The 72,089-nt window shown below is 42.8% G+C and overlaps 4 protein-coding genes and 2 pseudogenes across 4 annotated transcripts; all 6 read right to left on the reverse strand.

The window, feature by feature from the left end:
• Positions 1-17,092: 17,092 nt before the first annotated feature.
• Positions 17,093-18,858, reverse strand: LOC120093076 (elongin-A3 member D-like). Its single transcript, XM_039095026.1, is given in 4 exon segments — positions 17,093-17,317; positions 17,319-18,095; positions 18,328-18,405; positions 18,517-18,858. Coding segments are annotated over 4 exon segments (1,422 nt in total).
• Positions 18,859-22,223: 3,365 nt separating this feature from the next.
• Positions 22,224-23,989, reverse strand: LOC120097457 (elongin-A3 member D-like). Its single transcript, XM_039095025.1, is given in 4 exon segments — positions 22,224-22,448; positions 22,450-23,226; positions 23,459-23,536; positions 23,648-23,989. Coding segments are annotated over 4 exon segments (1,422 nt in total).
• A 3,370-nt stretch (positions 23,990-27,359) lies between these two features.
• LOC120097456 (elongin-A3 member D-like) lies at positions 27,360-29,125 on the reverse strand. The gene is given in 4 exon segments (XM_039095024.1): positions 27,360-27,584; positions 27,586-28,362; positions 28,595-28,672; positions 28,784-29,125. Coding segments are annotated over 4 exon segments (1,422 nt in total).
• A 3,365-nt stretch (positions 29,126-32,490) lies between these two features.
• Positions 32,491-34,256, reverse strand: LOC120097453 (elongin-A3 member D-like; annotated as a pseudogene).
• Positions 34,257-37,629: 3,373 nt separating this feature from the next.
• LOC120097423 (elongin-A3 member D-like) lies at positions 37,630-39,395 on the reverse strand (annotated as a pseudogene).
• Positions 39,396-42,754: 3,359 nt separating this feature from the next.
• On the reverse strand, positions 42,755-44,519 carry LOC120097440 (elongin-A3 member D-like). The gene is given in 5 exon segments (XM_039094995.1): positions 42,755-42,979; positions 42,981-43,757; positions 43,990-44,067; positions 44,179-44,333; positions 44,336-44,519. Coding segments are annotated over 5 exon segments (1,419 nt in total).
• Positions 44,520-72,089: the final 27,570 nt, after the last annotated feature.

Raw genomic sequence — 72,089 nt, forward strand, 5'->3', positions numbered from 1 at the left:
ATAGAAAAAGAAATAAACACAGATGGAAACAAGAAATAATAGAAATGAGTAAAAAAAAAAAAAAAAAAAACAGAAAGAAGGCAGAAAGAAAAAAAAGACTGATGGAATAAAGAAAGTAGTTAGAAAGGAAGGATGGAAGAAAAGAAAGAAAAGGTTAGAAAGAAACAACCAGAGCAACAAACACAACAACAGGATGCACTCTACTCTCCTCACAGTTTTCTGCACAATGCAAAATGGCATGGCAGCGTTTTGACTAAGGTATTTGAGCCTTCATAGGGCCAGGATTTTTCCTGTGTAGGCCAACTTTTGGAAGCAACAACGTGCTGCAAACCTCTCTCGACTTCTAATACATTCCTTCTCCCCACATCTCCTGGCCATGGCTTTCCCCACAGAATGTAGTGAGCCCTCCTGTGGTGAACAACAGTACTGCGCATCCGCAGGCTTTACACCTGGCATCAGTTGGCCGGTAATATGCTAATGAGGGAGCAGCACCATGCTAATAAGATAACTCATGCTCCGCCAATCCCTGAAGGACAATTAGCATAGCCTCAACCTGCTGTCTTTATAAGGCGAGCGCTTGAGGTCCCCCTGTCCCTGTTCAAGAGAGCTGTATAGTAAACTCTTTGCTGCAGAAGGATCCTGGTGTCTGCGTGCATTCTTGCTGGCGAGACGATAGCTCGGGACATTTGGTGCCGAAAGCTGGGAAAAAACACCTCATTGTCGCCGGCGCCGAGGAGACCCTCCGCTCTCGGAGAGGATTCAGAATTGCAGGACGAAGGTAAGCTCTGAGAGGCATGTTTGGTCTTGATCTCTCTCATCTCTCTCCCCCATTAGAAGGTGCGGTGGAAGCTTTTGTTATTGTTTTGGCAGCGCTCATTCTTTTTCTTTTGGTTTGTGATTTTGCAGCTGCCGCAAGGTACAGTCAGAAATCGTGCCTAGAAGATGAGAAATGCCGCCCAACAGTAATAGCAGGACAAGGGGCGTTAGAAGAGTTACAGGACAGCATGTCAGAAACAGAGCGAGGTGAAAGATTACAAGCTTTAAGAAGGAAAGGTGCACCTAAGAAAAGAGCCCCTTCCAAGGACCTTGGATCCGAGGAAGCGAGAGATAGGGGAAAGGACGCCCTGGGAGAGAAACGGGAAGGAGAAGAAAACCCTGAAAAAAAGCCTTTATCTGGTAGAGGAGTTAGAGGCTTTGGGGCTTGATAGTTCAGAAACAGACGAGCTTAGCCTCTCTGAGGAAGAGGATTTAGAAGATGAGGCAGCTCGCTATGAAGAAGGAAGATATCACCCAGATGAACGACGAGCTAACAGCTTGGGTAAAAAACAGAAGAAAGTGGGAGGTGGAAACCATGCGGTTTCCCGGCCTATAAGCCCTAGCGCCCCTCCACCTTATATAGAAAGATTTCACTCAGATTCCTTCCTCACTAAAGATGAACAAAAAAAGATACGGCAGGTATTTTCGGTGTTTGAGGCTGTCGATGGAGGCTGTGTTCACACACCAGTAGAATATATCCAAATTAAAGAACTTGCCGAGTCGGTCTGTAACTATGGAGTTAGTGCCAATTTCACTGTTTCTCAAGTCGAGAGGCTTGCCACTCTGGCCATGACTCCAGGAGACTGGCAGACAACAGTGAAGGCTGCGCTCCCTAATATGGGGCAATATATGGAATGGAAGGCCTTGTGGTATGACGCCTCTCAAGCGCAGGGCAAGGTCAATGCCACTGCTGAAGGCGATCAAAGAAATTGGACACTTGATCTGCTAACAGGACAAGGGCAGTATGCCAATAATCAAACAAATTACAATTGGGAAGCATACGCTCAAATCTCCGCTGCTGCCATTAAGGCGTGGAAGGCACTTTCCAGGAAGGGAGAGTCTGGGGGACACCTAACAAAAATTATACAAGGCCCCCAGGAGCCATTCTCAGACTAGGATGACAGAGGCAGCAGGCAGGATCTTTGGAGACCCTGAACAAGCAATGCCTTTAGTGGAACAGTTGGTCTATGAGCAAGCCACACAGGAATGCAGAGCAGCTATTACACCTAGAAAGAGCAAAGGGTTACAGGACTGGCTGAGAGTTTGCCGGGAACTTGGAGGCCCGCTTATTAATGCCGGCCTCGCGGCTGCTATCCTACAGGGCCAAAAGCGCTCAGGTACAGGTGATCGCAAGGTCTGCTATAACTGTGGCAAACCAGACATTTAAAAAGGGAGTGCCAGGCCCTCACAAAGAGGAGAGCACCAGGACTTTGTACTAAGTGTGGGAAAGGCTATCATTGGGCCAGTGAATGTTGCTCAGTTAGAGATATCAGAGGCTGGCTTATTCAGCCCAGACCTCCCCAGGCAGAAGAAGGCGAAAATGCTCCAAAAAACGGTTATCCGGGCCCCAAGTCTCAGGGCCCCAAAACATATGGGACCCCAGCTCACAACAAGCGGACACCACGGTCCACAGAGCTACAGAAGGCTCAGCAGGAGTGGACCTCCGTTCCACCACCCAATTCATGCTAATGCCACAGATGGATGTACAACCTGTCCCTACCGACTACAAAGGCCCCCTACCCGTGGGAAGTGTCAGCCTTATTTTGGGTCGATCCTCCTTAACCTTAAAGGGACTTATTGTTCACCCTGGAATAATAGATCAAGATTACTCGGGAGAGCTTCAGGTTCTCTGCTCTTGCCCTCAAGGCATTTTTTCCATCTCCACAGGTGACAGGATTGCTCAGTTGATTATCCTTCCAAGTTCACATGATCATTTTCTTTCTTCTGGAGTCCCTAGAGACACCGCCCGAGGATTGGCTCCTCCGGGACTGATTCTGCCTATTTAATAATGGACCTTAGTTCCAGACCCTCTTTAGAGTTGAATATAGAAGGAAAGACTTTTACAGGAATTTTAGATACAGGGGCTGATAAGAGTATTATCTCCTCCAGCTGGTGGCCTAAGACATGGCCTGTCATTCAATCATCCCATTCCTTACAAGGACTAGGGTGAGGCCAGCCCCACTATCAGTTCACATTCCTTGATGTGGCATGCTCCAGAGGGCCAATCAGGAAGGTTCATTCCTTATGTCCTTGTCGCGCGCCTAACGTCTCGCCAGCCAAGAACGACGCGCGGACACCAGGATCCTTCTGCAGCAAAGCGTTTATTACATCTTGAAGAGGAGAGAGCAAGCCCCAGAATGGCGCTGCTTATATACACCCTAATGTGGTGTGTCCACGCCTGATTGGTTGCTTACCGATGATCTCATAGGCATGCCCCGGAGTGGGCAAAGACCTGGCACGAAGGCACTCTTGCACATGCGCACACAGTTAACTTCCTGAAAGGAAGTCGGCTGGCGCGGCGGAAGGCTGGCACCATCTTGTAATGGCGGAGGCTATCCTGGCCTTCCACGTGGGGCGCAGTGGAAGCCAGCGCCATCTAGCGGTGGCGAATGTTATTGCGGCCCTCTACATCTCCCCCGATTTATTTATTTTATAACAGATCAATTATTTTATAACAAATCATGATCACCCTATTGCGTGCAATGAGGAAACCTCAGCGATGTGCAAGGGCTGATCAAAGGATCACTGAGTCTCTCTCATCCCAGTGCAATGGATCCACAGATCCATGGGGTGTAAGAGCAGAGAACTCAGATACCGAGAGAGAGTCTCTCTCCTCCCAGTGCAATGGATCCACAGATCCATGGGGTGCAGGAGCAGAGAACTCAGATACCGACTAATTCCTGAGCATAGATAACCAAATTCCAGGGGAGGCCCCTTGTACAATGGCCACAAGTGCTTGAGTGATAACGGCCTTGTCACATTTCTGTTGAGATCTGAGTTTGCAAACCAACCATAGTATGAACACTGATCCACAGCATAGGGCTGCACCAAACAGAGCTACTCCCGATAAGTAATGGGCACCTCATTTGGTCCTCCTCAGCTGTTACCACCAAGGGCCGTAGTCAAGCCACTCCTATAATAGAGTTTAGAATTCCCAATTGTTAGCAACTACTCCAGAAAGTTCACCCACTGTGCTTGTCTAACAATAGATTGGGGGAGGATAACTCCAGACACTGCAGACACAATGTCTGCAGCAGTAATGGCTGCTACAATAGCAGCGAAAGTGTCAAGGTCTTTTCCAGGACAGTTCAGGATCAGTCATTTTTTCTCTGGAACAACCAGCAGACAATGGAACCATTTCTGAGATCTGTACAACCAGGGCAGAGTTCCCCAGTCCACAGCAGCTTTACGCAGGTGGCATTCCTGTGAAGCTACAGTCTGTAAAATGACCAGTTAAGGCAGCAAGAGTCACCATGGAAAATGAGGGCGGCAGCAACGGCTGGAGTCCAGTCTTCTCCAGAAAGCAGCAGTGCACAGAGGGTCAGAGAGCGGGCCATAGTGGGACGGGACACACACAGCGGTAACACTGACTGCAGCAATGCCAAAATCTCTGTGATGACAAAAGGTGAGGGGGAATCTTCTATCTTCCTCTCAGGGCAGAGGAATGACTCCAGGGACCCGAACCACGAGAGCTGAATCTTCATGTAACCAGGATCAGCAAGTCTCAGCAACCACTCAGGCAGCTGGCACACTCTTGTAGCATCCTGTAGAAAAAACACAAACATTCCCTCTTCCCCATATAAAATAACTGGACAGGATCATGTCAATATATGGATCTTTCTATTTCATCTAAGCAGAAGTATGCCTAGTTGTAGGGTGCCATAAACTTTGGGATCCAAATTTTAAAATTGAAATAAAAGGAGCATTATTTAGCATACAGGGATAACTCCCCCTTTTTATTTATTAAGATATAGTAAAGATATTATTTATTAAGGTAAGTCCTCGAGGATTAAATTGAGGACACTGAGCACTTGTATTTATAAATTGACTTGTATACCAAATTATTGTCTCCAGCATTATTGTTTTGGATATATAAAGAATGAGATTTTTTGACTAATTGTTCCTATGTAAAGCCTACAATCTGTCTGGTATCATTGTCCTCCCTTGTTAAGGAGCCCAGGCAATCCAGTTTGAGTTCTTAAATGTCCTATAAAGGAACAGTACTTAGTGCTCTTAACCACTAAGCCATTTCTCTAGCACCTCACAAACTTTATTTACCTAAACATAAGCATTAATTAGAAATGTCAAATCTTGTAAATATTGTCCAATTTCAGTCTTACTAGAAATCTCTGAGCTGGCAGGGCGAGGCTGAGAATTTAAAGTAAGCAAATGGAGTCTTCCTCTTTTTATATCAACTCCATTATCATTTTCAAAGAGCTGGGTCTATGGTTTTGTTTAGTTGTCTGAGCGAGAGCACTGAAAGGACAGTGAGTTGTCAGACAATTTACACTGAAATCACTCACTGATTTTAAGTAGAAAACCTGTCTCTAATAAAGCATTAAGTTATTGAAATCAATTGTAAACCACAAGCCACACATTGGCTATCAGTATGTGAATTGAAAGTTTGATTTAAAAACAGTGGCTAAACCACGGAAATTAATAATCTGTGTTGTAGCAACAGAAACTCAAGAGAATAAACAAGTGATCCAATCATATACGTAGCCTTTTCATTAGATGAACCACTAAGCACATTTTCTATGGGTTGTATGCACAAATATACAGGAAGTACAAAAGCATGTAAAGAGTAAAATTATCAATTTTGCCTGAAAAATTTGTATATGTAATAGGCCAAATATCAGTGTTTTGCAATAACCAATTAACTGTTGTTTGGAATAAGATATGTTTCACCAGGTTTCTTTTTAATATACTTCCATGACTCTAGTCTACAATTCTGTATTAACACAGCTGAAGCTTTATCTCCAATGTGCATAACAAAGACCTAAGTCCTCTGGTAGGGTGAGGTACTTACACAATTAACATATCCTTAGAAGCTTGAAATTAGCTTCAAACATTCTTTTCTGGAGTAGTCTAACAGCTACTCCCCAAATATTAAAGCTCATATTGAGAGCAAAGGTTTGTAGTAAAAATTTCCATATACACTGAAAGATTTAAGTTCTAACTTCTTACATTGAAGAAGCAACAAAATTACATAATATAAGGCTATTAGCCATTCTTAATGATATCACTCTATGGGCTCTCTAAAATTATAAGCAGGCTCACGAAATGAAAACTCAAAATCAATCCTCTAAATCTATCTTGAAATGGCAGTTGGAGTAAGTAAACTGGCTGTAATGGTCTCACAAGTTCTAAAACCTCATCAATCCTTCGTAAATCTTGTAACAATCTCTACCTGTTTGATTTTTTCTTAATTAAAAATAAGTTTGAGTTAGTCAATGTAACACTGGCAATCCTTAATCACAATCTTTAAGTTCTTCTTGTAACACCAGAGCACAACTACAAGGTCACCTGAGTTCTAGGCAGCTGTCCTTGGGGCAGTGGAATTAGCATTAAAATACAGATAGCCTCAGGGCAAACCACAACTAGGAAAGCAAAACTCGACCTCCAACAAACTAGTACAAAGTTTGACTGCCAATTCCTATATATGAACGCACGATGGCGTAGTCTCTAGAACCTCAACAAAGAGACATTGTCCTAAATTCTTTTAGAAGCCTGGTTTCTAGGATAAGAATTCCATAAAAATATTATCTCAATTTAGACCTGTTTCCCTGGGTTGGCTCATGCCACATGTTGTCTAGAAATAACTCCATCCAAATTACCAGGTTTATGTCAACTTTCTGTTACCAATATTATACCTTTTTAACCATATCCAATAACTTGAAAGCCAATAGTCCATAACCAAGGCAAGTAGAGCATATTTACACATTTAAAACCAATGAGAAACAAAATTGAAGTGGCTACACATATCTTTAATATTTAGACCAAGCACCATTTTTACCTTTTTAGCTATGATTTTAAGAGAAGCACCTTGTCACCTGTTGAGTCAAATAATAAGTCAGGGATTTTTCTAAGAGAAACAGCTATCAACTCTTGTATCGAAGAAGCTGAGAAGCTGTTGGCGCCTTTAAGATCAGCTCGTGTAGACGCTTAGCCTCTGGGCAGCTTCTCCAGCTAATCTAGACACCTGGCTCCAGGCACAGGGGTCCAAAGACTTGATTGAAACTGTTTTTTATTCATTTGTTCCCTTTTGAAACGAGTTAAAACCAAGTCAAGGTGTGAACGACCAGCAGATAAAGTTTTTACCATTTTTTTTTTCTTTTGAACATGAAACATAAAACATTTAAACAACGAGGAGCAAGAACCACAGACATAAACTGACAGACATGGGGACATCCTGGTGCACCAGGGACAGACAATAGACAAAGAGGGAAGAAACCAGATGGTGTTCACGGTGACTATCCACTCGAGTGGAGTCGATATGGACGATGGATTGTCTCAACTCCTGGACTAGTCCATCAACGTGTTGAAACCCAATTCCTGTAAGATACTGAGATATATTATATGAGCAGCACGACTGACATTCGCCAATGGTATGGAAGTGAAACACAGTCCTGAGTATTTTCACTCACGACCCAATTACATTAACTCCATCAAGCTGTGCATGGGCATTGAGATATCCTTTTGTTTGATTCTCCTGAATAAATTTTCAGGCGGTCTGCTTCTATCAAATCTGATCAGTATGACTCTGTAAAGCTGTCGCGTCAGCGCACGGACACTGAGGCGTCCCGAGAGCCGGCGCCGGAGCTTAAGCACGCCGTTTACAGGCACAAAGACAAAATTTTTCTCCCAAAATACTGTGTTCCTTTTATCTCCTTTTCTTTTCGTTTTTTCTTTAGAGACCTTTTCTCCCTCCGACGTACTTTCTTGTTGTTCTGTAAGGACCCTCTGACCTGTCCTAACGGCTGTAATGGCTTCCCACACAAAGAAAAAAATAAACAAAATTATCAGCCTTGTCCATGAAGGATCCATAACTTTCAGTTTCTTCACAGTGGCTCTCCACCTAGGCCCATATCTTTCTTCTTCATAGCGAGCTGCCTCATCTTCTAAATCCTCTTCCTCAGAGGGGCTAAGCTCGTCTGTTTCTGAACTATCAAGCCCCAAAGCCTCTAACTCCTTTACCTGATAAAGGTTTTTCCTTTTCGGGGCTTTCTCCTCCTTTCCCTGTTTCTCTCCCGGGGCGTCCTTTCCCCTATCTCTCGCTTCCTCGGATCTAAAATCCTTGGAAGGGCCTTTTTTCTTATGTGCACCTTTTCTCTTTGAGCTCTTTAATCTTTCATCCCACTCTGTTTCTGACATGCTGTGTCAAGACCAAACATGCCTCTCAGAGCTTACCTCTCGACCTGCAGTTCTGGACCCTCTTTGTGAGCAGAGGCTCTCCTCAGCGCCGGCGATGGTGTGGCATTTGTTCCGGGTTTCGGCATCAAATGTCGCGCGCCCAACGTCTCGCCAGCAAGAACGACGCGCGGACACCAGGATCCTTCTGCAGCAAAGCGTTTATTACATCTTGAAGAGGAGAGAGCAAGCCCCAGAATGGCGCTGCTTATATACACCCTAATGTGGTGTGTCCACGCCTGATTGGTTGCTTACCGATGATCTCATAGGCACGCCCCGGAGTGGGCAAAGACCTGGCACGAAGGCACTCTTGCACATGCGCACACAGTTAACTTCCTGAAAGGAAGTCGGCTGGCGCGGCGAAGGCTGGCGCCATCTTGTAATGGCGGAGGCTATCCTGGCCTTCCACGTGGGGCGCAGAGGAAGCCAGCGCCATCTAGCGGTGGCGAATGTTATTGCGGCCCTCTACATGTCCTCCCTCTTCCTGTTAACCTTTTGGGGAGGGATATCTTACAGGGTCTGGGACTAACATTGACCAATGAGTATTCTCAACAAGCTGTTGGGATTATGAAGAGAATGGGTTACAAGGAAGGGAGGGGACTAGGAAGAAAAGAACAAAGAAAATTAGAACCGGACCCACAAGAAGGTAATATAGGAAGACAGGGCCTGGGTTTTTCCTAGGGGCCATTGAGGGTTCTATGCCCATACCCTGGCTCGCAGAAGAAGCCATATGGGTTCCTCAATGGCCTCTATCCTCTGAAAAATTGGAAGCTGGTTAATGAACAATTACAGCTTGGTCATTTAGAACCCTCTATTTCACCATGGAATACTCCTATTTTTGTAATTAAGAAAAAATCAGGAAAGGGGAGACTTCTCCATGATTTGAGGGCCATTAATGCACAGATGCATTTATTTGGCTAGATCCAACCTCCGCCTTACCTAAACAATGGAAGATAATAATTATAGATATCAAGGATTGCTTCTTTTCCATCCCCTTATGCCCACAAGACAGACAGAGGTTTGCATTTACTATACCAGCTATTAATCATCTTGAACCTGATAGAAGATTTCATTGGAAAGCTCTGCCTCAAGGCATGGCCAATAGCCCTACTATTTGCCAACTATATGTACAACTAGCCCTTGAACCTATAAGGAAGCAGTTTCCATCTTTGCTTTTGATCCATTACATGGATGACATTCTTATGTGCCATGGAGATTTAGCAATCTTACAGACCTCATATCCAATCCTAATCGAAACATTGGGGCAATGGGGAATACAAGTCGCTACAGAAGAGGTTCAAATTGCAGAAATTGGCTTATTTCTGGGATCAGCCATTTATCCTGAAAAAATAGTTCCTCAGAAATTAGAGATTCGTAGAGACCATTTACATACCTTAAATGATTTCCAAAAATTATTGGGAGATATAAATTGGCTGAGACCGTTCTTGAAGATTCCCTCTGCTGAGTTAAAACCTTTATTTGACATTTTGGAAGGGGACCCTCATATCTCCTCTCCGAGAGCATTGACGCCAGCAGCAAACCAGGCCTTACAAGTTGTAGAAAGTGCCTTACAGGATGCTCAATTACAGCGCATTGATGAAACCAAGCCCTTTGATTTATGTGTTTTCAAAACTATGCAATTACCAACAGCTGTCTTGTGGCAAAATGGGCCTTTATTGTGTATCCATCCCAGTGCATCTCCTGCTAAGATTATTGACTGGTATCCCAATGTGGTTGCTCAGCTTGCACTCCGCGGGTTAAAGGCAGCTACTACTCATTTTGGAAAAGAACCCCAAATTTTGATAGTGCCATACACAGCTATTCAGGTTCAAACATTAGCTGCTACCTCAAATGTTTGGGCAGTGTTAGTCACTTCCTTTGCTGGACAGATTGATAATCATTATCCAAAACACCCGATCCTACAATTTGCCTTAAGCCAAGCCATTGTGTTCCCACACATAATGTCACAGGAACCACTCATTGATGGGACTGTACTGTATACAGACGGGTCAAAAACTGGTGTAGGTGCTTATGTGGTCAATAATAAGGTAGTATCTAAACAATATAATGAAACCTCACCCCAAGTTGTAGAATGTTTAGTGGTGCTAGAAGTCCCCGAGGCCTTCCCGAGCCCACTTAACATTGTATCAGATTCCTCCTATGTGGTTAATGCGGTTAAGATTCTTGAGGTGGCTGGAGTAATTAGGCCTTCCAGCAAACTTGCTCAAATTTTCCAACAAATTCAATCTACCCTTCTTGGCAGGAGATCCCCTGCATTTATAACACATATTAGAGCTCACTCGGGCCTTCCTGGTCCAATGTCCCGCGGAAATGACCTAGCAGACCGAGCTACAAGAGTGATTGCAGTCGCCTTGTCCCCCTGATTAGAGGTAGCAAGAGAATTTCACAGACAATTTCATGTGACAGCTGAAACTTTACACCGCCAATTTGCTTTGACTAGAAAAGAAGCTAGGGAGATAGTTACCCAATGTCAAAACTGTTGTCAATTCCTGCCTGTACCCCATGTGGGAGTTAATCCACGAGGAATCAGACCACTGCAGGTCTGGCAAATGGATGTTACTTATATCCCTACTTTTGGAAGACTTAAGTATCTGCACGTTTCTATTGATACATGCTCTGGCATCATGTTTGCTACACCTCTAACAGGGGAAAAGGCCTCGCATGTAATTCAACATTGCCTTGAGGCGTGGAGTGCTTGGGGTAAACCCAAACTCCTTAAGACAGACAACGGACCAGCTTATACTTCTCAAAAATTTCAACAATTCTGCCACCAGATGGATGTGACTCACTTGACTGGTCTCCTGTATAATCCTCAAGGGCAGGGCATTGTAGAACGTGCCCATTGCACTCTCAAATCCTATTTAATTAAACAAAAAGGGGGAGTCGAGGAGGCTCTACCCTCAGTACCAAGAGTGGCTGTTTCCATGGCACTCTTCACCCTTAATTTTTTAAATCTTGATGCCCAAGGCCATACTGCGGCCGAACGTCACTGTTCAGAGCCTGATAGACCAAAAGAGATGGTAAAATGGAAGGATGTTTGGAAAGGCCCGGATCCTATATTAATAGGATCCAGGGGAGCTGTTTGTGTTTTTCCGCAGAATCAGGAAAATCCAATTTGGGTACCTGAGCACTTGACTCGAAAATTGCCTTCTGCTCTTCCTGGAGATGAAACTACGAACCCTACTATTACTGGGAATGGTAATCCAGGTTGATTCACTCATCTTGTGGGCTATTGCCAGATCCTGGCCGGTATCCATGCCAGTTCATGGCAATTCTACTGTTTTGCTAACCTTTTCCACTTCCTCCTGTTTGCGTGATGTTGCCTGTATAGTGCCAGATGGAGAGATGCCCCAACGGTATGCCACCATTGACTTTTCTCTGTCGCATACCTTATGTTTTGCTGTTGGGAACTCTTCCCTGCCCTGCGTTTGGTTGCGTAGAGCCACATTTCAATATTCAATATAATATAAGCACTAATGTGAGCAATGTACCCATTTGGCACCTGGCTTTCTGTTAGATAATCAAAGGATAGATTTAGTTCAGGAACAAATTGAAACACTGTGTCATATGATGCAGCTGTCCTGTGTTTCCTCCTTTAGAATTTATGCATTATTCCTTTGCAAGCTAACTTTTCTGAGCATTTTCAACAGAGCAAAGAAATCTTGAATTACCTGAAGGGAAACTGGTCCATGAAAGCAGAGCAACTATCAAGACACTTGCTGATTCAGATTGCTGTCCTCAACAGCACTAAGTTGGATCCCAAAACAGTTGAAGATTTGACCTCATGGATCACCAATACTTTCTCCCCTTTTTAAGGAGTGGGCAGGCATGTTTGCCTGGGAAGCTATTGTCCTCCTCGGATGCGGAGTAGGTCTCTGGCTTATTGGACATTTAAAAAAGAGAACATGCCAGACACAAAGTGGTTGTTTACCAGGCTATGACCACCATTAAAGGGGTGCTTCTCCCAACATATGACTGGCCTCTTTGAAAGATTAAGAGTTTACCCTAGATCATTTTTGTCACTGTCATGTGGAGTCATTGTATCCAGAGATGGGCAAGTTTCCTCGAGCTCGGACCAACCTAAGACATGGGTTCCGGAGGCGATAGGGTAACTCTATAACGGAAAAGGCCGAGTTTGGATGAGAACGACCTAAGACAGGAGCAATGACAAGATTGACATGACACCCAGATCTAGACCAGTCATTTTATTAAACAAAAAAGGGGGAGAATGTAGGGCGCCCTCCTGTGGTGAACAACGGTACTGCTCATGCACAGGCTTTGCACCTGGCATCAGTTGGCAAGTAATATGCTAATGAGGGAGCAGTACCATGCTAATAAGATAACTCATGCTCCGCCAATCCCTGAAGGACAATTAGCATAGCCTCAACCTGCTGTCTATATAAGGCGAGCACTTGAGGTCCCCCTGTCCCTGTTTAAGAGAGCTGTACAGTAAACGCTTTGCTGCAGAAGGATCCTGGTGTCCGCGTGCGTTCTTGTTGGCAAGACGATAGCGTGGGACACACAGGTATAACGACCAAAAGCCGAGACACACCTTTGCATTTCCATTTTGACATTGGCCATCTGTGTCTCCACTTGCTGGGTTGTCAGGAGATTGCCTTTCATTTTGACTGAATCTCCTGTTTGCCTCTCTGCCACTTTAGGTCTGTCTCTTTTTTCTTCACTATCAATGTTTGTCTCCTTTTTGAATCTCCGTGTGACTACTCAATACTTCTTTTCTAAATAGGTAGACACGTACCTGGTTTTCTCCATGGCTTTTGTTCATATGACCTTGGATCCAAAGCACTATCACAGTTATAGACTAAGGCTGGGTGTCCATGTACCAGTGCACTTCCCCTTATAGAGAGAAATTCTACGAACTTTGACCCACTTTGCTCCTCATCTGGACACGCATATTATCTCTCTTTGTCTCTTTCTATCTCTTCTTTCTTCTTGCTCTTACCTGTGTGTGTTTCTATGCCTCTGGTGCATTATCACTAACATAATCATAACTCTATCATATACTCAAACACGAACACACACACCCAGAAACACACACATGCACAAGCACAAACACACATACACACACACACACACACACACACAAACTAACACAGAGATACATTCACACAATTTAGACTGGTTTTATTTTATTGTTTGTTTGTTTTTACCTCTAATATCTCTCAGATTCAGAAAATCATGTAGATTGTGAGAACTTAGGGCTAGTCTTGCACGGAGATTTCAACTCGTGTTTACATACATGAGTAAGTATGACTCTATGTACCTATTGTTTGGTATGAAAACATAAATGTACCTTTGTGGATCAGTCTGTACAGTGTTGGTCCACTTATCCAACTGATATGCAATATGTACATTAATCAGTATCCATCATTCTCAAGAAATGTAAACACCAACACACGGAATAAAGTGGGAAGTAGATATTTATTGAATTGAGGCATGATTTACAACTTGACATGGGACAAGGGTTAAGGTTGGAAAATCTTCTCCAGAGGCAAGGTGAAAACTCCAGAAAAGGGTGCTGTGGAGTGTGTCTGGAGCTTGACAACCACAGTGTGTTCTGTGCCAGTTCTTCCAGGAGAAAGAGTGTATGCCCAGTCCTTCGAAGTCCCAGGAGTGGCAGGTACTGTGACTGTGGAGAGCATCAGCAAGTCACTTTGTGTAGAACCTACGGCTGTAGTCCCTGAATGCCTTGGCCATGAGTGGAGCAGGTCTCTTAGGTGGCACCTTTTTTGAGCATATTGCTCGAGAGGGCAGGCAGGAAAGCTTCTAGGATCCTGGATGGGTAGGAGCCTCAGGAAGACTGTGGGAAGTTGGTACAGTATCAGCCCTTCTGGGTCCAGGGCTCTTGTGCTGGGTATGGAATAGACCAATGGGACCTCATATCATTTCAAAGTCTCTGCAAGCAAAGGACACTGTCATTAAGACCAAACAGCAGCCAACAGTTTGGGAGAAGATCTTTACCAATCCTACATGCCATAGATGCCCTATATCCAAAAGACTCAAAGAACTCAAATAGTTACACTCCAGAGATTTAAATAACTCTCTTTAAAATGGGGTGCAGATCTAAACAATAATTCTCATCTGAGGAACATCTAATGTCTGATAAGGACCTACAGATATTTGCAACATCCATAGGCATCAGGGAAATGCAAATCTGCAAAAAAATAAAATAATATAAAAAAAAACAAAAAAAACTAGAAAAAAAAAAAAAAGAAAAGAAAAGACCACAGAGATTCCGTAAGAGGGCAGTCAGAATGGCTGAGATCAAAAACTCAGAGTATAACAGTTGCTGGTGAGGATGTGGAGAAGCCTAGACACACCTCTAAAATAAGTGGCTCTCTAAGCTGGAACAACCACTCTGGAAATCAGTTGGGAGTTTCCTCAGAAAATTAGAGATTGAATTACCTGAGGCCCAAGCTATACCAATCCTAGAATACACCGAGAAGATGCTCCAAACTTTGCAATGGACATTTGATCCACTATGTTCTTAGCAGCATTGATTAGAATACCCAGAAGCTGGAAAGATATCAGGTGTCCATCAACAGAGGAAGGGATAAAGAAAATGTGGGACATATTCAGAATTGAATAATTACTATGCTACTAACAAAAAGCAAATCATGACATTCTAGTGCAAATGGATGGAACAAGAAATTATCCTCAGGGAGGTAAACCAAACACACCCACAAACACACAAAGAAAACAAAACAAAACAAAACAAAACAAAAGCAAAAACCAATAGAAACAAACCAACAATAACCTCAATAACAACCACAACAAAACATAGTCTTCACTCCCTTAGAAATGGATAGTAGACCAAGCTTGGAGTAGCCAGGATATAGTCCATACAATACCAGAACCTTAAGAGGAAGGACTACCAAAGTGAGGATGTTTCAGTGCTTTTAGAAGGGGGAACCAACAATTTATTAGGAGGTGTAGTGAAAAATTCTGTGTGTCAAAGTGACATAAGCTTGCGTTATCCCAGAGAACAGAGACCCAGTTGAGGAAATGCCTCAGGAGACACAGGTGTAAGGCATTTCAACAACTAGGAACAACAAAGGAGGACACAGCTCAGTGTGAGTGGTATCATCTCTGGGGTGTTAGTCTTGGCTTCCCTAAGAGAGCAAACTGAGTAAGTTAGGGAACATAAGTCAGAAACAAACCTGTCACCAGGGCCACAGTATCAGCTTCTGCTTTCTGACCTGCTTGAGTTCGAGTCTTGACTTCCTTTGGTGCTGAATAAACCCTTTCCTCCCCAACTCTTTTCTTGGTCATGATGTTTGTGTGGGAATAAAAACCCTAACTAAGATGGGAAAACTGGAAAACTCAGTGTAGGGAAATGGGAAAGCATGGTTGGATGGGCAGGCACTCACCTCGCTAGAACAAGAGGAAGACAAAATGGATAGGGGTCTTATTTGAAAAAAAAAAGGCAGAACTGGATAATATTTGAAATGTATATATAATATATCCAATAAAAATGATTAAATAAAACAAACCAACACAAGATAGAAAAAGAAATAAAAACAGAAGGAAAGAAGAAATGATAGAAATAAGTAAAAAAAAAAAGGAACAGAAAGAGAGCATTAAAAGAAGAAAAGACAGTAGAATGAAGAAAGAAGTTACAAAGGAAGGGTGGAATAAAAGAAGGAAAAGGTTAGAAAGGAACAACTAGAATAACAAACAAAACAACAACAGGATGCAGTCTACTCTCCTCACAGTTTTCTGCACAATGCAAAACGTCATGGCAGCATTTTGACTAAGCTATTTGAGCCTTCTTAGGGCAAGGATTTTTCCTGTGTAGGCCAACTTTCTTAAGCAACAAAGTGCTGCAAGCCTCTCTTGTCTTCTAATACCTTCCTTCTCCCCACATCTCCTGGCCATGGCTTTCCCCACAGGTACAAAGACCAAAAGCCAAGCCAGACCTTTGCATTTCCATTTTGACATTGGCCACCTGTGTCTCCACTTGCTGGGTTGTCAGGAGATTGCCCTTCATTTTGATTGAATCTCCTTCTGCTTGCCTCTCTGCCACTTTAGGTCTGTCTCTTTTTTCTTTACTATCAATGTTTATCTCCTTTTTGAAACTCTGTGTGACTACTCCATACTTCTTTTCTAAATAGGTAGACACGTACCTGGTTTTATCCATGGCTTTTGTTCACATGACCTTGGACCCAAAGCACTCTCACAGGTATGGACTAAGGCTGGGTGTCCGTGTACCAGTGCACTTCCCCTAATAGGAGAGAAAATCGGCAAACTTTGGCCCACTTTGCTCCTCATCTGGACATGCAGGTTATCTCTTTCTGTATCTTCTTTCTTCTTACTCTCATCTGTGTGTGTTTTAATGCCTCTTCTGCATTATCACTAAAATAATCATAACTCTAACATATACACGAACACAAACCCACACCTAACAAGACACACGCGCACACACACACACACACACACACACACACACACACACACACACACACAAACACACAGTAACACACAGGCACAATCACTCGATTTAGACAGGTTTTATTTTATTTTGTTTTGTTTTTACCTTTAATATCTCTCAGATTCACTAAATCATCTAGATTGTGGGAATTGAGGGCTATTCTTCCACGGAGATTTCAACTCGTATTTACATACATGACTAAGTATGACTCTAAGACATATTGGATGGTATGATCACATGAATGTACCTTTGTGGAACTCTCTGTACAGAGTGAGTCCATTTATCCAACTGAAATGCAATATCTACATTAATCTGTATCCATCATTCTCAAGACATGTAAACACCAACACACTGAATAAATGGGGAGGTAGATATTTATTTACTTTGGAGCATGATTTACAACTTGCCATGGGACAAGGGTGTAGGTTGGAAAATCTTGTCCAGAGGCACAGTGAAAACTCCAGAAAAGGGTGCTGTGGAGTGTGTCTGGAGCTTGACAACCACAGTGTGTTCTGTGCCAGTTCTTCCAGGAGAAAGAGTGTATGCCCAGTCCTTCGAAGTCCCAGGAGTGGCAGGTACTGTGACTGTGGAGAGCATCAGCAAGTCACTTTGTGTAGAACCTACGGCTGTAGTCCCTGAATGCCTTGGCCATGAGTGGAGCAGGTCTCTTAGGTGGCGCCTTTTTTGGGCCTATTGCTCGAGAGGGCAGGCAGGAAAGCTTCTGGGATCCTGGATGGGTAGGAGCCTCAGGAAGACTGTGGGAAGTTGGTACAGTATCAGCCCTTCTGGGTCCAAGCTCCCCTTGTTGACCAGGGCTCTTGTGCTGGGTATGGAAGGAGGTCATGGTTGTCTGTCTTGCTTGCAGCCTCTTGGCCATTGAGTTTTGGATGCGGGCTCTGACGGCCTGAAGCCTCTCCTCTTGGGACTCCTGAAGACACAGGTGTGCAGAGGGCTTAGTCGAGCTCTGTCTTTGCTTGCTAGTCTGCGTCTGGCACTGTGTCTTCTCCTTGGACTGCCCAGGCTCAGTTTCTTCTTTGACCGATTGTCCGACAGTAGCATTCCTGATGACAGCCGGGGGCTTACCCAGGAGCCCTGGGTGGGATTCCTGAGGACAAGGGTCTGCTGGAAGACGCCCTGAATAGACTGGCGTTTTGTTGTTCTTTCTGAGATACCAGCCCCTAGGTGACGCTTCTCGATCCAGCTGAGAGGAAGAAGGCTGCGGGACACCATCCACAGCAAGGCAGGTTTGACCACAGCCCTGAGAATCTGGGCTAGCACAGTCAGCCGTGGGATTCTGCTCCTTGGATATTTGAGAATCACCTCGAGGAATCTTTGCGGGAGGCTCCCGAGCTTCCTCAAGCCAGGGGAGTTCACTCTTCCTCTTGCATGGTGGTGGGACCTGTAGAAGGAGATCAGCATTCAGAATTGAGGCAATCCAACACCCAACCTATCCCAGTGGCTTCCTCCCACTCCCGGGGCCCTGATGAGTGTTGTTTCTGTGCCCCCCAATCACAAGCCACTTGTGTTTCTCTGACACAGGCCCTGGCTTTCTGGAGAGAGGCTTGGCTCCCTCATGATCAAAGGCCCCTCATGCTCAAAGGCTCCTCAAAGCTCGCACCCTGGATTCCTACCTGCCCTGGGTCCTGGACAGCTGGCTGCTGCTCAGAGCTCCTGTTTTCTGCTGGATCCAGGCTTGGACTCCTGGGCGTCTGTGGGTGAAAATCTCTGTTGGACTTGCAGCTAGGGCTCAGGCAATGGATCCAGCCTGGGTTGCATTTGCTGAGCCCAAAAAATACCTGTCCCCCAGCAACTCGGCTTACCTGGAATATTTGCTCCTGGTTTGTCTGTTCTAGACCAGTGCTCTGATGCGCTGTCCTGTGGCTCCTCAGCAATCCAAAGTCCAGGGAGTCTTGCTCTTGTTGGGGTCCCAGCACGAACCCCGGTGACCACTTGTCTACTAGGTCCTTAACAAAGGGGAGCAGGAGCTGCTGATTCTTCAACGTCTTTATGGTCTTTCTGAAGCCAATCTCTGCCAGGCTGTCGCACAGGATAGGCACAGAAGACAGTTTCTTCAGTGTTTTGTAGATCTTTCCTGGGTCGCTCTCTCGACACAGACAGTCCAGGATCTCCTGCAGGGCGCCTGCCTGAGAGCCTGGTTCCATGTCCACAGCCAAGGACACGAAGGGACACTCTTGGTTCGATCAGCACACTCGACCCAACTGGTCCGTGCCCTGCCTCTAGTGAGCTGGGTGCTGTCCTGAGCAGACCACAAGTTCAGAGAGAGGCCAACCGCCTAGTGCTCCTTTCCTCTCTTTGGTTTGCCATTTTATACCTGAGGCTGGCAGGTGGAACCTGGGCCACACCTCCTCCTCACTACGTCAGTTACTGACTGGTCCAATATGCAAATAGATGCATTCCTAGAGCCTTGTTCAAAGTGGCAGTCTAAGTAGGTCAAGGTCATACACATAAGACCAGATTGAATCAAAGTAATGGAAGAAAAACTGTGGGGAGGGTCGAATACATGGACACACAGAAAGTATACTGAATAAAAGACCAATGGCTTCTGCTCTATGATCAAGAATAGACCAACGGGACCTCATATCATTTCAAAGTCTCTGCAAGCAAAGGACACTGTCATTAAGACCAAACAGCAGCCAACAGTTTGGGAGAAGATCTTTACCAATCCTACATACAATAGATGCCCTATATCCAAAAGACTCAAAGAACTCAAATAGTTACACTCCAGAGATTTAAATAACTCTCTTTAAAATGGGGTGCAGATCTAAACAATAATTCTCATCTGAGGAACATCTAATGTCTGATAAGAACCTACAGATATTTGCAACATCCATAGGCATCAGGGAAATGCAAATCTGCAAAAAAATAAAATAATATAAAAAAAAAACAAAAAAAACTAGAAAAAAAAAAAAGAAAAGAAAAGACCACAGAGATTCCGTAAGAGGGCAGTCAGAATGGCTGAGATCAAAAACTCAGAGTATAACAGTTGCTGGTGAGGATGTGGAGAAGCCTAGACACACCCTCTAAAATAAGTGGCTCTCTAAGCTGGAACAACCACTCTGGAAATCAGTTGGGAGTTTCCTCAGAAAATTAGAGATTGAATTACCTGAGGCCCAAACTATACCAATCCTAGAATACACCGAGAAGATGCTCCAAACTTTGCAATGGACATTTGATCCACTATGTTCTTAGCAGCATTGATTAGAATACCCAGAAGCTGGAAAGACATCAGGTGTCCATCAACAGAGGCAGGGATAAAGAAAATGTGGGGCATATTCAGAATTGAATAATTACTATGCTACTAACAAAAAGCAAATCATGACATTCTAGTGCAAATGGATGGAACAAGAAATTATCCTCAGGGAGGTAAACCAAACACACCCACAAACACACAAAGAAAACAAAACAAAACAAAACAAAAGCAAAAACCAATAGAAACAAACCAACAATAACCTCAATAACAACCACAACAAAACATAGTCTTCACTCCCTTAGAAATGGATAGTAGACCAAGCTTGGAGTAGCCAGGATATAGTCCATACAATACCAGAACCTTAAGAGGAAGGACTACCAAAGTGAGGATGTTTCAGTGCTTTTAGAAGGGGGAACCAACAATTTATTAGGAGGTGTAGTGAAAAATTCTGTGTGTCAAAGTGACATAAGCTTGCGTTATCCCAGAGAACAGAGACCCAGTTGAGGAAATGCCTCAGGAGACACAGGTGTAAGGCATTTCAACAACTAGGAACAACAAAGGAGGACACAGCTCAGTGTGAGTGGTATCATCTCTGGGGTGTTAGTCTTGGCTTCCCTAAGAGAGCAAACTGAGTAAGTTAGGGAACATAAGTCAGAAACAAACCTGTCACCAGGGCCACAGTATCAGCTTCTGCTTTCTGACCTGCTTGAGTTCGAGTCTTGACTTCCTTTGGTGCTGAATAAACCCTTTCCTCCCCAACTCTTTTCTTGGTCATGATGTTTGTGTGGGAATAAAAACCCTAACTAAGATGGGAAAACTGGAAAACTCAGTGTAGGGAAATGGGAAAGCATGGTTGGATGGGCAGGCACTCACCTCGCTAGAACAAGAGGAAGACAAAATGGATAGGGGTCTTATTTGAAAAAAAAAAGGCAGAACTGGATAATATTTGAAATGTATATATAATATATCCAATAAAAATGATTAAATAAAACGAACCAACACAAGATAGAAAAAGAAATAAAAACAGAAGGAAAGAAGAAATGATAGAAATAAGTAAAAAAAAAAAGGAACAGAAAGAGAGCATTAAAAGAAGAAAAGACAGTAGAATGAAGAAAGAAGTTACAAAGGAAGGGTGGAATAAAAGAAGGAAAAGGTTAGAAAGGAACAACTAGAATAACAAACAAAACAACAACAGGATGCAGTCTACTCTCCTCACAGTTTTCTGCACAATGCAAAACGTCATGGCAGCATTTTGACTAAGCTATTTGAGCCTTCTTAGGGCAAGGATTTTTCCTGTGTAGGCCAACTTTCTTAAGCAACAAAGTGCTGCAAGCCTCTCTTGTCTTCTAATACCTTCCTTCTCCCCACATCTCCTGGCCATGGCTTTCCCCACAGGTACAAAGACCAAAAGCCAAGCCAGACCTTTGCATTTCCATTTTGACATTGGCCACCTGTGTCTCCACTTGCTGGGTTGTCAGGAGATTGCCCTTCATTTTGATTGAATCTCCTTCTGCTTGCCTCTCTGCCACTTTAGGTCTGTCTCTTTTTTCTTTACTATCAATGTTTATCTCCTTTTTGAAACTCTGTGTGACTACTCCATACTTCTTTTCTAAATAGGTAGACACGTACCTGGTTTTCTCCATGGCTTTTGTTCACATGACCTTGGACCCAAAGCACTCTCACAGGTATGGACTAAGGCTGGGTGTCCGTGTACCAGTGCACTTCCCCTAATAGGAGAGAAAATCGGCAAACTTTGGCCCACTTTGCTCCTCATCTGGACATGCAGGTTATCTCTTTCTGTATCTTCTTTCTTCTTACTCTCATCTGTGTGTGTTTTAATGCCTCTTCTGCATTATCACTAAAATAATCATAACTCTAACATATACACGAACACAAACCCACACCTAACAAGACACACGCGCACACACACACACACACACACACACACACACACAAACACACAGTAACACACAGGCACAATCACTCGATTTAGACAGGTTTTATTTTATTTTGTTTTGTTTTTACCTTTAATATCTCTCAGATTCACTAAATCATCTAGATTGTGGGAATTGAGGGCTATTCTTCCACGGAGATTTCAACTCGTATTTACATACATGACTAAGTATGACTCTAAGACATATTGGATGGTATGATCACATGAATGTACCTTTGTGGAACTCTCTGTACAGAGTGAGTCCATTTATCCAACTGAAATGCAATATCTACATTAATCTGTATCCATCATTCTCAAGACATGTAAACACCAACACACTGAATAAATGGGGAGGTAGATATTTATTTACTTTGGAGCATGATTTACAACTTGCCATGGGACAAGGGTGTAGGTTGGAAAATCTTGTCCAGAGGCACAGTGAAAACTCCAGAAAAGGGTGCTGTGGAGTGTGTCTGGAGCTTGACAACCACAGTGTGTTCTGTGCCAGTTCTTCCAGGAGAAAGAGTGTATGCCCAGTCCTTCGAAGTCCCAGGAGTGGCAGGTACTGTGACTGTGGAGAGCATCAGCAAGTCACTTTGTGTAGAACCTACGGCTGTAGTCCCTGAATGCCTTGGCCATGAGTGGAGCAGGTCTCTTAGGTGGCGCCTTTTTTGGGCCTATTGCTCGAGAGGGCAGGCAGGAAAGCTTCTGGGATCCTGGATGGGTAGGAGCCTCAGGAAGACTGTGGGAAGTTGGTACAGTATCAGCCCTTCTGGGTCCAAGCTCCCCTTGTTGACCAGGGCTCTTGTGCTGGGTATGGAAGGAGGTCATGGTTGTCTGTCTTGCTTGCAGCCTCTTGGCCATTGAGTTTTGGATGCGGGCTCTGACGGCCTGAAGCCTCTCCTCTTGGGACTCCTGAAGACACAGGTGTGCAGAGGGCTTAGTCGAGCTCTGTCTTTGCTTGCTAGTCTGCGTCTGGCACTGTGTCTTCTCCTTGGACTGCCCAGGCTCAGTTTCTTCTTTGACCGATTGTCCGACAGTAGCATTCCTGATGACAGCCGGGGGCTTACCCAGGAGCCCTGGGTGGGATTCCTGAGGACAAGGGTCTGCTGGAAGACGCCCTGAATAGACTGGCGTTTTGTTGTTCTTTCTGAGATACCAGCCCCTAGGTGACGCTTCTCGATCCAGCTGAGAGGAAGAAGGCTGCGGGACACCATCCACAGCAAGGCAGGTTTGACCACAGCCCTGAGAATCTGGGCTAGCACAGTCAGCCGTGGGATTCTGCTCCTTGGATATTTGAGAATCACCTCGAGGAATCTTTGCGGGAGGCTCCCGAGCTTCCTCAAGCCAGGGGAGTTCACTCTTCCTCTTGCATGGTGGTGGGACCTGTAGAAGGAGATCAGCATTCAGAATTGAGGCAATCCAACACCCAACCTATCCCAGTGGCTTCCTCCCACTCCCGGGGCCCTGATGAGTGTTGTTTCTGTGCCCCCCAATCACAAGCCACTTGTGTTTCTCTGACACAGGCCCTGGCTTTCTGGAGAGAGGCTTGGCTCCCTCATGATCAAAGGCCCCTCATGCTCAAAGGCTCCTCAAAGCTCGCACCCTGGATTCCTACCTGCCCTGGGTCCTGGACAGCTGGCTGCTGCTCAGAGCTCCTGTTTTCTGCTGGATCCAGGCTTGGACTCCTGGGCGTCTGTGGGTGAAAATCTCTGTTGGACTTGCAGCTAGGGCTCAGGCAATGGATCCAGCCTGGGTTGCATTTGCTGAGCCCAAAAAATACCTGTCCCCCAGCAACTCGGCTTACCTGGAATATTTGCTCCTGGTTTGTCTGTTCTAGACCAGTGCTCTGATGCGCTGTCCTGTGGCTCCTCAGCAATCCAAAGTCCAGGGAGTCTTGCTCTTGTTGGGGTCCCAGCACGAACCCCGGTGACCACTTGTCTACTAGGTCCTTAACAAAGGGGAGCAGGAGCTGCTGATTCTTCAACGTCTTTATGGTCTTTCTGAAGCCAATCTCTGCCAGGCTGTCGCACAGGATAGGCACAGAAGACAGTTTCTTCAGTGTTTTGTAGATCTTTCCTGGGTCGCTCTCTCGACACAGACAGTCCAGGATCTCCTGCAGGGCGCCTGCCTGAGAGCCTGGTTCCATGTCCACAGCCAAGGACACGAAGGGACACTCTTGGTTCGATCAGCACACTCGACCCAACTGGTCCGTGCCCTGCCTCTAGTGAGCTGGGTGCTGTCCTGAGCAGACCACAAGTTCAGAGAGAGGCCAACCGCCTAGTGCTCCTTTCCTCTCTTTGGTTTGCCATTTTATACCTGAGGCTGGCAGGTGGAACCTGGGCCACACCTCCTCCTCACTACGTCAGTTACTGACTGGTCCAATATGCAAATAGATGCATTCCTAGAGCCTTGTTCAAAGTGGCAGTCTAAGTAGGTCAAGGTCATACACATAAGACCAGATTGAATCAAAGTAATGGAAGAAAAACTGTGGGGAGGGTCGAATACATGGACACACAGAAAGTATACTGAATAAAAGACCAATGGCTTCTGCTCTATGATCAAGAATAGACCAACGGGACCTCATATCATTTCAAAGTCTCTGCAAGCAAAGGACACTGTCATTAAGACCAAACAGCAGCCAACAGTTTGGGAGAAGATCTTTACCAATCCTACATACAATAGATGCCCTATATCCAAAAGACTCAAAGAACTCAAATAGTTACACTCCAGAGATTTAAATAACTCTCTTTAAAATGGGGTGCAGATCTAAACAATAATTCTCATCTGAGGAACATCTAATGTCTGATAAGAACCTACAGATATTTGCAACATCCATAGGCATCAGGGAAATGCAAATCTGCAAAAAAATAAAATAATATAAAAAAAAAACAAAAAAAACTAGAAAAAAAAAAAAGAAAAGAAAAGACCACAGAGATTCCGTAAGAGGGCAGTCAGAATGGCTGAGATCAAAAACTCAGAGTATAACAGTTGCTGGTGAGGATGTGGAGAAGCCTAGACACACCCTCTAAAATAAGTGGCACTCTAAGCTGGAACAACCACTCTGGAAATCAGTTGGGAGTTTCCTCAGAAAATTAGAGATTGAATTACCTGAGGCCCAAACTATACCAATCCTAGAATACACCGAGAAGATGCTCCAAACTTTGCAATGGACATTTGATCCACTATGTTCTTAGCAGCATTGATTAGAATACCCAGAAGCTGGAAAGATATCAGGTGTCCATCAACAGAGGCAGGGATAAAGAAAATGTGGGATATATTCAAAATTGAATAATTACTATGCTACTAACAAAAAGCATATCATGACATTCTAGTGCAAATGGATGGAACAAGAAATTATCCTCAGGGAGGTAAACCAAACACACCCACAAACACACAAAGAAAACAAAACAAAACAAAACAAAACAAAAGCAAAAACCAATAGAAACAAACCAACAATAACCTCAATAACAACCACAACAAAACATAGTCTTCACTCCCTTAGAAATGGATAGTAGACCAAGCTTGGAGTAGCCAGGATATAGTCCATACAATACCAGAACCTTAAGAGGAAGGACTACCAAAGTGAGGATGTTTCAGTGCTTTTAGAAGGGGGAACCAACAATTTATTAGGAGGTGTAGTGAAAAATTCTGTGTGTCAAAGTGACATAAGCTTGCGTTATCCCAGAGAACAGAGACCCAGTTGAGGAAATGCCTCAGGAGACACAGGTGTAAGGCATTTCAACAACTAGGAACAACAAAGGAGGACACAGCTCAGTATGAGTGGTATCATCTCTGGGGTGTTAGTCTTGGCTTCCCTAAGAGAGCAAACTGAGTAAGTTAGGGAACATAAGTCAGAAACAAACCTGTCACCAGGGCCACAGTATCAGCTTCTGCTTTCTGACCTGCTTGAGTTCGAGTCTTGACTTCCTTTGGTGCTGAATAAACCCTTTCCTCCCCAACTCTTTTCTTGGTCATGATGTTTGTGTGGGAATAAAAACCCTAACTAAGATGGGAAAACTGGAAAACTCAGTGTAGGGAAATGGGAAAGCATGGTTGGATGGGCAGGCACTCACCTCGCTAGAACAAGAGGAAGACAAAATGGATAGGGGTCTTATTTGAAAAAAAAAAGGCAGAACTGGATAATATTTGAAATGTATATATAATATATCCAATAAAAATGATTAAATAAAACGAACCAACACAAGATAGAAAAAGAAATAAAAACAGAAGGAAAGAAGAAATGATAGAAATAAGTAAAAAAAAAAAGGAACAGAAAGAGAGCATTAAAAGAAGAAAAGACAGTAGAATGAAGAAAGAAGTTACAAAGGAAGGGTGGAATAAAAGAAGGAAAAGGTTAGAAAGGAACAACTAGAATAACAAACAAAACAACAACAGGATGCAGTCTACTCTCCTCACAGTTTTCTGCACAATGCAAAACGTCATGGCAGCATTTTGACTAAGCTATTTGAGCCTTCTTAGGGCAAGGATTTTTCCTGTGTAGGCCAACTTTCTTAAGCAACAAAGTGCTGCAAGCCTCTCTTGTCTTCTAATACCTTCCTTCTCCCCACATCTCCTGGCCATGGCTTTCCCCACAGGTACAAAGACCAAAAGCCAAGCCAGACCTTTGCATTTCCATTTTGACATTGGCCACCTGTGTCTCCACTTGCTGGGTTGTCAGGAGATTGCCCTTCATTTTGATTGAATCTCCTTCTGCTTGCCTCTCTGCCACTTTAGGTCTGTCTCTTTTTTCTTTACTATCAATGTTTATCTCCTTTTTGAAACTCTGTGTGACTACTCCATACTTCTTTTCTAAATAGGTAGACACGTACCTGGTTTTCTCCATGGCTTTTGTTCACATGACCTTGGACCCAAAGCACTCTCACAGGTATGGACTAAGGCTGGGTGTCCGTGTACCAGTGCACTTCCCCTAATAGGAGAGAAAATCGGCAAACTTTGGCCCACTTTGCTCCTCATCTGGACATGCAGGTTATCTCTTTCTGTATCTTCTTTCTTCTTACTCTCATCTGTGTGTGTTTTAATGCCTCTTCTGCATTATCACTAAAATAATCATAACTCTAACATATACACGAACACAAACCCACACCTAACAAGACACACGCGCACACACACACACACACACACACACACACACACAAACACACAGTAACACACAGGCACAATCACTCGATTTAGACAGGTTTTATTTTATTTTGTTTTGTTTTTACCTTTAATATCTCTCAGATTCACTAAATCATCTAGATTGTGGGAATTGAGGGCTATTCTTCCACGGAGATTTCAACTCGTATTTACATACATGACTAAGTATGACTCTAAGACATATTGGATGGTATGATCACATGAATGTACCTTTGTGGAACTCTCTGTACAGAGTGAGTCCATTTATCCAACTGAAATGCAATATCTACATTAATCTGTATCCATCATTCTCAAGACATGTAAACACCAACACACTGAATAAATGGGGAGGTAGATATTTATTTACTTTGGAGCATGATTTACAACTTGCCATGGGACAAGGGTGTAGGTTGGAAAATCTTGTCCAGAGGCACAGTGAAAACTCCAGAAAAGGGTGCTGTGGAGTGTGTCTGGAGCTTGACAACCACAGTGTGTTCTGTGCCAGTTCTTCCAGGAGAAAGAGTGTATGCCCAGTCCTTCGAAGTCCCAGGAGTGGCAGGTACTGTGACTGTGGAGAGCATCAGCAAGTCACTTTGTGTAGAACCTACGGCTGTAGTCCCTGAATGCCTTGGCCATGAGTGGAGCAGGTCTCTTAGGTGGCGCCTTTTTTGGGCCTATTGCTCGAGAGGGCAGGCAGGAAAGCTTCTGGGATCCTGGATGGGTAGGAGCCTCAGGAAGACTGTGGGAAGTTGGTACAGTATCAGCCCTTCTGGGTCCAAGCTCCCCTTGTTGACCAGGGCTCTTGTGCTGGGTATGGAAGGAGGTCATGGTTGTCTGTCTTGCTTGCAGCCTCTTGGCCATTGAGTTTTGGATGCGGGCTCTGACGGCCTGAAGCCTCTCCTCTTGGGACTCCTGAAGACACAGGTGTGCAGAGGGCTTAGTCGAGCTCTGTCTTTGCTTGCTAGTCTGCGTCTGGCACTGTGTCTTCTCCTTGGACTGCCCAGGCTCAGTTTCTTCTTTGACCGATTGTCCGACAGTAGCATTCCTGATGACAGCCGGGGGCTTACCCAGGAGCCCTGGGTGGGATTCCTGAGGACAAGGGTCTGCTGGAAGACGCCCTGAATAGACTGGCGTTTTGTTGTTCTTTCTGAGATACCAGCCCCTAGGTGACGCTTCTCGATCCAGCTGAGAGGAAGAAGGCTGCGGGACACCATCCACAGCAAGGCAGGTTTGACCACAGCCCTGAGAATCTGGGCTAGCACAGTCAGCCGTGGGATTCTGCTCCTTGGATATTTGAGAATCACCTCGAGGAATCTTTGCGGGAGGCTCCCGAGCTTCCTCAAGCCAGGGGAGTTCACTCTTCCTCTTGCATGGTGGTGGGACCTGTAGAAGGAGATCAGCATTCAGAATTGAGGCAATCCAACACCCAACCTATCCCAGTGGCTTCCTCCCACTCCCGGGGCCCTGATGAGTGTTGTTTCTGTGCCCCCCAATCACAAGCCACTTGTGTTTCTCTGACACAGGCCCTGGCTTTCTGGAGAGAGGCTTGGCTCCCTCATGATCAAAGGCCCCTCATGCTCAAAGGCTCCTCAAAGCTCGCACCCTGGATTCCTACCTGCCCTGGGTCCTGGACAGCTGGCTGCTGCTCAGAGCTCCTGTTTTCTGCTGGATCCAGGCTTGGACTCCTGGGCGTCTGTGGGTGAAAATCTCTGTTGGACTTGCAGCTAGGGCTCAGGCAATGGATCCAGCCTGGGTTGCATTTGCTGAGCCCAAAAAATACCTGTCCCCCAGCAACTCGGCTTACCTGGAATATTTGCTCCTGGTTTGTCTGTTCTAGACCAGTGCTCTGATGCGCTGTCCTGTGGCTCCTCAGCAATCCAAAGTCCAGGGAGTCTTGCTCTTGTTGGGGTCCCAGCACGAACCCCGGTGACCACTTGTCTACTAGGTCCTTAACAAAGGGGAGCAGGAGCTGCTGATTCTTCAACGTCTTTATGGTCTTTCTGAAGCCAATCTCTGCCAGGCTGTCGCACAGGATAGGCACAGAAGACAGTTTCTTCAGTGTTTTGTAGATCTTTCCTGGGTCGCTCTCTCGACACAGACAGTCCAGGATCTCCTGCAGGGCGCCTGCCTGAGAGCCTGGTTCCATGTCCACAGCCAAGGACACGAAGGGACACTCTTGGTTCGATCAGCACACTCGACCCAACTGGTCCGTGCCCTGCCTCTAGTGAGCTGGGTGCTGTCCTGAGCAGACCACAAGTTCAGAGAGAGGCCAACCGCCTAGTGCTCCTTTCCTCTCTTTGGTTTGCCATTTTATACCTGAGGCTGGCAGGTGGAACCTGGGCCACACCTCCTCCTCACTACGTCAGTTACTGACTGGTCCAATATGCAAATAGATGCATTCCTAGAGCCTTGTTCAAAGTGGCAGTCTAAGTAGGTCAAGGTCATACACATAAGACCAGATTGAATCAAAGTAATGGAAGAAAAACTGTGGGGAGGGTCGAATACATGGACACACAGAAAGTATACTGAATAAAAGACCAATGGCTTCTGCTCTATGATCAAGAATAGACCAACGGGACCTCATATCATTTCAAAGTCTCTGCAAGCAAAGGACACTGTCATTAAGACCAAACAGCAGCCAACAGTTTGGGAGAAGATCTTTACCAATCCTACATACAATAGATGCCCTATATCCAAAAGACTCAAAGAACTCAAATAGTTACACTCCAGAGATTTAAATAACTCTCTTTAAAATGGGGTGCAGATCTAAACAATAATTCTCATCTGAGGAACATCTAATGTCTGATAAGAACCTACAGATATTTGCAACATCCATAGGCATCAGGGAAATGCAAATCTGCAAAAAAATAAAATAATATAAAAAAAAAACAAAAAAAACTAGAAAAAAAAAAAAGAAAAGAAAAGACCACAGAGATTCCGTAAGAGGGCAGTCAGAATGGCTGAGATCAAAAACTCAGAGTATAACAGTTGCTGGTGAGGATGTGGAGAAGCCTAGACACACCCTCTAAAATAAGTGGCTCTCTAAGCTGGAACAACCACTCTGGAAATCAGTTGGGAGTTTCCTCAGAAAATTAGAGATTGAATTACCTGAGGCCCAAACTATACCAATCCTAGAATACACCGAGAAGATGCTCCAAACTTTGCAATGGACATTTGATCCACTATGTTCTTAGCAGCATTGATTAGAATACCCAGAAGCTGGAAAGACATCAGGTGTCCATCAACAGAGGCAGGGATAAAGAAAATGTGGGGCATATTCAGAATTGAATAATTACTATGCTACTAACAAAAAGCAAATCATGACATTCTAGTGCAAATGGATGGAACAAGAAATTATCCTCAGGGAGGTAAACCAAACACACCCACAAACACACAAAGAAAACAAAACAAAACAAAACAAAAGCAAAAACCAATAGAAACAAACCAACAATAACCTCAATAACAACCACAACAAAACATAGTCTTCACTCCCTTAGAAATGGATAGTAGACCAAGCTTGGAGTAGCCAGGATATAGTCCATACAATACCAGAACCTTAAGAGGAAGGACTACCAAAGTGAGGATGTTTCAGTGCTTTTAGAAGGGGGAACCAACAATTTATTAGGAGGTGTAGTGAAAAATTCTGTGTGTCAAAGTGACATAAGCTTGCGTTATCCCAGAGAACAGAGACCCAGTTGAGGAAATGCCTCAGGAGACACAGGTGTAAGGCATTTCAACAACTAGGAACAACAAAGGAGGACACAGCTCAGTGTGAGTGGTATCATCTCTGGGGTGTTAGTCTTGGCTTCCCTAAGAGAGCAAACTGAGTAAGTTAGGGAACATAAGTCAGAAACAAACCTGTCACCAGGGCCACAGTATCAGCTTCTGCTTTCTGACCTGCTTGAGTTCGAGTCTTGACTTCCTTTGGTGCTGAATAAACCCTTTCCTCCCCAACTCTTTTCTTGGTCATGATGTTTGTGTGGGAATAAAAACCCTAACTAAGATGGGAAAACTGGAAAACTCAGTGTAGGGAAATGGGAAAGCATGGTTGGATGGGCAGGCACTCACCTCGCTAGAACAAGAGGAAGACAAAATGGATAGGGGTCTTATTTGAAAAAAAAAAGGCAGAACTGGATAATATTTGAAATGTATATATAATATATCCAATAAAAATGATTAAATAAAACGAACCAACACAAGATAGAAAAAGAAATAAAAACAGAAGGAAAGAAGAAATGATAGAAATAAGTAAAAAAAAAAAGGAACAGAAAGAGAGCATTAAAAGAAGAAAAGACAGTAGAATGAAGAAAGAAGTTACAAAGGAAGGGTGGAATAAAAGAAGGAAAAGGTTAGAAAGGAACAACTAGAATAACAAACAAAACAACAACAGGATGCAGTCTACTCTCCTCACAGTTTTCTGCACAATGCAAAACGTCATGGCAGCATTTTGACTAAGCTATTTGAGCCTTCTTAGGGCAAGGATTTTTCCTGTGTAGGCCAACTTTCTTAAGCAACAAAGTGCTGCAAGCCTCTCTTGTCTTCTAATACCTTCCTTCTCCCCACATCTCCTGGCCATGGCTTTCCCCACAGGTACAAAGACCAAAAGCCAAGCCAGACCTTTGCATTTCCATTTTGACATTGGCCACCTGTGTCTCCACTTGCTGGGTTGTCAGGAGATTGCCCTTCATTTTGATTGAATCTCCTTCTGCTTGCCTCTCTGCCACTTTAGGTCTGTCTCTTTTTTCTTTACTATCAATGTTTATCTCCTTTTTGAAACTCTGTGTGACTACTCCATACTTCTTTTCTAAATAGGTAGACACGTACCTGGTTTTCTCCATGGCTTTTGTTCACATGACCTTGGACCCAAAGCACTCTCACAGGTATGGACTAAGGCTGGGTGTCCGTGTACCAGTGCACTTCCCCTAATAGGAGAGAAAATCGGCAAACTTTGGCCCACTTTGCTCCTCATCTGGACATGCAGGTTATCTCTTTCTGTATCTTCTTTCTTCTTACTCTCATCTGTGTGTGTTTTAATGCCTCTTCTGCATTATCACTAAAATAATCATAACTCTAACATATACACGAACACAAACCCACACCTAACAAGACACACGCGCACACACACACACACACACACACACACACACACAAACACACAGTAACACACAGGCACAATCACTCGATTTAGACAGGTTTTATTTTATTTTGTTTTGTTTTTACCTTTAATATCTCTCAGATTCACTAAATCATCTAGATTGTGGGAATTGAGGGCTATTCTTCCACGGAGATTTCAACTCGTATTTACATACATGACTAAGTATGACTCTAAGACATATTGGATGGTATGATCACATGAATGTACCTTTGTGGAACTCTCTGTACAGAGTGAGTCCATTTATCCAACTGAAATGCAATATCTACATTAATCTGTATCCATCATTCTCAAGACATGTAAACACCAACACACTGAATAAATGGGGAGGTAGATATTTATTTACTTTGGAGCATGATTTACAACTTGCCATGGGACAAGGGTGTAGGTTGGAAAATCTTGTCCAGAGGCACAGTGAAAACTCCAGAAAAGGGTGCTGTGGAGTGTGTCTGGAGCTTGACAACCACAGTGTGTTCTGTGCCAGTTCTTCCAGGAGAAAGAGTGTATGCCCAGTCCTTCGAAGTCCCAGGAGTGGCAGGTACTGTGACTGTGGAGAGCATCAGCAAGTCACTTTGTGTAGAACCTACGGCTGTAGTCCCTGAATGCCTTGGCCATGAGTGGAGCAGGTCTCTTAGGTGGCGCCTTTTTTGGTCCTATTGCTCGAGAGGGCAGGCAGGAAAGCTTCTGGGATCCTGGATGGGTAGGAGCCTCAGGAAGACTGTGGGAAGTTGGTACAGTATCAGCCCTTCTGGATCCAAGCTCCCCTTGTTGACCAGGGCTCTTGTGCTGGGTATGGAAGGAGGTCATGGTTGTCTGTCTTGCTTGCAGCCTCTTGGCCATTGAGTTTTGGATGCGGGCTCTGACGGCCTGAAGCCTCTCCTCTTGGGACTCCTGAAGACACAGGTGTGCAGAGGGCTTAGTCGAGCTCTGTCTTTGCTTGCTAGTCTGCGTCTGGCACTGTGTCTTCTCCTTGGACTGCCCAGGCTCAGTTTCTTCTTTGACCGATTGTCCGACAGTAGCATTCCTGATGACAGCCGGGGGCTTACCCAGGAGCCCTGGGTGGGATTCCTGAGGACAAGGGTCTGCTGGAAGACGCCCTGAATAGACTGGCGTTTTGTTGTTCTTTCTGAGATACCAGCCCCTAGGTGACGCTTCTCGATCCAGCTGAGAGGAAGAAGGCTGCGGGACACCATCCACAGCAAGGCAGGTTTGACCACAGCCCTGAGAATCTGGGCTAGCACAGTCAGCCGTGGGATTCTGCTCCTTGGATATTTGAGAATCACCTCGAGGAATCTTTGCGGGAGGCTCCCGAGCTTCCTCAAGCCAGGGGAGTTCACTCTTCCTCTTGCATGGTGGTGGGACCTGTAGAAGGAGATCAGCATTCAGAATTGAGGCAATCCAACACCCAACCTATCCCAGTGGCTTCCTCCCACTCCCGGGGCCCTGATGAGTGTTGTTTCTGTGCCCCCCAATCACAAGCCACTTGTGTTTCTCTGACACAGGCCCTGGCTTTCTGGAGAGAGGCTTGGCTCCCTCATGATCAAAGGCCCCTCATGCTCAAAGGCTCCTCAAAGCTCGCACCCTGGATTCCTACCTGCCCTGGGTCCTGGACAGCTGGCTGCTGCTCAGAGCTCCTGTTTTCTGCTGGATCCAGGCTTGGACTCCTGGGCGTCTGTGGGTGAAAATCTCTGTTGGACTTGCAGCTAGGGCTCAGGCAATGGATCCAGCCTGGGTTGCATTTGCTGAGCCCAAAAAATACCTGTCCCCCAGCAACTCGGCTTACCTGGAATATTTGCTCCTGGTTTGTCTGTTCTAGACCAGTGCTCTGATGCGCTGTCCTGTGGCTCCTCAGCAATCCAAAGTCCAGGGAGTCTTGCTCTTGTTGGGGTCCCAGCACGAACCCCGGTGACCACTTGTCTACTAGGTCCTTAACAAAGGGGAGCAGGAGCTGCTGATTCTTCAACGTCTTTATGGTCTTTCTGAAGCCAATCTCTGCCAGGCTGTCGCACAGGATAGGCACAGAAGACAGTTTCTTCAGTGTTTTGTAGATCTTTCCTGGGTCGCTCTCTCGACACAGACAGTCCAGGATCTCCTGCAGGGCGCCTGCCTGAGAGCCTGGTTCCATGTCCACAGCCAAGGACACGAAGGGACACTCTTGGTTCGATCAGCACACTCGACCCAACTCGTCCGTGCCCTGCCTCTAGTGAGCTGGGTGCTGTCCTGAGCAGACCACAAGTTCAGAGAGAGGCCAACCGCCTAGTGCTCCTTTCCTCTCTTTGGTTTGCCATTTTATACCTGAGGCTGGCAGGTGGAACCTGGGCCACACCTCCTCCTCACTACGTCAGTTACTGACTGGTCCAATATGCAAATAGATGCATTCCTAGAGCCTTGTTCAAAGTGGCAGTCTAAGTAGGTCAAGGTCATACACATAAGACCAGATTGAATCAAAGTAATGGAAGAAAAACTGTGGGGAGGGTCGAATACATGGACACACAGAAAGTATACTGAATAAAAGACCAATGGCTTCTGCTCTATGATCAAGAATAGACCAATGGGACCTCATATCATTTCAAAGTCTCTGCAAGCAAAGGACACTGTCATTAAGACCAAACAGCAGCCAACAGTTTGGGAGAAGATCTTTACCAATCCTACATACAATAGATGCCCTATATCCAAAAGACTCAAAGAACTCAAATAGTTACACTCCAGAGATTTAAATAACTCTCTTTAAAATGGGGTGCATATCTAAACAAGAATTCTCATCTGAGGAACATCTAATGTCTGATAAGAACCTACAGATATTTGCAACATCCATAGGCATCAGGGAAATGCAAATCTGCTAAAAAATAAAATAAAATGAAAACAAAAAAACAAAAAAAAAACAAGAAAAAAAAAAAAAAAGAAAAGACCACAGAGATTCCGTAAGAGGGCAGTCAGAATGGCTGAGATCAAAAACTCAGATTATAACAGTTGCTGGTGAGGATGTGGAGAAGCCTAGACACACCTCTAAAATAAGTGGCTCTCTAAGCTGGAACAACCACTCTTGAAATCAGTTGGGAGTTTCCTCAGAAAATTAGAGATTGAATTACCTGAGGCCCAAGCTATCCCAATCCTAGAATACACCGAGAAGATGCTCCAAACTTTGCAATGGACATTTGATCCACTATGTTCTTAACAGCATTGATTAGAATACCCAGAAGCTGGAAAGATATCAGGTGTCCATCAACAGAGGAAGGGATAAAGAAAATGTGGGACATATTCAGAATTGAATAATTACTATGCTACTAACAAAAAGCAAATCATGACATTCTAGTGCAAATGGATGGAACAAGAAATTATCCTCAGGGAAGTAAACCAAACACACCCACAAACACACAAAGAAAACAAAACAAAACAAAACAAAACAAAAGCAAAAACCAATAGAAACAAACCAACAATAACCTCAATAACAACCATAACAAAACATACTCTTCACTCCCTTAGAAATGGATAGTAGACCAAGCTTGGAGTAGCCAGGATATAGTCCATACAATACCAGAACCTTAAGAGGAAGGACTACCAAAGTGAGGATGTTTCAGTGCTTTTAGAAGGGGGATCCAACAATTTATTAGGAGGTGTAGTGAAAAATTCTGTGTGTCAAAGTGACATAAGCTTGCGTTATCCCAGAGATCAGAGACCCAGTTGAGGAAATGCCTCAGGAGACACAGGTGTAAGGCATTTCAACAACTAGGAACAACAAAGGAGGACACAGCTCAGTGTGAGTGGTATCATCTCTGGGGTGTTAGTCTTGGCTTCCCTAAGAGAGCAAACTGAGTAAGTTAGGGAACATAAGTCAGAAACAAACCTGTCACCAGGGCCACAGTATCAGCTTCTGCTTTCTGACCTGCTTGAGTTCGAGTCTTGACTTCCTTTGGTGCTGAATAAACCCTTTCCTCCCCAACTCTTTTCTTAGTCATGATGTTTGTGTGGGAATAAAAACCCTAACTAAGATGGGAAAACTGGAAAACTCAGTGTAGGGAAATGGGAAAGCATGGTTGGATGGGCAGGTACTCACCTCGCTAGAACAAGAGGAAGACAAAATGGATAGGGGTCTTATTTGAAAAAAAAAAGGCAGAACTGGATAATATTTGAAATGTATATATAATATATCCAATAAAAATGATTAAATAAAATGAACCAACACAAGATAGAAAAAGAAATAAAAACTGAAGGAAAGAAGAAATGATAGAAATAAGTAAAAAAAAAGGAACAGAAAGAGAGCATTAAAAGAAGAAAAGACAGATGGAATGAAGAAAGAAGTTACAAAGGAAGGGTGGAATAAAAGAAGGAAAAGGTTAGAAAGGAACAACTAGAATAACAAACAAAACCACAACAGGATGCAGTCTACTCTCCTCACAGTTTTCTGCACAATGCAAAACGTCATGGCAGCATTTTGACTAAGCTATTTGAGCCTTCATAGGGCAAGGATTTTTCCTGTGTAGGCCAACTTTCTTAAGCAACAAAGTGCTGCAAGCCTCTCTTGTCTTCTAATACCTTCCTTCTCCCCACATCTCCTGGCCATGGCTTTCCCCACAGGTACAAAGACCAAAAGCCAAGCCAGACCTTTGCATTTCCATTTTGACATTGGCCACCTGTGTCTCCACTTGCTGGGTTGTCAGGAGATTGCCCTTCATTTTGATTGAATCTCCTTCTGCTTGCCTCTCTGCCACTTTAGGTCTGTCTCTTTTTTCTTTACTATCAATGTTTATCTCCTTTTTGAAACTCTGTGTGACTACTCAATACTTCTTTTCTAAATAGGTAGACACGTACCTGGTTTTCTCCATGGCTTTTGTTCACATGACCTTGGACCCAAAGCACTATCACAGGTATGGACTAAGGCTGGGTGTCCGTGTACCAGTGCACTTCCCCTAATAGGAGAGAAAATCGGCAAACTTTGGCCCACTTTGCTCCTCATCTGGACATGCAGGTTTTCTCTTTCTGTATCTTCTTTCTTCTTACTCGCATCTGTGTGTGTTTTAATGCCTCTTCTGCATTATCACTAAAATAATCATAACTCTAACATATACACGAACACAAACCCACACCTAACAAGACACACGCGCACACACACACACACACACACACACACACACACACAAACACACAGTAACACACAGGCACAATCACTCGATTTAGACAGGTTTTATTTTATTTTGTTTTGTTTTTACCTTTAATATCTCTCAGATTCACTAAATCATCTAGATTGTGGGAATTGAGGGCTATTCTTCCACGGAGATTTCAACTCGTATTTACATACATGACTAAGTATGACTCTAAGACATATTGGATGGTATGATCACATGAATGTACCTTTGTGGAACTCTCTGTACAGAGTGAGTCCATTTATCCAACTGAAATGCAATATCTACATTAATCTGTATCCATCATTCTCAAGACATGTAAACACCAACACACTGAATAAATGGGGAGGTAGATATTTATTTACTTTGGAGCATGATTTACAACTTGCCATGGGACAAGGGTGTAGGTTGGAAAATCTTGTCCAGAGGCACAGTGAAAACTCCAGAAAAGGGTGCTGTGGAGTGTGTCTGGAGCTTGACAACCACAGTGTGTTCTGTGCCAGTTCTTCCAGGAGAAAGAGTGTATGCCCAGTCCTTCGAAGTCCCAGGAGTGGCAGGTACTGTGACTGTGGAGAGCATCAGCAAGTCACTTTGTGTAGAACCTACGGCTGTAGTCCCTGAATGCCTTGGCCATGAGTGGAGCAGGTCTCTTAGGTGGCGCCTTTTTTGGTCCTATTGCTCGAGAGGGCAGGCAGGAAAGCTTCTGGGATCCTGGATGGGTAGGAGCCTCAGGAAGACTGTGGGAAGTTGGTACAGTATCAGCCCTTCTGGATCCAAGCTCCCCTTGTTGACCAGGGCTCTTGTGCTGGGTATGGAAGGAGGTCATGGTTGTCTGTCTTGCTTGCAGCCTCTTGGCCATTGAGTTTTGGATGCGGGCTCTGACGGCCTGAAGCCTCTCCTCTTGGGACTCCTGAAGACACAGGTGTGCAGAGGGCTTAGTCGAGCTCTGTCTTTGCTTGCTAGTCTGCGTCTGGCACTGTGTCTTCTCCTTGGACTGCCCAGGCTCAGTTTCTTCTTTGACCGATTGTCCGACAGTAGCATTCCTGATGACAGCCGGGGGCTTACCCAGGAGCCCTGGGTGGGATTCCTGAGGACAAGGGTCTGCTGGAAGACGCCCTGAATAGACTGGCGTTTTGTTGTTCTTTCTGAGATACCAGCCCCTAGGTGACGCTTCTCGATCCAGCTGAGAGGAAGAAGGCTGCGGGACACCATCCACAGCAAGGCAGGTTTGACCACAGCCCTGAGAATCTGGGCTAGCACAGTCAGCCGTGGGATTCTGCTCCTTGGATATTTGAGAATCACCTCGAGGAATCTTTGCGGGAGGCTCCCGAGCTTCCTCAAGCCAGGGGAGTTCACTCTTCCTCTTGCATGGTGGTGGGACCTGTAGAAGGAGATCAGCATTCAGAATTGAGGCAATCCAACACCCAACCTATCCCAGTGGCTTCCTCCCACTCCCGGGGCCCTGATGAGTGTTGTTTCTGTGCCCCCCAATCACAAGCCACTTGTGTTTCTCTGACACAGGCCCTGGCTTTCTGGAGAGAGGCTTGGCTCCCTCATGATCAAAGGCCCCTCATGCTCAAAGGCTCCTCAAAGCTCGCACCCTGGATTCCTACCTGCCCTGGGTCCTGGACAGCTGGCTGCTGCTCAGAGCTCCTGTTTTCTGCTGGATCCAGGCTTGGACTCCTGGGCGTCTGTGGGTGAAAATCTCTGTTGGACTTGCAGCTAGGGCTCAGGCAATGGATCCAGCCTGGGTTGCATTTGCTGAGCCCAAAAAATACCTGTCCCCCAGCAACTCGGCTTACCTGGAATATTTGCTCCTGGTTTGTCTGTTCTAGACCAGTGCTCTGATGCGCTGTCCTGTGGCTCCTCAGCAATCCAAAGTCCAGGGAGTCTTGCTCTTGTTGGGGTCCCAGCACGAACCCCGGTGACCACTTGTCTACTAGGTCCTTAACAAAGGGGAGCAGGAGCTGCTGATTCTTCAACGTCTTTATGGTCTTTCTGAAGCCAATCTCTGCCAGGCTGTCGCACAGGATAGGCACAGAAGACAGTTTCTTCAGTGTTTTGTAGATCTTTCCTGGGTCGCTCTCTCGACACAGACAGTCCAGGATCTCCTGCAGGGCGCCTGCCTGAGAGCCTGGTTCCATGTCCACAGCCAAGGACACGAAGGGACACTCTTGGTTCGATCAGCACACTCGACCCAACTCGTCCGTGCCCTGCCTCTAGTGAGCTGGGTGCTGTCCTGAGCAGACCACAAGTTCAGAGAGAGGCCAACCGCCTAGTGCTCCTTTCCTCTCTTTGGTTTGCCATTTTATACCTGAGGCTGGCAGGTGGAACCTGGGCCACACCTCCTCCTCACTACGTCAGTTACTGACTGGTCCAATATGCAAATAGATGCATTCCTAGAGCCTTGTTCAAAGTGGCAGTCTAAGTAGGTCAAGGTCATACACATAAGACCAGATTGAATCAAAGTAATGGAAGAAAAACTGTGGGGAGGGTCGAATACATGGACACACAGAAAGTATACTGAATAAAAGACCAATGGCTTCTGCTCTATGATCAAGAATAGACCAATGGGACCTCATATCATTTCAAAGTCTCTGCAAGCAAAGGACACTGTCATTAAGACCAAACAGCAGCCAACAGTTTGGGAGAAGATCTTTACCAATCCTACATACAATAGATGCCCTATATCCAAAAGACTCAAAGAACTCAAATAGTTACACTCCAGAGATTTAAATAACTCTCTTTAAAATGGGGTGCATATCTAAACAAGAATTCTCATCTGAGGAACATCTAATGTCTGATAAGAACCTACAGATATTTGCAACATCCATAGGCATCAGGGAAATGCAAATCTGCTAAAAAATAAAATAAAATGAAAACAAAAAAACAAAAAAAAAACAAGAAAAAAAAAAAAAAAGAAAAGACCACAGAGATTCCGTAAGAGGGCAGTCAGAATGGCTGAGATCAAAAACTCAGATTATAACAGTTGCTGGTGAGGATGTGGAGAAGCCTAGACACACCTCTAAAATAAGTGGCTCTCTAAGCTGGAACAACCACTCTTGAAATCAGTTGGGAGTTTCCTCAGAAAATTAGAGATTGAATTACCTGAGGCCCAAGCTATCCCAATCCTAGAATACACCGAGAAGATGCTCCAAACTTTGCAATGGACATTTGATCCACTATGTTCTTAACAGCATTGATTAGAATACCCAGAAGCTGGAAAGATATCAGGTGTCCATCAACAGAGGAAGGGATAAAGAAAATGTGGGACATATTCAGAATTGAATAATTACTATGCTACTAACAAAAAGCAAATCATGACATTCTAGTGCAAATGGATGGAACAAGAAATTATCCTCAGGGAAGTAAACCAAACACACCCACAAACACACAAAGAAAACAAAACAAAACAAAACAAAACAAAAGCAAAAACCAATAGAAACAAACCAACAATAACCTCAATAACAACCATAACAAAACATACTCTTCACTCCCTTAGAAATGGATAGTAGACCAAGCTTGGAGTAGCCAGGATATAGTCCATACAATACCAGAACCTTAAGAGGAAGGACTACCAAAGTGAGGATGTTTCAGTGCTTTTAGAAGGGGGATCCAACAATTTATTAGGAGGTGTAGTGAAAAATTCTGTGTGTCAAAGTGACATAAGCTTGCGTTATCCCAGAGATCAGAGACCCAGTTGAGGAAATGCCTCAGGAGACACAGGTGTAAGGCATTTCAACAACTAGGAACAACAAAGGAGGACACAGCTCAGTGTGAGTGGTATCATCTCTGGGGTGTTAGTCTTGGCTTCCCTAAGAGAGCAAACTGAGTAAGTTAGGGAACATAAGTCAGAAACAAACCTGTCACCAGGGCCACAGTATCAGCTTCTGCTTTCTGACCTGCTTGAGTTCGAGTCTTGACTTCCTTTGGTGCTGAATAAACCCTTTCCTCCCCAACTCTTTTCTTAGTCATGATGTTTGTGTGGGAATAAAAACCCTAACTAAGATGGGAAAACTGGAAAACTCAGTGTAGGGAAATGGGAAAGCATGGTTGGATGGGCAGGTACTCACCTCGCTAGAACAAGAGGAAGACAAAATGGATAGGGGTCTTATTTGAAAAAAAAAAGGCAGAACTGGATAATATTTGAAATGTATATATAATATATCCAATAAAAATGATTAAATAAAATGAACCAACACAAGATAGAAAAAGAAATAAAAACTGAAGGAAAGAAGAAATGATAGAAATAAGTAAAAAAAAAGGAACAGAAAGAGAGCATTAAAAGAAGAAAAGACAGATGGAATGAAGAAAGAAGTTACAAAGGAAGGGTGGAATAAAAGAAGGAAAAGGTTAGAAAGGAACAACTAGAATAACAAACAAAACCACAACAGGATGCAGTCTACTCTCCTCACAGTTTTCTGCACAATGCAAAACGTCATGGCAGCATTTTGACTAAGCTATTTGAGCCTTCATAGGGCAAGGATTTTTCCTGTGTAGGCCAACTTTCTTAAGCAACAAAGTGCTGCAAGCCTCTCTTGTCTTCTAATACCTTCCTTCTCCCCACATCTCCTGGCCATGGCTTTCCCCACAGGTACAAAGACCAAAAGCCAAGCCAGACCTTTGCATTTCCATTTTGACATTGGCCACCTGTGTCTCCACTTGCTGGGTTGTCAGGAGATTGCCCTTCATTTTGATTGAATCTCCTTCTGCTTGCCTCTCTGCCACTTTAGGTCTGTCTCTTTTTTCTTTACTATCAATGTTTATCTCCTTTTTGAAACTCTGTGTGACTACTCAATACTTCTTTTCTAAATAGGTAGACACGTACCTGGTTTTCTCCATGGCTTTTGTTCACATGACCTTGGACCCAAAGCACTATCACAGGTATGGACTAAGGCTGGGTGTCCGTGTACCAGTGCACTTCCCCTAATAGGAGAGAAAATCGGCAAACTTTGGCCCACTTTGCTCCTCATCTGGACATGCAGGTTTTCTCTTTCTGTATCTTCTTTCTTCTTACTCGCATCTGTGTGTGTTTTAATGCCTCTTCTGCATTATCACTAAAATAATCATAACTCTAACATATACACGAACACAAACCCACACCTAACAAGACACACGCACACACACACACACACACACACACACACACACTAACACACAGGCACAATCACTCGATTTAGACAGGTTTTATTTTATTTTGTTTTGTTTTTACCTTTAATATCTCTCAGATTCACTAAATCATCTAGATTGTGGGAATTGAGGGCTAGTCTTCCACGGAGATTTCAACTCGTATTTACATACATGACTAAGTATGACTCTAAGACATATTGGATGGTATGATCACATGAATGTACCTTTGTGGAACTCTCTGTACAGAGTGAGTCCATTTATCCAACTGAAATGCAATATCTACATTAATCTGTATCCATCATTCTCAAGACATGTAAACACCAACACACTGAATAAAGGGGGAGGTAGATATTTATTTACTTTGGAGCATGATTTACAACTTGCCATGGGACAAGGGTGTAGGTTGGAAAATCTTGTCCAGAGGCACAGTGAAAACTCCAGAAAAGGGTGCTGTGGAGTGTGTCTGGAGCTTGACAACCACAGTGTGTTCTGTGCCAGTTCTTCCAAGAGAAAGAGTGTATGCCCAGTCCTTCGAAGTCCCAGGAGTGGCAGGTACTGTGACTGTGGAGAGCATCAGCAAGTCACTTTGTGTAGAACCTACGGCTGTAGTCCCTGAATGCCTTGGCCATGAGTGGAGCAGGTCTCTTAGGTGGCGCCTTTTTTGGGACTATTGCTCGAGAGGGCAGGCAGGAAAGCTTCTGGGATCCTGGATGGGTAGGAGCCTCAGGAAGACTGTGGGAAGTTGGTACAGTATCAGCCCTTCTGGGTCCAAGCTCCCCTTGTTGACCAGGGCTCTTGTGCTGGGTATGGAAGGAGGTCATGGTTGTCTGTCTTGCTTGCAGCCTCTTGGCCATTGAGTTGTGGATGCGGGCTCTGACGGCCTGAAGCCTCTCCTCTTGGGACTCCTGAAGACACAGGTGTGCAGAGGGCTTAGTCAAGCTCTGTCTTTGCTTGCTAGTCTGCGTCTGGCACTGTGTCTTCTCCTTGGACTGCCCAGGCTCAGTTTCTTCTTTGACCGATTGTCCGACAGTAGCATTCCTGATGACAGCCGGGGGCTTACCCAGGAGCCCTGGGTGGGATTCCTGAGGACAAGGGTCTGCTGGAAGACGCCCTGAATAGACTGGCGTTTTGTTGTTCTTTCTGAGATACCAGCCCCTAGGTGACGCTTCTCGATCCAGCTGAGAGGAAGAAGGCTGCGGGACACCATCCACAGCAAGGCAGGTTTGACCACAGCCCTGAGAATCTGGGCTAGCACAGTCAGCCGTGGGATTCTGCTCCCTGGATATTTGAGAATCACCTCGAGGAATCTTTGCGGGAGGCTCCCGAGCTTCCTCAAGACAGGGGAGTTCACTCTTCCTCTTGCATGGTGGTGGGACCTGTAGAAGGAGATCAGCATTCAGAATTGAGGCAATCCAACACCCAACCTGTCCCAGTGGCTTCCTCCCACTCCCGGGGCCCTGATGAGTGTTGTTTCTGTGTCCCCCAATCACAAGCCACTTGTGTTTCTCTGACACAGGCCCTGGCTTTCTGGAGAGAGGCTTGGCTCCCTCATGATCAAAGGCCCCTCATGCTCAAAGGCTCCTCAAAGCTCGCACCCTGGATTCCTACCTGCCCTGGGTCCTGGACAGCTGGCTGCTGCTCAGAGCTCCTGTTTTCTGCTGGATCCAGGCTTGGACTCCTGGGCGTCTGTGGGTGAAAATCTCTGTTGGACTTGCAGCTAGGGCTCAGGCAATGGATCCAGCCTGGGTTGCATTTGCTGAGCCCAAAAAATACCTGTCCCCCAGCAACTCGGCTTACCTGGAATATTTGCTCCTGGTTTGTCTCTTCTAGACCAGTGCTCTGATACGCTGTCCTGTGGCTCCTCAGCAATCCAAAGTCCAGGGAGTCTTGCTCTTGTTGGGGTCCCAGCACGAACCCCGGTGACCACTTGTCTACTAGGTCCTTAACAAAGCGAGCAGGAGCTGCTGATTCTTCAATGTCTTTATGGTCTTTCTGAAGCCAATCTCTGCCAGGCTGTCGCACAGGATAGGCACAGAAGACAGTTTCTTCAGTGTTTTGTAGATCTTTCCTGGGTCGCTCTCTCGACACAGACAGTCCAGGATCTCCTGCAGGGCGCCTGCCTGAGAGCCTGGTTCCATGTCCACAGCCAAGGACACGAAGGGACACTCTTGGTTCGATCAGCACACTCGACCCAACTCGTCCGTGCCCTGCCTCTAGTGAGCTGGGTGCTGTCCTGAGCAGACCACAAGTTCAGAGAGAGGCCAACCGCCTAGTGCTCCTTTCCTCTCTTTGGTTTGCCATTTTATACCTGAGGCTGGCAGGTGGAACCTGGGCCACACCTCCTCCTCACTATGTCAGTTACTGACTGGTCCAATATGCAAATAGATGCATTCCTAGAGCCTTGTTCAAAGTGGCAGTCTATGTAGGTCAAGGTCATACACATAAGACCAGATTGAATCAAAGGAATGGAAGAAAAACTGTGGGGAGGGTCGAATACATGGACACACGGAAAGTATACTGAATAAAAGACCAATGGCTTCTGCTCTATGATCAAGAATAGACCAATGGGACCTCATATCATTTCAAAGTCTCTGCAAGCAAAGGACACTGTCATTAAGACCAAACAGCAGCCAACAGTTTGGGAGAAGATCTTTACCAATCCTACATGCAATAGATGCCCTATATCCAAAAGACTCAAAGAACTCAAATAGTTACACTCCAGAGATTTAAATAACTCTCTTTAAAATGGGGTGCAGAGCTAAACAAGAATTCTCATCTGCGGAACATCTAATGGCTGAGAAGAACCTACAGATATGTGCAACATCCATAGGCATCAGGGAAATGCAAATCTGCAAAAAATTAAATAAAATAAAAACAAAAAAACAAAAAAAAAAAACAAGAAAAAAAAAAAAGAAAGAAAAGACCACGGAGATTCCGTAAGAGGGCAGTCAGAATGGCTGAGATCAAAAACTCAGATTATAACAGTTGCTGGTGAGGATGTGGAGAAGCCTAGACACACCTCTAAAATAAGTGGCTCTCTAAGCTGGAACAACCAGTCTGGAAATCAGTTGGGAGTTTCCTCAGAAAATTAGAGATTGAATTACCTGAGGCCCAAGCTATACCAATCCTAGAATACACCGAGATGATGCTCCAAACTTTGCAATGGACATTTGATCCACTATGTTCTTAACAGCATTGATTAGAATACCCAGAAGCTGGAAAGATATCAGGTGTCCATCAACAGAGGAAGGGATAAAGAAAATGTGGGACATATTCAAAATGAATAAATACTAAGCTACTAAAAAAAAGGAAATCATGACATTCAAGTGCAAATGAATGGAAGAAGAAATTATCCTCAGGGAGGTAAACCAAACACACACACACACACAAACAAAACAAAACAAAACAAAACAAAACAAAACAAAACCCAATAGAAACAAACCAACAATAACCTCAATAACAACCACAACAAAACATGCTCTTCATTCCCGTAGAAATGGATAGTAGAACAAAGCTTGGAGTTGCCAGGATATAGTCCATAGAATATAAAAACCTTAAGAAGAAGGACTACCAAAGTGAGGATATTTCAGTCCTTTTAGATGGGGGAACCTATTTATTAATAGGGGGTGTAGTGAAAAATTTTATGTGTCATCCTGACATAAGCTGGCGTTATCCCAGAGATAGGAGTCTCAGTTGAGGAAATGCCTCTTGAGACACAGGTGTAAGGCATTTTCACAACTAGGAACAACAAAGGAGGACACAGCCCAGTGTGAGTGGTATCATCCCTGGGGTGTGAGTCTTGGCTTCCCTAAGAGAGCAAGCTGAGTAAGTTATTTAAACAAGTCAGTAAAAAACCTGCCCTATATCCAAAAGATTCAAAGAAATCAAATAGTTACACTCTAGAGAATCAAATAACCCTCTTTAAAATGGTATGGGAGTGAAGACTCATAAAAGATGAATACTTAAGTTCCAAGTATAATTTGTAGATATTTCCCCATTTAGAATCGGAGACATTCCTCGCTAGGAATTCCTTTTCTGCTCGAGTAAGGGGCTTTGACTCTTCTGGGTTGTAGGATTCAGTAGCTCCTTGAACATTGAAACCTGTTACTAATGAGTAAATTTCCTTTGCTTCATCCTATGATTTTCTCTTCTCACTTAAATTCAGAATAGCCATACAAGAGCATCTTTTATTTTCATGTAGATAGTAATAGGAACAATACAGTTAATTTTAAACACTATAGTTCTTAATGAATAAGAGACCCTTGAATTCATTATAATTTGTATAATATTTATGCATATTTTGATTACAGTAAAGGTCAAGATTATTAACGACAATTGTGATAATGTGACCACAAAAGTATCCAAAACATGGAATTGATAATTTTTAGTTATGATTTTCCTATTTGTTTCAGATACATATAATTTAACTGTGTTGAGAAGAGGGCTCTGTAGGTAAAGATATTTTTTCTGCCATGACTGATGACCCAAATTTAATCCCTGTGAACCACATCGTAGAAAGAAGAAACTATCTCAAGCAAATTGTCCTCATAGTATCACACACTCATTATCTTGTGTGTGTGTGTGTGTGTGTGTTTGTGTGTGTGTGTGTGTGTGTGTGTGTGTGTGTGTACGTGCTCATAGAAAATCTTTTTACAGATCAAAGAACAATGAACTCTTGGTAAACACTGATTTTTGGAAGTAGCATTTATACAGAAGTCTCTATGAGGCACGAGAATAGCCTTTACCAAGTTAGTATAAAAGAGCGTTTTCTGCATGACATAATTTGAGGATAAAACAGTTTAATTTTGATGGTATATAGTTTAGCAGAATTGTTCTTTTATGTGTTATGATTTTGTGGCCCAAAAAAACCTCTTGTCTACTTAATTACAAAAATTTCTCCTTGGGGGTTTTCGTTCAGAAGACTTAACATTCTAAATGTGTTTTATATTTTGACCACAGATCCATTTAAAATTTTTCTTTATGCAAATAAGCAGGTTACATGTGTCTCTATACCTAGATTTGCTCTAAGGGAAATAAGTGTGGTGGATAATATAAAAGCAATTTGTCAGTAATAGCATGAAGTTTGAAAATATATTGATTTGATTAAGTAAATAGATTTATCTTTGAGAATTCAGGTTATAATCCAATTTGGTACATGTTCGTCTCAGGTCTTACATTTTGTCTACTTCACACTAATTGAGCAGCAATGAATGAGGTGTTTTTCCTGAATTCCACTTATAATTAAAGATTTTCTTCACTCAAAAATGTGTAGTGTCAAAATTTTTAATCAAACAAGAAAATAAATCTCATGCTGCTCTGACAAAAGACATATGTACTTTGTGATTTGACAAAAGATCACATATGTCTTGAAGGATTTTGCCATTAATACAATAGAAAATATGATTATATCTCATTTTCATCATGGCAAATTCCATGGAAGAAAATATAATCAAAAGAAGGTAAATGAAGTAATTCAAGTATTCCTTGTTCTTGGCTGAAATACACAAGTGTGTTATGTTTTATGCTTTTCACTGTTCTATGTTCCTCAGCAGTGACTTATAGCAAAATGCATCCAAATTACATCTGAGGGGAATGCTAAGACCACCATATATGAATAGTCATTCATATTTTGGAAATGTCCTTTTGGAGTTGTGTTAAGATCTTCACTAATCTCATTAAATTTCCACAGAGGTATTATAAACTGAGTGCATTTCCCTCCACATTGCCAGTAGAAGAACAGATGATCTTTTAAGATTATTTAAGGGTTGAGTCATGTGCATGATGTGAAGATTGCTATGGACTCTACTGTGAGACAGAAATCAAATAAAAGACCATTGGAAAGCTGAGACATATGAATGAAGGGGCAGGTACATATTAGAAAATCCAATGATGGCATCTCATAAAATTGCAAAGCTTCTGTAAGTCAAAGGATACTGTCAATAGGACAAAACAGCAACCAACAGATTGGGAAAAGATCTTTACCAATCCTGCATCTGATAGAGGGCTAATATCCAAAATAGATAAAGAACTCAAGAAATTAGATTCCATAGAACCAAAGAACCATATTTAAAAAACAAGATACTGAGCTAAACAAAGAATTTTCAACTGAGAAATCTCACATGGCTGGAAAACACTTAAGGAAATGTTCAACATCTTTAGTCATCAGGGAAATGCAAATCGAAACCCTGAGATTCTACCTCACACCAGTCAGAATGGCTAAGATTAAAAAACTCAAGTGACAGCAGATGCTGGCAGAATGTGGAGAAAGAGGAACACTTCTCTAGTGTTGGTGGGATTGCAGACTGGTACAACCATTCTGGAAATCAGTCTGGAGGTTCCTCAGAAAATTGGACATTGAACTACCTGAGGACCCAGCTATACCTCTCTTGGGCATATACCCAAAAGATGCCCCAACATATAACAAGACACGTGCTCCACTATGTTCATAGCAGCCTTATTTATAATAGCCAGAAGCTGGAAAGAACCCAGATGCCCTTCAACAGAGGAATGGATACAGAAAACGTGGCACATTTACACAATGGCATACTACTTATCAATTAAAAACAATGACTTTATGAAATTCTTAGGCAAGTGGGTGGAACAGAATACCCTTGATACAATTCACAGACCATATGAAGCTCAAAAAGAAGAAAGATCAAAGTGTGGATGCTTCAGTCCTTCTTAGAAAAGAGAACAAAATATTCACAGGAAGTATGGTGTGGGAGGGACTTGGGAGGAACAGAGGAGGGGGAGGGGCAAATTGTTTAAAGGATCAGGTATGGAAGGAGACGGGGATGATATACAGAGGGATATACAGAGCATAAGAAAATGGAACAGAAGTGTGTAGCAATGGGAGATGGGGAACTGGGGGTAGTCACCAGAAAGTCCCAGATGCCAGGAAAGCAAGAGCCTCCCAAGACTCAAAGGGGATGAGATTAGTTGAAATGCCCAAGAAAGGGGAAGGAGAACCTGTAGAGACTATATCCAAAGGTTAGGCATGGCTCCCAGTTGAGGGATAGGGCTACCCACTCATCTCCAAGATTTTAACCCAGAATTGCTCCTGTCTAAAGGAAATATGGGGACAAAGTGTGGAGCAGAGACTGAAGGGAAGGCTATCCAGAGACTGCCCCACCTGGGGATCCAGCCCATATACAGACACAAAATCCAGATACTACTGTGGATGCCAAGAAATGCTTGCTGACAGAAGCCTGCTATATCTGTCTCCTGAGAGTGTCTGCCAGCACCTGACAAATGCAGATATGGGTGCTAGCAGCCAACCATTGGTCTCAGCATGGAGACCCCAATGGAGGAGTTAGGGAAAGGACTGAAGGAGTTGAAGGGGTTTGCAACCCCATAAGAAGAACAGCAATATCAACCCACCAGACCCTTCAGAGCTCCCAGGGACTAAATCACCAACCAAAGAGTACACAAGGAGGGACCCATGGTTCCAGCTGCATATGTACCAGAGGATGGCCTTGCCAAGCATCAATGGGACGTGAGGTCTTGGTCCTTTGAAGGCTTGATTCCCCAGTGTAGGGCAGGGAGGTGGGAGTGGGTGGGGGAGGGCACACCCTGATAGAAGCAGGGGTGGGATAGGGGGTTTCTGGAGGGGAAATCAGGAAAGGGGATAACATTTGAAATGTAAATAAATAAAATATCCAAATAAAAATAAAATATTTGGAGCCAAAAAAAGAAAAAAGAAAATCCATTGATAGTTATAATATCAATCTATTGATAATAAATAAAGGCTATGCTAGATGTTGCATTTTAAAATTTTAAAAATGAATAAATTATAATAACTTTCTTTTTTGTTGTATCTATTTAGTGTGTGTGTATGTGTATGTGTGTGTATGTGTGTGTATGTGTGTGTGTGTGTATGTGTGTGCATGTACATTTATATGTACTGCAGAATGTAAATGGAGGTCACAGAAAACTTCCTTGAGCTTATTTTTTACCTTGCACAATGTGGGCCCCAGGAGTCATAAAAAGATGATGTTGATTTTGGAGTTAATGATTGACAGTTGGAAATGGGTTGGTATTCACCAAGAGCAGCCTTCGATGTCTATCTTGTTTGATCATCAAAACTGCAATATGTAGTATGTTTCATGTTTTTGTCACAAAATAATGGACATTCAGCATGTTTATGATAACCTTTAAAGTTTTGGGTACAGTATGCTGATGATAACATTTAAAGTTTTAGGTGCAGTAACCAAGGTGTTTTGAAAACACAAGGGCATGGGTACACACACTGGTTGTGGAGGTACCAGAAAGCACTGTTGGATTTCTCTTTTTATGTATTTTGAGTTTGTGATGGAGAAGATTAGGGACAATAGTTCATGTGGCATGGATTGTATGAACAGATGATAGAATCATAACATAGCAATAATTATAAGAGAGACAAAACTTGTCCTATTGGAAATACACTTTAAAAAGAATAGGAGCAGGCAATAGCCACTGCCACTGTCACAACCCTCATCTTCCACCTAAACCAAGTCCACCATTCCCAGTTCTGCACTCACCATTCTCCAAGAATTCTTAGAGCTTGTAGGTCAATGTGTTTTTCTCTGTAAACCAAGGTAAGTTTTCTGAGGCATGAAAGAATAAGAGAAAAGTTTATTTTGCATTTCTAGGGAACCTAGCAGAAATGCAGTTGGAAAGCTGCATGTGACAGATCTCATCTTGAGAACAAAACCAACTTCTTGACCTGGGCTTAAACACGAAAATGAATGATCTCCAAAAGTTTCATTGGTGGAATTAACAGTTTCCCTAATATGTGGGCTGATGAGAATTGCCTGTGTAAACACCATGGCCAGAAGAATCATAGCAGAAGGTAGGATGCAAAGGGAGTTGGGAACAGGCAGAAGAGGGTCATGCCATACTTACTGGCTATTGTCTTTGAAAATGATTCTATTTTTCATTTATTTTTTTTAAATTTGTGTCACCCTTCTTGGTCTGTTTTGATTTTTTTTCTGGTGGCTGTCTATTACCTTCTTGCTTTTTTTCATTTTTAATTCCATCCTTTAGAGGCATCCCATGTTCATGAATTCATATTTACACAAAATATTTGGTAAATGGATAAGGCTTTTGTATAGAAGATATTGCATTTGTTATAATTAGTTACTATTAATAATTTAAAACATTTTTCAAATATGTCACGGTTGAACCACTTTTACCTATAAAATTCATTTAGGTGATGGCCAGCTCTCCTTTCCTGAATATCCTAGCAGACATTTTTATTTTCATAATGTGTGATCTGTCAAACTTTGGAAAGTTTCCCTACCACCTTTTATTCTTAGTTCTGTGACCTTCTGAATCTATTTTAAACATCTAAAACCATGGTTGCTACTTAGATAGACGAGGTTCCAGGGAGTCTATGAAGGTGACTTTAAGCTGAGACTCCTAGCAATGGGGCATATGGAGCCTGAAGTGACCATCTCCTGTAGCCAGGCAGGACTCCTAGTGGAGGGCTAAGGATGACAACACATCTTCAAAACCTTTGACCCAAAATTTGTCCTGATCACAGGAAGTGCAGGGGCAAAGATGAAACACAGACTGAGGGAATCAGCAACTAATGACTGTCCCACCTTGAGACTCACCTTGTGGGCATACCAATCTCTGACATTGTCAATGATATTCTGTTATGCTTAAACTGTCTGCTAAGAGACTCTACCCAGCAGCTTATTGAAACAGATGCGAAGACCCACAGTCCAACATCAGATGAAGCTCTGGTGTCTTATGGGAGAGTAGAGTTGGGAGGGGAAAAACTGAGGGACTTGAAGGTGATAGGGACTCCATAAGAAGGGCAACAGAGTTAAGTAACCTTGGACCTTGGGAGCTCTCAGAGACTGAACCAGCACCCAAAGGACATATATGGGCTGAACCTCCCTTCCTCCACACACACAAATATATCAAATGTGCAACTTGATCTTCATGAATATCCCAATAACTGGAGTGGGAGCTGTCCCTGACTCTGATGCCTACCTGTGGCTCCTGATCCATAAAGTCACTGATTCCAATAACTCCACTTGATAAGCTGCAACGTTAGGAGGGGTTTTTCTAGATTCTTTCAAGTATTTTACAAAAAATATTAGATGCCAAGGAGAGCTGTGTATCTTGAGAACATGTGAATGTTGAGGTTATATGGACAAAAAGATGTTCTGTTCTGACCTCTGAGGGAAACCGAGTCTTTATTTGGGGTAAAAACTCAAGAATAATTCACCCATCTAAAATTAAAATTCTATACTAGTGTCATTAGTCTTAAAGAATGTAAGTGTGTTAGTTTACCTCGACAACATCATAACCCTAACCTTGCTAGACAATTCTCTATCTCCTGTGAATAGCCAAAATGTCAACTGAATATGCTTCAGGACTTGATGCTGAGGTTTTTATGCACTGTACTTTCCTGTTGCTAACCAAGAGGTAGTGAGTCTGAGTGCTGAACATTCTTCAAAGCATTCACTTATTGACATATATTTTAATTGTCTAGTAATTTACGGGAATTATAAAAATTAGATTTGTAGAAATGGTAGCTTCACAAAAAAACCCCCTCAATTATGTCATTAACAGAAGTGGAGGCATTATAACTTATGAAATCTTGACCTTGTTTTCCATTCAGATCTTATAAGATATGATTGAATGATTCATTGTTTTCAATGAAAGAGAGAAAAAGTTTAATATGGTTTCTTTTCAGTTTTCTATGCAAAATGAAAAGGACATATTTTATAGCAGTGCATCAGTTTTGGGGTTTTCAGATACAACTCTGCCTATTTTAGTAAGGTTTTCCTTTGTGATTAATATGTATTATTCATTTTTACTGTATATTCATTGTATCCAAGAAGTATTCATTAAAAATCATGGTTTAACCAAATAGTTACCACATGTTTTTCAGGTTCCAAAAGTAATTTCTAAAAACAAACAAACAAACAAACAAACAAACAAAAGCATGTAAGAATTTTATTCTTGGGAGTATATAATGTATCCAGTCATAGCATTATAAAATGTGGAGTCTGGAGAGATGAATTAGAGGTCTCAAGGACTTGTCAGAGATCTGGGTTCGATTCTTAGCAAACACATAACGGCTCCAATTCCAGAGAATACAACCTCCTCTTCTGGATCCTCTGAGCAAAGATATGCACACAATGTGGATGGATTCATGGAGGCAAAAATACTTTTATACGAAAATAAGAAGTAAATCTTCAAGAGAAAGAAAATCAATGACGGAGAAGATGGCTCAGCAGATAAGAGCACTTTCCGAGCAAGTATAAAATCCCAAGTTCATACCATTTGGTTTCTGCCTGCGCCCAGAAGCTCTCTGTATGCACATCCCATGGGGGAGAGAGCTGGAGACTCAGAAGTGCAGACAATCCTGAGAGCTCAGAGGAGACAACTACTTCTGCTAAAATTCATGACTCAAGAGGAACCTGCCTAGTGCCCTCTGTGCCCTCTGAGCACAGGAACCCAGGACCAGGCAGGGAAAGCACCCTTCTGGTTTCTGCCTGAGCAGAGCTGAAAGCCAGTCTCCTGGAGCGACAACACACCTGAAATCATAGGTAAGACCAACTCTTCTGCTCCAAGCAGCCCACCTGTAGCCTACAGGACACACAAACCCATCAGCAGCTCTCTGTTCCCAGATCCTGCTGAAAGAAAACAGGTCTACAGGAGTGCTGACACAAAGGCTTCCAGGAGGGTCAATCCACTGTCAGAGACAGCAAGACAAGCTAACACCAGAGACAACCTGATGGTGAGAGGAAACCTAAGCAACAGGGACCAAGACTTCTTGGCAGCATCAGAGCCCAGTTCTTCTACCAAAGCAAATACTGGATATCCAAACACACTGGAAAAGCAAGATACAGATTTAAAATCACATCTCGTGATGATATTAGAGGACATAAAGAAGGACATAAATAACTCCCTTAAAGAAATACAGGACAACATAGGTAAACAAGTACCTTTTTTTATTAGATATATTTTTTTTATTGACATTTCAAATGTTATTCCCTTTCCCGGTTTCCTGTCCAAAGAGGAAACACAAAAATTCCTTAAAGAATTATGGGAAAACACAAACAAACAGGTGAAGGAATTTCAATTTTCACTTTTAGAAAAAGAACAGAACTTTTGAAATTGGTTTCTCACTCCTCTCTATGTCCCTCAAAAAGTGAAATAAGTTATTAATCATATTTGAGAAATCCCTGGTCATAAAGAGCCCCTTAAAAGTCATCGTGACCATGAGGTCTAGAGATATCTACATGTATCTTTTCATTGTATTCATTTTTCGTTTGATCATTCAGTGTAACAATTGTTCAAGAATATTATTGAAGCTGAGAAAATGATTATGATTGCTATTCTTGGTTTTCAACTTAGATTTCATCTGGGGTTAAATAAAACCAAAAATAGAGGGCACATCTGTGAGGGATTTATGCTTAATTCAATCTGCATCTTTGAGGAAGGAAGTTACACTTTTAACCCAGAAATTTAATCCAGATATAATCAGAACCATCCCTCCTTCCAGAGGTCTAACTAAGGACTGGAATAAGGAAGCTTTTATTTGTAGCCAGCTTGTACTCACCTTTTTAGCATGTCCATTTTTTTCAATCGCATCAGAGCCTGCTTATTCAGGATTCAAGAATATACTGAGGACAAGTTGAGACATCAGCCTCCTCATGGACTGAGCAGCTCCTGGGTACTTGGACTCTCTATTCATAATCAGCCATAGTTGAATTAGCTGGTTCATAGCCTGTAATCATTCTAATAAATCCCCTTTATGTGGACTGAGAAGATAATCATAAATTTTATTAGGTATTGCTGACTACTATATGAGATATATAGTTGGGATCACTTAGAGTATTGCTTGTCTCATAAGAGTCTCAACTCATTAAAAATAATGACTTTCAGGAAATTCTTAGGCAAATGATTGGAATTTGAAAATATCATCATGAGTGAGGTAATCCAATCACAAATAATTACACATGGTATGCACTCACCGATAAGCAGATATTAGCCCAAAAGCTCAGAAAACCCAAGCTACAATTCACAAACTACATGAAGCTCAGGAAGAAGAAAACCAAAGTATGGATGCTTCAGACCTTCTAAGAAGGAGAAACAAAAATACAAGAGGAAATATGGAGACAACATGTGGAACAAAGACTGAAGGAAAGGTCATCCAGAGACTGCCTCACCTGGGGGATTCAACCCATATATAGATAGCAAACTCAGACAATATTGTGGATGCCAAAAGTCTGACATAGCTTCCTCCTGAGTGGCTCTGCTAGAGCTTGACAAATACAAAGGTGAATGCTCACAGCCAACCACTGAACTGAGAACAGGGTCCCCAATGGAGGAGTTAGAGAAAGGACTGAAATAGCTGAAGGGATTTGCAACTCCATAAGAAGAAAAGCAATATCAACCAACCAGATCCCCCAAACCTTGCATGGTGTAAACCACCATCTCAAAAGAACACAGGGGTGGACCTATGGTTCCATCTCTATATGTAGCAAAGGAGGGTCTTGTTGGACATCAGTGTGAAGAGAGGCCCTTGTCAGCAGATTCCAGTCAAGGCTAGATGCTACAGTGTAAAGGAATGTCAGAGTGAGGAGGTGGAAATTAGTAAGTAGGTGGGTGAGAGATCACTCTCAGATTCAGGGAGAGGGTTGGGATAGCAGGTTTATGGAGGGGAAACTTGGAAAGGGATAACATTTAAAATGTAAATAAAAACACAATTTAAAAAAGCAAAAAAAAAATAATCTCTCAGCTCAGTTACAAATTTTCAATGGCCACATTCCCTTAACTCATTTTTCATGAGATGAGAGGCTCTGGTACAAGCCTTCTTAGTTTCTGTAGCTTCTAGGCAACAAAATTAAAACAGTCAACAAAATCCTCTCAGTTGAAACCCACACTAATGTATCTGCATGAGTACATCAGATGGAGAGATTTTAGCATAAGCAAGAAATATTAACTAGATGTCTTAGTTTCTGTGGGCTAAGCCCTGGCAACTTGAAGAATTTTAACGTCAGAGGACAGAATGTGCCAAGTTTGTTCTTTCCTTAAACCATGTGGGTCCTAGCGAAGGAGCTCAGGTTTGGAGAGTTGGAGGCAAGTTCCTGGACTTACTGAGACAACTCACACTCTGGTCACCTCAGTCATGGAACTGAAGCAGCTCTGTGTCTACAGTGTTGTTCTCTGTGTATATCTGTCATTCATAAAAAGATTTGTTTTTACCTTTGTTTGACAGCAGAAATCTGGAGACCCCTGGGAACCCTTCTTCTGTACTTACATCCCTGACATAGAGTTTTAGAAGTCATATGATTGAGGGAGCTTCACAAGAATCACTTATTCATCGGGAAGAACGAAACACTTCCTTATACTGTGAGATCTACTTTTTTTTTTTTTTTCTGGAGCTGAGGACCAAACCCAGGGCCTTGCGCTTGCTAGGCAAGCGCTCCATCACTGAGCTAAATCCCCAACCCCGAGATCTACTGTTGTAAAAGAGTAGCAACTACCCCTCTCACTTCCTAGTTTTGAGAGGAAACATTCTCCACCAGAGGTATGTGGTCTCTGCTACATGCTCCATACCCCCAGTCTAGTCAGAAGCTTGCCCTTACACTGCTTTGATTGTTCATCTACATGATTTACTTGCCAGCTCCACTCACAGGAGTTTCTTAATTTTGCGTTTTATCTGATGGGTCTCATCTGCATTTGCCATCAAGGATGAGATGTGTGAGAGATCTGATCCAACCCAGAAAATGCTGAGATGCTGAGGCATGATCCTGAACCCACAAATGCTCTACATGAATGCCTGGCAGTTTAGACCATTAGCACGACTACCGCCGTATGTATCCCCAGAGGTCTCAAGCATCTTCTTCTTTGTTTGGGTGTGAGCCAGTACGACTAATGTACCACACAAAGAAGGACAAAGTTTCAGGACCAGGGCTGGAGATATGGCTCATCAGCTGGAGAATTTGAATCCCATAAGACCTAAAGGGCATTTTACAAAGCTCTATAACCTCAGATTCAGATGCAGTCCAATGACCTCTGCTGTAATCTGTCAGAATTGCTTGTAGACAAACATCTGGAAGCAGGAGGGAGTGGTTGGGCTGGTAGGGTAACACCCTCATAGAGGCAGAGGTTAGGGAGATAGGATAGAGGGTTTCCTGAGGGGAAAACAGAAAGGGGAAAATATTTGAAATGTTGATAAAGAAAATATCCAATGAAAAACAAAAGAAATAAGAAATAATTTGAAAACCTAAACAAACCCCTACCCCCCAAAAAAGAAGAATTTATCAAATATATCGATAAGGCATCAGGAAATCTTATCATTATCAAGAAGAATAAACAAACCACCACTAATAATAATAAAAACATTTGTTTCTCCAATGTTGTTGCAATTCATTATCTTTGCTCTGCAGTTATAACTGATGCTTTATTTCAAGGAAACCGGAGGCATACAGCTCTTTGTTTCTTGTTCTCCTTTAAACTCCCTTACTGAATATTTTTATTTCCTGAAACATATTAGAGACATACTGCTTTTTCTCCTTTGTTTGTCCAACGTGATTTTCCATAGCATAGCATATTATAAGGGTAACTAAATTTATGAGCACTAAGACACAGCAAGGATACTTTTTCATCATGACTTTGGGATCCACAGAGTATGACACACTATCTACTTCGAGAGAACAGTTTCCTGTGCAGCTCTGGCTGGATACAAACTGATTATGAAGCCTAAGCTGCAGGAGACTTGAAGAAAACCATTGTTCCCTGGTACTTGTGCTATTACAGGACTGAGAACCACACATGAGTAACAGGAAGTTCTTATGAGTGAAGGGGTAGAGGTCACATATTTATTTGTAAGAATACATTAATTTATTCAACAACATCTTAAAGTGGAGAGTCAATGAGTAAAATGTATAGACTTAGGAAAAAAGCAAGTTAATAACAAAAGATAACAAATAAATAACAAAAATTCTAGTGAAAACAAAGAAAACCAAAAACATAAACCTCAAAACAAAACCCAAACACAACAATTGACCTAAGCAGCATCCTCTTGCTGCAGATTTTTCCTACAGAGTGTTGCTAGCCCTGTAAAAATAGCAGGAAGGCACTCCAGATGGTAATAATTTTTTCAAGACGAATGTAGACATGCCTCATTGGGGTGGTTGGTTGTTGATGGACAAGTCTTTCAAAGGCTAAGAATGAGACGTGTTACAGACCATATCTCAAGGTTTTAAAAATTTGAATGACTGATGTCCAGGAAATTATACTTGTTAATCCATCAGGACAAGCAAAAATTGCCACTCTCAGACACCTTCTGGATGCCAAGCAGTTCTTAGTATCTCTCAGCACTCTTCTGAAGCCCTCCAAAGTGACTCTTACTGTACCAGATGCTAGACAAAATAAATTGCTCTTCCCACATAAGAAACAAAAGTAAATGAAGAACGGGAAGTCCAAGATTGCCATGGTTTATAGGGTTGAGATGGGGGAATTGTTGGCTTTCTTTGCACACTCAGTGTTCCTGGTGGGCAGTTCTGTCTGAGGGAACTCTTGTCCTGTTCCGTGCACTGTTCATGCTTCTACTGGAGTATTTCAGACCTCGGGAATGAAGAGATAAAAGCCTGGTGAGAACCTGCCATGTCAGTTATCCAACCCACAGAGGCACTATTCAGCAGGATAATCCAGTAAGACCTTTCAACTGAGGTCATTCTCTCATCTCTAAGAGAGTAGGGTAAGAGATCTCATGGGTCTTTATATTTTCTCTGCTTTTAAAAACCTGCTAGAAACTGAACTGTGAAGACCACATTACTTGAGTAGTCCATATATATTATATTTTAAAAATCATGTTGCAAAGTCTGAATATCAGTTGAGGAGAGAAAACCATGTGAAAGCCTTCTTAGGAGCTGGGCCACCACTATACTGCAGGCTATTATTATGCCTCCAGTGAAGGAATCTGCCTGGGTTCCACTTGACAACCTCTCTATCTGAAAATACAGAGAGGAATAATATCACACAAAGTACATGCGCACTGAAGTGATACTATAATCAGCAAGAGTGTGCTGCATGTAAGTCTTCCCAAGGGGAGGCACTGAACTCTAAAAGAGATGCTCATGAAGAAAAGAAATGATATCCCTGCTTTGTTTATAGTTACTGTAGAACTATTTGTGGGAGACTTCAAGGGAATGGGCTCAGATAATGCTAGAGAGGTTATCAGGGAGGGATGAGTACACAATAGCCAGAATCTCTGTAGATCACATATATTTCATGGACCAAAGTTCTTTAAAATCGGAGCAGAACAATATTCTGAGCTGTTCCTAGTTAACTGAGTCTGAGAACTATGTAGAAAGTCAGACACCCCCCAAAAAAGTCAGTTGACAGGTATAGGTAATTTACTTGGTTCCTTCCATTTTGTGCGCCTACCTCATCTCAGAGACACTGAAATGATGCTGAATCTTCTGAGCCAAGTCCTTTTGCTCAGTGACCAGTTCTTTCTGATTCAGTGAGTTGTACAGACTTTCTTCCAGGATCTGTCCTCATCCTGGTCATTACAAGATTATATTGTCATGGAGTCATGCATGCATACAGGCACATAGCCAGGCAGAGAAACAGACACCCAGATATACATACTCCTGAATACACCAATACATTTGTTCACACACACAAGCATAGTACTTTGCAGGAATGTGGTTAGTTTCTCAGTTAATGATAATATAAGAGATCACCGAGGATACTATAGAGGCATAAGAAAAAAATCCTTGAACTGGATAAGTACACAGAGGGCATAGCCTATAGACAGCTAAGTCAATAAAGTGTTTTCCCCTAAAAACATAAGTCAGAAATATGGGGTCTTGGCCTGTTAGCCACACCTGCCTAACAAGTTCTCAAGTCTGTGCACAGTAGGCTTGATTCCCACCAATAGATTACTGGGTAGTGGTATACAAGCCTGTTCCATTCGCTAACTCACTGTTTCCCATTATCTCCAAAGTCAGCAGCATCTTCCAATAGGAGCACCCTTTACCATAACCTGCCTGACTTTGGAACCAACACTATCAACACAAACATCTAGGAAATCTCCATAACCGAAATCCAAAGTAAAACTCTTCACATTGTAATGGGATACTGTTGAGTATATTTTGAGTAAGATAAGGCTGACTAGTTCAAGGCCAAATGGTTGCATGTCTAGTCACACTCTGCAATATTCCAAGGAAGGGCTGGACACCTTTGTACATTTTCACTTTCCGACTGATGGACATATGGATAGTTTTACTACAGGGATGCTCAGCGGTGTACCACTACAACCCTAATGTACCATAGTTCCTATTTTTTATTCTGGAGTCTCTGGGTCAATGGGGGCTGCAGTTCAACTTTTGGAGAGTTGTACATGGCTTCTCACAGAGCTACCCATTTTACACCACCAGCAATATATTAGGGTCCTCACTTCTCCAAACCCTCCAGGAATCCTCCAGGAATTTTACTCTTATCAAATAATTTTGAATAACAATAGTTAAGAGTGCCACAGACAGAACACAAGGTGAGTGCTTCAGACAAGGTGAGTGTCTAAGGTTTTGTCTGAAGCAGTCCTGTGATCATACCTCACATAGTTACTGGACATATTCTGGATGCAGATTCAACTCTAACAACTTAATCTTTCAAATAACAAAATCCAGTCCAAACTCCACAGCCAAGGTATACTGAGCCAAGGTTAGGTCAATCTGGAAAGAAAATGGTAACAGGCAATGATTAAAACAGCCAGGATGTTGAGATGACACAACAAGCCACATAAACTTTCAGTGATCAGTCGCTATTCACCAAGAGCAAAAAAGGAGAAGAGCCCTCAGCCAGCAGTTTTCACTCTCAGAAACATGGGTTTTATACACAGCATCTGCTCACATCCTTGAACTCCCTTTTTTTGCCTCCAAACAATTTGAATATTGGCAAGTAGTTTTCACTCTATAAACAGTTTCAATAGTAATAGCTTTCCTTCTAAAAATAGTTTAAAATCTGATATTGAAACATTTTATTTCCTCTTGTTCTAGAGAAAAATATATATTCACATAAAGAGAAATTTACATATACATACACATATATATGCTTTTAGATGTTTTTATATATACACACACAAATGTAGACTTATAATACATATATTTACATGTGTGCAGGAACATGAGTACATGCCTTTACACACACACATACACACACACAAACACACACACACACATGCATACATAAGCACACACATAAACACACACCTGTATACATACGTACCTACACCAAAACACTTACAACAAGCACCTCCAAATGTACACATATGCAACATAGCCATAAACATGCACACACACATCTATGCCCACACAGATACAAACACACACACACACACACATACACACACACACACACACACACATGAGAATCATAAGTAAGAAGCAGAAAACAATGAGGAGGTTGTCATACTAGATAAACAGTTGTTGAATGCAGATTAGGCAAAGGAGATATTTCAAGTGAGATCTTCATCATTGCTATCCATGCCTTGGGGATTAAAAATGAGTCTGGAGCACACTTCTTGGGCAGACTAGTTTGAGAAAGTTGAAAAGATTTTTATCTCAATGCCTCACATCTCTCACACCAACTCTCACCCTGAGAGAAGCCTTTCCCACATCCTTGTTCACCCAGTCAGCTCCAGAATATAAGCTCCAGGAAATAACTCTAAAACATGGACACAAAACAGGACTGACAAGCGACTTTTCAAGCTCTATCAATATGAATAAAGATTTGGGCAGGAAAAGGAAACATTTTCCGATGTAGGAGAAACAGGAGAGAAAGGTTACAAACCCCATCAAAAATGAAAATGATAACCACTCTTTTGGCAATTCCACTGGGCTCTAATATAATTTCTGTGGTATTACAAATGAGGCTACCACAGAACATGCCTCTAGCATATTGGAAGGTAAGTGTGTGATGTATGATCAATGTATCTCCCTTAAGGAAATGCAGTGTCTAGTTGAGCAGGAGGATTTGGTTGCCAATCCTCCAGTTTCTTGCAAGAGGCTAAACCACAGAAAGTCTTCTCAATGATCAAAGAGATGAAGAACTGGATGAGACACAGAAGAGTGGTTGGAGAATGGTTAAATGGGTTTAACTGGGTTTATGGCTAGATATGGGGACAACCTGCATCTGATGCTTCATTCATCCTACCTGATGCTGCTGGGAACATGCATCATAGATTTTCATACTGGTTTACACACAGAACCTTGTTGTTTTCTTAATGGATTCTCCCAGTGCAATCTGATCCTATAGAAGCTCTCTGTTCTCATTCCATACTGTTTTCATTTGTGTTAAAGCTGAGTAGACTCACTCAGGAGGAACAGTACCTGGTCCTGAGGCACAAACAAAAAATGGTGAATCCCAGCCAGCATCCATCTTCCTCCAACTTCTCCAATTACATCACTCCTTCTAGGGCCCTAATCCATAGACAACCCAGACTGTAGTTGAAGTCTAGAGTAGTCATGGAGCATAACCTAGAGACAGGTCAAATCCAGAAAATAGCAACATTACAGAAGACTCAAAGTAATTCTCAAAAATGTGACACCAACATGGATTCATGTTCCTCTCAGAAGAGGACATTATTCTCAAGTGTGCTTATATGTCCATTTCACTAGAAAGTCACCTGCAGGTAAACACTCTCTGAAAGAGGAGAATAGAGCCAACAGGTATACAATCTATCTATGTGTCTCATGGAAATGGAATATATATCATACCTTTTCTATCTTGACGATTCTGAGTTGGGAAGGAAAATATTTGGAGTGGGCTTAGAGACACTTCACATTTGGTCAAACTGAGTCCAAGAGGTAAAAATCCTAACAATATAGAACCTGATCCTTACTTTGGTTCAAAGACAACGATGGGCAGGCACTTTTTGTGCCCAGTTCTGGGGTCACAGCCCTGTTAGTCACTCACTAGTAGGACTGATTTTCACTTGTCAGTACCTTGGACTCGTGCACTAATCTGCTGGGGAATTTTCTGCAGGTAGATCACTTGCTGGAGTTGCAAGGATCATCAAATTTGGTCCTGTTGTAGAACATGGTCCAAGAAACAAATAACTTTTTGAACTAAGGATTCAAGAACTACATGAATTCAGACTGAATCCTGGCTAACCAACCTAGGACATGCCATATGCTTGCTCCTTGGTATTGGAATTTTTTGGTGCTTATTATTATGGACCTGGGGATAGCACAGCCAGCAAACCAAAAGGAGGGGCTGATCTGCTTGAGCTCACTGAGGGGGCTTGAAGGAAAGGACTAGTTCACCAAGAACTTCCCAGGACCCTGTGGCATAAGCCAGTCTCCAATTTATACCTGTGATTAATATCCTTTTATTGAATTCTCAATCCTAGAATCTATTGCTACATGAAATCCCAAAGGACATAATCAGTATTTATAGGGAAAAGAATTTATAACACATACCAGGAGATTCCAGTGTGCCTCCAAGGTGAGCAGAGGTCAAGTGCTGTACTGCTCAAAGTGAGACTCACTGGTCTCATCACCATCATACACGAGAAACTAATCAGGCTATTCCCCAGGCCAAATTAAGGCCGCAGAATCCCAGGTATATATCTTAAGGTATACACAAAACACACTCACACAGACACTTAAATACCATTAATGCCAAATCAATACAATAATGTGGCATTATCTCAAAGTCAGAAAAAACCAGTGGTGACCTAGAGTCAATCCAATCACATACTGAGAGGCAGCAAGTGGGACCAGGTCCCTCCAGCTGTTGACAGGACCAACTGAACCCAGAGCACTTCTAGGTCAACTAAGCAATGTTTGGTCATAAACACATAGCACCTAGACATTTCTACAAGCCAACACATGTCCAGGCTTCCTAAAGCACATAATGAGTGTTCACACACTACTACCCTTATTCCCAGACTGTTTTTCAGGTCACTGGTTCTGATTTACTTTTGGAGGACTGAAAATAGTCTGTGTCCCCATCTCACTCCTATCAGAACATCAGATTCTGTGTCTAAGATGCAATCAGGAAAATGATTTTAACCATGATGACATGAGAATTTGTAGATTACTTCGATGTGAGGAAATATAGGCTTAACAGAGAACTCAAGACAGACAACAAAGAATTCACATCATGACTACCTATTGTTTAAATCCTTTGTTGTGTGATTGGAGACGATACCTCTGAGTTCATCCCTTTCATTTTTCATCACCTGAAGATCAATTTTCAACCAATTTTCACCAGCCTCTTCATCCTCTTCCCCTGATCAAGGGTAGTGGAGGGTTGGGGATGATGCCTTCTGAGTAGACCCTGTATGTAGATAAACAAAAGTAAACTAGCATACATGAGGGCATAGGGCCAGGAAAAAAAATCATGCTTAGTCACAACAGAAGTCTGAGGAAAAATGGTTGCTAGAAACACTGTGAATCCCTGAAATAACATGAAAGCTATCTTCAAGCTGTACTCCTCAGCTATGTCTCTGTTCCTAACCATCATAGCTAGACATATACGCCACCCCTTAGTGCCATTCTTCTGGCCTGGAAATGCATAAGCTGGCCCAAAAAGTAGAATCGGAGGACATTCTCAGCTCATGTCTGATGTCTCATGTGATGCCATTAAGTCCTGAAATCCATACTGCTTAGCACTCTGAATATTCATGTGTGTTCAAGTTCAAAATGACTGAAATGTTGATACATGACCAGGAGGGGATCCCTCTCTGCTCTTGGCAACAAATACACACGCAACCCAAAGCACTCTGCTGAGAATGAAGTGTTTCAACAGCCTATTCTGAGACGAATACTTTGTTATTCTCCCAGAGGCTTCTCCTGTTATTCTTTGACACTCTGCAAGAATTTAAAGAGCTCCAAGGAAAACAGCTCAACACATATCAATTCCTGGCTCTTTAACAAACTAATCATCAGAAATTGTAGAGTCTGGGTCTGCCCATGTAGGAAGACTGAGGCTCTAAATCATAAGTCCTACTCCTAGAAGGACCAGCTCAAGCCAACCTCTTCCAGGAAGCTCCCCAACCCCTGCCCAGGACTCACTGGACCTTCCCAGGGCTATTTCTTCTTGTTCTACAACATGATAGAAGGCCAGTCTCCTTCTCTCTTAATCTGGTCTCTCATTTTCCATTCTCAATTTCAAAAGCCTGAGCAGCCTGGACAACATGCCTGCTTGTGAACCCAGTACGTAGTGAAGGGATAACTGTGACATGACAGATATTCTAGGGTTCTCCTGAACACAAGAGAATGTCCAGGAAAGAGACTACTGATGATGTCACTGGGAAATGCCACAGTCTACATCCTAACTACCTCTCTCTAGATTGACCAGTTTCTGAGGTTTCTATTCCTGTAGTCTCTATTTTGACCCAAGGATTAGCCCTTGGTAAACGCTCCTTCCAAAGCTCAACAGTTCTCTCTACTTCATTATCATTAAAGGGCTTAGGAAAGGGGGAGTTGGTTATGGCCTTGATATGAGTAGAAGATCTTTGTTAAGACCCAAAAATCTAAGGACCTTAGATGAGGGAGATTCCTGTCAATGAAATATCTACCATCAGAGTCCATTCATGTGACATGTAATCCAATTCCCAGAGTTTTCCCTGTTTTCCAGAGGCCAATATCTTTTCCCCACACATTTAAATTTATGGAAGTTGGAGTATATTTTTTCATTGAGTATTCCTTGAGAGGGGGCAGTTTCAATATATTCATCCATGTGTTTTTATAAAATCTCTGTTTTGCCATCCCATTTTTTTTGTAATGAAAACTCCCTTGTTCTCATATACATATGTACTCAGGTATAGGGCAAATATCAAATTGTAAACTTTGTGTTCATTCTTAAAAGATAAAATCCCACATCCTCATAATCTCCAATTCAGCTAGACAATTAAAGTAGTCATCAGTGAGCAATGTTCAACAAGCACTGTAGATTGCTATTCTGTGGTCTCATAAACTGTCCTTTTTCCAACATCTACCTTCCTGAATTTCCTGGCTCAGCCCTGAGGTATTTGGGGGTTGGTATTTTAGAGTAGAACCATAATCCTGTATTCATAATATACTTAATACTAAGAAGGATAGATAGGGAATGAATAGTCTCAGATCTAATGAAACCTCAAATGTCTTGGGTTCATAAGTTCCCAAGGAAGTCCCTGAGACACTGTCTGTGGCTTCTGCCTTCTTGGCATGGGTTTGCAGATGCCATGTTAAAATGCCACCTAACCACAGAGCTGTAAGAGTGGGAAAAGCATGTAAATCCTTTCCAATTGATTTCAATGCCTTTGGCTACCCCCTTGAGCAGGCAGTATCACAATGACAAAGCTCAAAATAGGAGCTGGTAGGATGTTGGGGAAGTCAGAAGTCCAGTGGGTCTCTCAGGTTGTTCAATGAATATACTTTATGGAGAACTAGAGTGCCTGTATAATGAAAAAGGATTGGTGCGAGACTTTGGCTAGCTGCCAATCTCTGAGCCTGAGAAACAATGAAGGAGGTATTCTAACCATAGTATTATAGGCATGAATCCTTCCATGAATGGGTTACCATAGGCCCAAGGTAAATAGGAAGTCTATTCACCCTTTCTTGGACAATAATGAGAGTTTTGTACTGCTTCTGTAATGTCCTCTTTATTTGCACATGACCAGAACTCTGAAGTGTGCATGCACAATCAAGGTACCCATCTATGCATTTATCATTCACTTTTAATTGACAAATTTTGACTATGAAAGCTCAGTGATTGTTTGAAACAATCTGGAGGTAGTGGTAAAATTGTTGGCTCAGTACCTACAGAAACTTATAGCTGTTTCTTGAGCATTTTCAGTCTGGTTGAAAAAGCATCTTCCCATCTAGAAAACATTTTATTAAATATAAATATATACCCTTATCTTCCTCTAGCAGGCAGATATCAGTGAATTCTGTTTCCCAGACTTGACCATAGTTTTGGCCCTTCATATATGCCCACTTCCGAAAGAAGGATCACTATTTTATATTTACGTAACTACAAACCTGACACATTGCTTAGATACATACAGCCAGCCTGTCAAGTCTAGTTATAACATATCTTGTTCTGAGAAACTCAAAAAGTATTCTAGACCCCAGACATGGAGCCTGGTTAAGGTTAGTTACCAAAACCCTGCCAATATTTTCTGGCAGAGCAATCCTTCCCTTCCCACCAACCTTTGGGCTCAAGCTCTTCTTTTGTTCTTTTTACATTCTCAACTTTTCATGGATATACCATGGAGTCTAAGGCAGCAATGAGTCACAGTATGTCACCAAAATGTCAGTAGACCCCACAGTTTTTTGAGCCACTTTGGGACAGACACGACAGTACCCTGTTAACCTCTGGTCTCAAGGTAGACATTAAGTTGATGTCCTCAGCATTGAAACCAAGGAACTCATAGAGGAAGGCAAATATTCACCAGGAGAGCCATGAATTATTTTGTTTTTAATGATCTTTCTGAAGGCTATGAAGAGACCTCTTTCCCTATAGATCATACCATGTGTATGTGCAGTAACAAAAGCATAGTGACTTTCCTTGTACAAGATGACAGTTCTTCATTTTCACCATGTATTCTGTCTCTAAGTCTTGTGTCCAATCATTTCATTTGCAATAACTGCCAAAGCCCCTTTGTACCTGGTGCCAAGTTTAATGAAGATGTTACCATCCATGTACACATTGCATCAGAACCTTTCATAGGATGTGGCAATGTCCAATAGGTCTAGACAGATTACTTAGACCATGTTGGTTTCCTCATACAATCATTGATGAGCATGTTTAGGTCAATATCCAGTAAGAGAGTAGCAGGATTGATGGTAGTGGGTTTTGCAACCCTGACTCCAGGATGGTTCAGGAGTAGAACCTGCTACTGTTTCACACATGCAATAAAAATCCATAATTCTGGTGTTGCTATGAAAAGTGCCCCAGCTACATAAGAATATGTGCGTTTAAGTTCCTGACCCAGAGTTAACTTAGTTACTTCTTTGACTAATGATGCTAGAAACCACAGCTCTTAGACAAGTGGGCCAGCTTGAGGCTGCAGGGTTCAAGAGTTTGAACCGGTGTACTACACGGCGATTGCATGTCACTACAGTGAGTAGTTACACACCCTTTACAGTAAATTTTCTTTCATGGACCTATGAAAGAAAATGTTTGGAGACATCTGGAAGTGCTAGGATTGCATCCAAATCACATGTCTTTAAAGTCTCAAAGACATTTTGTACAGTCTCCTTCCAGATCAGACTTATTGCCCTCATATGTGCTGGGCTCTTTTGTTTGGGAGGGTTTTAATGACTACTGCTATTTCCTTAGATGTTTTGGGAGTGGCTAAATAGTTTACCTGAACTTGACTTACCTTTGGTTCATGGCATTTGCCTATAATATCATACATTTTTTTCTAGATTTTCCAGTTCAGTTGAGTATAAGCTTTTTCAGTAAGACATGATTTTTTTTTTAATTTTCTCTTTATCTGTTGTTATTTCTCCCCTTTCATTACTGATTTTGTTACTTTGGAAACCATCTCTTTGCCTTTTAGTTAGTTTGGCTAGGGGTTTATCTATCTTGTTGATTTTCTCAAAGAACCAGTTCTTATTTTTGTTTCTCTTTGTATCTTTTTCTGTGTTTCTATTTGAATGATTTCAGCACTGAGTTTGAGTATTCTCCCCTTCTATTCTTCTTGGGTGTGTTTACTTCTTTTTTTTCTAGAGCTTTTAGATGGGCAGTTCAGTGGCTAGTATAGGATCACTTCAATTACTTTAGGAAGCACTCAGTTACGAGTTCTCTTTCCCTATATATCATAGTATACATATGTGCAGTAGCAAAATCATAGTGATTTTCCAGGTATATGATGATAGACTTTCCTTTTCACAATCTGACCATCTGAGTCAGAGTAATAAATTCTTCTCTCTGGGCAGAGATACCTGGCTGTAAGGCTTGGGTCCAAATCATTTCAGTTACAATAACTGCTGGAGCCCATATGCATGTGGTTCTATGTTTTATGAAGATGCTGCCATCCATGCGTAAGTTTGCGTTAGAATTTTTCCTGGGGTGAGTAAGTGTCCACTAGGTATAGACAGATGCCTTGGATCATGGTTCTTAACTCATATAGTCATTGATGAGTAGTATCCTTAGGCCATAATCAGACCAGAAGTTAGTAGAATTGTTGTCAGTGGGTTTTTCAAACCAGACCTCAGGATGTTTTCCGAGTAAAAACTGCTACATTTCACACATGCATTAAACAACCAGGGTTCCCCATGTTCCTTGAAGATAAATAGATCTCTATGGGGTGATATGAGTTTACTATTCTTACCTAGACCCAACTTCTCTGCTCCTTTCACTAATAGTAGTAGCCAGCATAGCTCTGAGATACATGGGTCATGCTGAGGTAATAGGTTCCAGGAGTTTGGACATAGACAATACGGGGAGATTCCATGGCTCTAAAGTGTTTGTTTAAACACCCTTTGGAGTACCTTTGTTTCATGGACAAACAGATCAAAGGGTTTAGAAGCATCTGGAAGTGGTAAGAGTGGATCCAAAATCACCTCTGTTAAAAGTTCTAAGCGCATTTTGTTCAGTTCGATACTGGTTTGTGGATCAGTCCTCTCATTTGTGCTGGTGTGTAGAAGCTTTGCTATATCTGTAAGCCCTAGTATCCAGGGTCTGCCATACACAACCACATGGTGAATCAGTCAAACCTGTCTCTTATTCTGGGTGTTGGTATCTGTTGACTGTCAGGATTCCTTTGCTGAACTCCTTTGCTTCCCCCCTCTGTTGGCATCTAATATAGGTATCCCGTTATGAACAAACTTGGACTTTCTCAGGTGACACTTTGTAGATCATTTCCTGTACCTCTTGCAGCAGTTCCTCCTAGGCCCTTTTAGAATGACTTCAGGATAAAAGATAGGGGGAGATCATGTATATACTGTAAGAGCTCGGTCATTGGAAACTTAAGAGGGCAGGAGGTCAGCACTTAGTGCCTCATCAAACAGGACTGGAGGAAATTTAAATCTTTGGGAAAATAGGTTCTAAGTAAGTTCCTCACTTTAACCACCCTCTGATTCTTTCATTCAAAATGGAATTTAATCACCTTTGCCTAAGAATAGTTTGAAGTTGAATTTTCTGGATGTACATACAGTGCAGAGGCACATGGTTTTATGCTTTGTCAGAATAGCAAGGTGTTTTGCTGAGGCCAGACTCTGGGAGAACATGTTATGTCTGGAGAAGGTATAAATTGGACTCGTGGACGTTAATGCTGTGCTTGCATAGCTAGAATGGAAAAGATTCCTTGGTCTTTGTCATCACTGTTCATCACTTTTTTGAGAGAGGCAAGGCAGAGCACTTCTCTTGGTTTCTCAGCACATTCTACTGCTCACAATGGCTGGTACAGACTCAAACCCATGACTGTCTCTGCTGGATCATGCCACTGCTACTGAGTCCTGTTTAGTGTCCTGACTCTACTGAACTGGTATCCTGACAATGGAGACTAGAATTGCCCCCAAAGAAATACTTCTAATCATGTCCACACCACCTTGTTCTGTTTACCTGTCTTTTGTCTCCAACCCATGAGTGGTAGGCTAGAAAGTGGCTTAAAACCATGGAGAACCCTTAGGAAAATTAGGTTTTGAAAATTTGAAGGCTACACTGGCTGAACAGTGCATGTTTCAGGTCCAAGACAGACTACACCTATTTCTTTTGAGAACTCAAACTCATGAGAATGTGTGCGTTTGGATCTGTCGGGTGGATGGTCTCAATCTTCTTATGTACTTTTTTCAGCTCTTGGACAGCTCTATAATCAGAGGTCCTAAGCTAATTCACAATTTAGAGTGATTCATTACAGTAAGGCCTTGAAGGCATCATTATGCCTGTCTCTCTGAGCAGGGCAATATGAACTCTAATACCTTCTGTTGCTTCTAGAGAAATTGCATTAATCTGAGCAAGGATAGCAGGACTCATTACTTGAACAATTATAGCAATTATGGTTTACATCCTGTCCTGGAGTGTTATTTTCTACCCAAAGCCCAGGGAATCTTGACTGCAAATCTTAGAAACAGTCCAACTCTATCTTCTGATTGGTGGCAGAACTTTCAGCTAGACAATACCTAGTTTTGGTTATTGGAATTCTAACTGTGCCTCATTACGGAGATGATGAGTGTTGCTTTCTGTTTAAGCAAGAGATCTCATGCTGGGGCAATCAGACATGATCAATAAGAGGTGGGATATTGTGTCAGTATCCAGGTCCATGCAATATTTTGTTGTCCAGAGGTAATAAAGTAGTTTTCCTGTTGCCATTTGGACAGCAATCTTTTGATCAGTAAATTGACCTCAAGATTCTAAAGCAACCAGTGGGTCACCTTGGTGTTTGGTTTGGCAGAACATGGGTCTGCTTCAACATAATGTTGCTTCATAAGTCTGCCTTCCTCTTTAACCTGTGTTTACTTCAGATAAACACTCCTTCATGAGTCTACCTTAGTCGTTCACTTGTATCCACTTCAGGAAAGCATTCATTCATACGTTACCCAGGTAAATATGGTCAAAGACAACTGAATTTCCAAAGAAGCCTGAATTTCTACTTCAAACAGTAGAACTAACTGAGTCCTAACAATAACTCTGCTGTACTCATAGGTCATTGCATTCCTCACAATCAACAGAGAAGCTTCCTCCTGCAGTAAATGGCAGCAAATACAGAGATCCTCAGAGAGTTAATATATAGAGAGAAATAAACTTTG

The sequence above is a fragment of the Rattus norvegicus genome, chromosome 16, assembly GCF_036323735.1.
Source record: "Rattus norvegicus strain BN/NHsdMcwi chromosome 16, GRCr8, whole genome shotgun sequence".
Classification (NCBI taxonomy): domain Eukaryota; kingdom Metazoa; phylum Chordata; class Mammalia; order Rodentia; family Muridae; genus Rattus; species Rattus norvegicus.